The sequence below is a fragment of the Octopus sinensis genome, linkage group LG6, assembly GCF_006345805.1.
Source record: "Octopus sinensis linkage group LG6, ASM634580v1, whole genome shotgun sequence".
NCBI classification, from domain to species: Eukaryota; Metazoa; Mollusca; class Cephalopoda; order Octopoda; family Octopodidae; genus Octopus; species Octopus sinensis.
The window spans coordinates 68,003,088-68,055,587 of record NC_043002.1 but is presented as its reverse complement, the minus strand read 5'-3'; the positions used below and the strand labels follow the sequence as shown (position 1 = coordinate 68,055,587).

General features: G+C 36.8%; 2 protein-coding genes across 5 annotated transcripts in view; both read left to right on the top strand.

Moving 5' to 3' along the window:
• Positions 1-8,369: 8,369 nt before the first annotated feature.
• Positions 8,370-35,985, top strand: LOC115213487 (proton-coupled folate transporter-like). Its single transcript, XM_029782483.2, has 6 exons — positions 8,370-8,587; positions 18,317-19,160; positions 21,724-21,966; positions 25,390-25,473; positions 31,343-31,499; positions 35,359-35,985. The coding sequence occupies exons 2-6, from the start codon at positions 18,353-18,355 to the stop codon at positions 35,438-35,440; spliced, it is 1,374 nt and encodes a 457-aa protein (XP_029638343.1). The 5' UTR covers positions 8,370-8,587; positions 18,317-18,352; the 3' UTR covers positions 35,441-35,985.
• Positions 35,986-47,836: 11,851 nt separating this feature from the next.
• The window catches only part of LOC115213495 (proton-coupled folate transporter), a 58,053-nt gene continuing 53,389 nt past the window's right edge, over positions 47,837-52,500 (top strand). The window contains exons 1-2 of one of the 4 annotated variants that reach the window (XM_029782500.2): positions 47,837-47,894; positions 48,555-48,596. Coding sequence is in view for 1 of the 4 variants with exons in the window: in XM_029782495.2 (XP_029638355.1) it covers positions 51,257-51,335 (79 nt within the window). In the remaining 3 variants the exon portion in view is untranslated. Of the gene's footprint in view, positions 47,895-48,266; positions 48,597-48,777; positions 50,010-51,113; positions 51,336-52,500 lie in introns of those variants that run through there. The other 3 variants (XM_029782499.2, XM_029782497.2, XM_029782495.2) reach the window with 3 other exon arrangements.

The window sequence follows — 52,500 nt, the reverse complement described above, 5'->3', positions numbered from 1 at the left end:
TATATATATATATATATATATATATAAAATACAAAAATGGGACAAGAATGCAAAACATCCAGACAGTTAGGTGAAACAAAAAAAAAGGACAACAAAATATCCAGACAGACGATACAAGGAAAACAAGGACGGATCATTCAGAGTTTTCTATCCTCAGTCGAGTTCCAGATTATCTTTGCAATTGTGGCTGGTTATACTCGAGATTGCTCCAATCGGGCCAGCCCCAAGGAAAAAATAAGCTAAGAGCATTACATTCCTTGGAAGAAAGCTGCAAATGTATAAGGACTGAAAAAAAACCCAGAAATGTTACAGAAATACAAATAACAGGACATAATAACAGATGTCTTTTAACTAAGGAGGAATTGAATTAAGCTGGCGTGTGTGGAAGTAAAGCCTTACGGTAGGGACATAAGATTTAGCATGCAAAGGAAGGAATATTGATGTTGCACGGACAGTAGTCCAACTAAGAAAGAAAGGTCAGGCCTGGCCGAACACTGGTCACGTGAGGAGAGAAAAGAGAGAGCTAGAGGCAGAGGGATAGAAGAATTAAGGAGGGGGTGAGAAAAAATGTAAGAGACACAGTGAAGTGAAAGAGAGAAAGTGAGAATGAAGAGAAGGCCAGGAATTGTGAGAGAGGGGGAATGAAAGAACGAAGAGTGGAATGAACAAAGTGTGAAAGGGCTGAGAGAAAGAAGGAAAGAATGAAAGAATACAAAGAACACTAGAGTCGTACAAAATTTAGATATATATACTTACATATAAGAGACCAAAGTATATATATATATATATATATATATATATATCATCATCATATAGTGAAAAAATATATAATAAAAGAAGGGAAATACACTCAATTTATATATTTTTATTATATTTTAAAGGATAGAGTATTATGGTAGTTGATCAGTTTTGCGTTTTGCTAATCATGACATTGAAATTGGTGAAAATATTGCCATTTTGTAAGTTTTTAGTCTATATTGTTTGTATAAGAGTTTGTTTGTAAATAAATCAGCAAGTAGAAAAAAATCTAAGGGGAGGTAATTGCACTTGGGGAGGGTAAATTTATATAAACTCATGAGTTAAAGTAATGAGATAAAATATGCACAGTGTTGGTTATGCATTCACAAATTAAAATATTTATAAAATCCAAAATTGGTTATGCGTTCATATTCAGGCATGATTTGTATTTTTTAATATATATACTTTCTTTATTTAATCATTCTTGTATAGAAATTGTTTGCTTGCTCTGGTAGATGGGGAAAATCGTGAAATTAGGTTGGAGATTCCCTGCACATCTTTCTATGTATTCACTCAATGATATCTGTCTATACCTTGAGAAACAGATCAGTTCCTTATGCAGTGTAGTTCTCCATCTAAGTGACGTCCTTGTTTGGCCTATATAGTTGTGTCTGAAAAACGTTATTCCAAAAATTACCTGAACAAGTTATCACATAAATTTAATTTTGGGATTCACAGGTTAAATTGGTCTTAACTGTGTATCTCTGTCCTTGTTGAACGAACAAGGAAAAAAGACTGTTCTGAAATAAATACAGAGAATACCCCAGTTATTGAATTTGTACTCAAATATCAGCATAAGGAATAATGGTGGGACATTCACATCAAAATATCTGTCAAGTGCAAACATAACAGACCAGATATTGTTGTTTGGGATAGACAAGAAAAAGTATGTACTGTCATAGAGGTCAGCTATCCTGCTGCTGTGAATATCTTTCAAAATCACAGAGAAAGGAAATATCTATGGACAACTGCTTCAAAATCTCCAGATTCTATATCCGGATTACAAATTTACATTTATATCAATAATAATTGGAATATTTAGTTTTATAAGTAGATGCCTGACTCTCAGTCTGGATAAGCTTGGATTTTCAGACAAAGAAATCAACCAACTGATTAGTGCATTACTAATACAGTCTGTATCTGGAGCAGATACATATGTGTGTGTGTATCTGTATGTATATGTTTGTGTGTTTTGTAGTCCCCCCACCATCGCTTGACAATTGATGTTGGTGTGTTTACATCCCCATAACTTAGTGGTTCAGCAAAAGAGACCATTAGAATAAGTACTAGGCTTACAAAGAGTAAGTCCTGGAGTCGATTTGTTCGACTAAAGGTGATGCTCCAACATGGCCGCAGTCAACCAACTGAAGCAAATAAAAGAATAAAAGAAAAGAACATATTTACATATATGTTCATACATGAATATTCATTGTCTGAATTTTTCAGTTTTTGTTTTTTTTCTAATTTACATGTTTATTCTTTTATTCTTTTATATGTTTCAGCCCTAAGACTGTGACCATGTATGTATATTTTATATATCTAACACAAGCGATTTTGTTTGTTTATTTGCATCATTATCTCCATACCTGCTCACCTGGATTCCTCTTATACTCATTCTTTACACTGGATTTAGTTCACAGTAAAGATTTTCAAGTGTAAGTTCAAATCATTTCAGCACTATTAAGCATGTTCTATATTGAGTATCTCTGGATCTCAACTGTTGACTATATATATATATGTGTGTGTGTGTGTGTGTGTGTATATCTTAGATAGACAGCCAACAACTGATGAAGGGTTGTTTTTTGTGTTACTTGTCCTGTTTTCCATTTTTTCTCTCATTGTTTGCATAGTTAACTCATTTGTCTTCATACTTCATGTTGTTTACACACTTGGTGACATCCTGTACCCATTTATGCATATATATATATCCATATACATATTATTTATATTATATTACATATATATATATATATATATATTATATATATATATATATAATATATATATATATATATATATATATATATATATAATATATATATATATACATACCTGGCATTTGCCATCATAGATCGCTAGCCACTGGACCTTTATTATTTTCTTGGCCTGCTTATTTCTGTGTTCCTTTCTGTTGAAGAGTGTAGGCTCGAAATGTAAAAGACTTTCTCACTTCCTAACTGTTAAACTAATACATCTGTTTGTTGTTTACACACTTGTCTTCATCTTTTGTTTTTTGTAAACTCTCACTATATATATATACACATATATATTATTTATATTATTATTCTATATATATACGTATTATTTATATTTTATATATACATATTATTTATATTATATATATATATATATATATATATATATATATATATATATATATATATATATATATATATATATGCAGGGTGGCCCAAAAGTAGGTTTACAGTTATTCAACTATTTCTTTCGCATTCATATATTAACAGTTTAGAACTGTTCTTTCAGCAAGATGGAGCACCTCCACATTATCCGTTGACAGTAAGACACTACCTTAACCAAGCCTTTCCACAACATTGGTTTGGAAGACAGGGCAGCATCGAATGGCTACCACACTCACCTGACCTGACACCAATGGATTTCTTGTTTTGGGGTGTTGTAAAAAACAAGGTTTATGAGAAGAATTTCAAAACAGTAAATATTTCTGACGCATTCACCGAAATTGATGGAGATCGGAATTTGTGCTGCATTGTGTGTCAGAGTGTTCTGAAGAGGTTTGAAGAATGAGGCAATGTTGAAGGAGGACATTTTGAGCATCTGAGAAATTAAAATTTGTCTGTTTAAGGTATGCATAAACAATATAATTGTAATAAAATGTTTTTAAAAGAAATTTAAAGTGCCTACATGATAACTGTAAACCTACATTTGGGCCACCCTGTACACATCATCATCATCATCATTGTTTAACGTCTGCTTTCCATGTTGGCTCCAATCTGATCTGGCAGAGTTTCTACAGCTTGATGCCCTTCCTAACGCCAACCACTCTAAGAGTGTAGTGGGTGCTTTTACGTGCCACTGGCATGAGGGCCAGTCAGGATGTACTGGCAATGGCCACGCTCAAATGGTGTTTTTACGTGTCACCTGCACAGGAGCCAGTCCAGCGGCACTGGCAACGCCCTCGCTCAAACATATATATATATATTATGGGCTTCTTTTAGTAAATCCATTCATAAGGCTTTGGTTGGCTCAAAGCTATAGTAGAAGATACTTGCCCAATGTGAACTCAAGACCAGATGATTGAGAAGCAAGCTTCCCAACCCCACACCACGCCTGTACCTATTCAAATTTACTTAACGTTGTAGATTTGCCTTGGCGTACTTATGAGATTGATAGTTGACAACCTTTATGTTACCTGCGTAAAAATAATGTTCACGCCTACAAACACTTTCATTTGTGTAAACTAAACATAGCAAAACTACAAAGAAAAGAAAAAAAGAAAAGATAGAAAATAAAAAGGACAAACTGGCTCACAAAATATGTGAAGTGCTTAGATTATGGAGTAAATGCAAACCACAAAACCTAAGTGTTAAGTCAACTGAAAACTGTACATCAACATGAAGTAGAGCAGAACAGAGTGTTGTTGGCTAAATCATTATCTTAACTTTTCTATTTACTGATCAACAAAGTATAGCTCAACAAGATCACACTGAGGATCACAGTAAATTAGGACTTATTCTTTGTAAGCTTAGTACTTATTCGATTGGTGTATTTTGCTGAACTGCTAAGTTACGGAGATGTAAATACACCAACATTAATTGTCAAGTGATGGTGGGGAGACAAATACAGACACACAAATACATATACATATATGTGTGTGTATATATTATATGTATATATATATATATATATATATATATAATATATAATATATATATATATATATATTATATATGTATATATATATATATAATATATAATATAATCATACATATAACATACTATATATACATACATATATAATATATATGTATACTATACATACATATATATATTATATATATATATATATCTGTATATATATATGTATATATATATATGTATATATATGTATAATATATATATATATATATATATATATATATATATATATTATATATATATATACTTTATTTAAAGCAGCAGAAAATTCAACAAAACCTGTTACTCTGAGTTTGCTGTTGCCGTTCATCGGACAGTTTTTGCTAGAATGGAACCGATATGTCAATTCTATCCAAACTATTACAAACGCTACACCTTTAAAAAAAATGGACTTGTTTGATTGGCCCTTTAGAAATAACGGTCAATCTTCGAGCAATAAACAAAAATGAGCTCAAAAATATATATATGTATATATGTAAAAAATTATAAAAATTATAAAATTCGAGGAAAAACATTACATTGAATAAAATACATATTGACCTTAATGAAGGAAATATAATTAATACATGGAAATTAAAATGCATCAAAAATATTACACTGCAATACATATTCATGTTAAAGTATACATGTATATATATCAACATACACTCTACCACTGGTATTTGAGTACTCTTTTTTCCACCTTGTTTCACATTTATGTGTTTACTCCAGTATATATATATATATATATATATATATACATACTATATACATACATATATATATACATATATATATATATACACATATATACATACATATCTAACGGGTTTCTTTCAGCTTCTGTCAACTAAATCCACTCACAAATCCATAGCCCGAGGCTATAGTAGGGGACACTTGCTGAAGGTGCAACGCAGTGGGACTGAACCCAGAACCATGTGGTTGGGAATATATATATGCATACACACACAGGGTGTGATTGATAAATTGTTGTGATTTTATATTTTTAATTTCACACATGCATACTACACAGTATACTAGGGTCAGTTGAGCATGGTCTGAGAGAAAAACAGCACCAGGACACAATTCTCTCTGCAAGAAATTTGGAAATGACTTGTACTGCTTGGCATTCACGCTGGATGTGCCAATGCAAACATTTATCAGTGTTTGGGTGTCAATCTGAGAACAGTGAAATCTGAAAACATGTACCGAGAGTGATAAAAATCAAACATCCAGTCAACATCATGGTGTTTAGCGTGATTACTAGTGATGGTGACATCATACCGCCATTCCTCTTCCCACATGGCCTCAGACTCAACATGGAGGTATACATCAAGTGCCTGGAGGAGCTAGTGCTGCCCTGGGTCAAAAGGGTGGCTGCTGGAAGACCCTATGTTTGGCAACAGGACTCTGCATCATGCCACACAAGCAAGAGAATCCAGTCATGGCTGTCAAACAATTTCTGTGACCACATCACCCTTAACATCAGGCCACCTAATTCCCCAGACTGCAATTTTCTTCATTATTATTTGTGGGGCACAGTTGTATGCGAGACCAACAAAACTCCTTGTAACACCAAAGATAACTGAAGGCAAGAATTATGGCAGAGACTGTTCAGAAGTGTTGCAAGAGATTCCAAAGTCATCTGGCAGCTATGGTTGAAGCCAATGGCAATTTTATTGAATAAATTTACTCTTTAGTATTTCAGGATGTTTTAATGTAATTTTGTTAAATATATCTGTTAAAATGAGATGTCAGTGTTATTTTCATTTTTGTGGAATTTAGACGACAGTTTATTCCCCGCACCCTGTATATATATATACATAAATGATGATTATATATATATATATACAAATAATAAGAGAGAGTCCACATGTGGTCACTCTAATGCTAGATATAGATCCGCAAAGGGAATCCACCACTAAAGAATTGTTCTCAAGAATTAATTCAACACGCCAAGAATGTAAGCGAGCAGGACAAATGAAAAATAACAAAAAAATAGATTAAATCTATACAATTGTTTCATCGTTAATAGATTGTGTAATTTTACTTACATAATCATTTTCAAATCGTCGTTAATAGATTAAACGATGAAACAATTGTATAGAGTTAATCTATTTTTTTGTTATTTTTCATTTGTCCTGCTCGCTTACATTCTTGGCGTGTTGAATTAATTCTTGAGAACAATTCTTTAGTGGTGGATTCCCTTTGCGGATCTATATCTAGCGTTAGAGTGACCACATGTGGACTCTCTCTTATTATTTGTATTAATAATTTTTACTGTATCTCAATCTTTTTATACGCTAGGCCATTTGGCATTTTAAATTGATGTTATTAATTAATATTCAATTTTTTCACCCTTATTGTGATTTTAATTATATATATATATATATATATATATATATATATATATATATATATATATAATCATCCTTTAACGTCCATTGTCCATGTTGGTATGGGTTGCACAGTTTGACCGGGCTGGCATGCTGGAAGGCTGCACCAAATTCCAGTCTGATTTGGTATGGTTTTCTATAGCTGGGTGTCTTTCCTAATGCCAACCACTCTGAGAGTGTAATGGGTGCTTTTATGTGCCACTGGCACAGGTGCCATTTGCGTGACACCAGTATCTTCCATGACTGTAATTTTGCTCAGCTTGATGGGTCTTCTTTTCAAGCATGACATAATGCCAATGCAATGGACTTTGAGTTTCCATCTACTAAATCTATTCACAGGGCTTTGGTCAGTCTGAGGTTTTAGCAGAAGAAACTTGCCCAAGGTGTCATATATATCTGTGGCCTATGCCAGAGATGGGCAATATACTATGTTTGAGAAGACCTGTTGAGCCAAGTGAAATCGTTGTCATGGCCGATGCCAGTACCGCCTGACTGGCTCCCGTGCTAGTGGCACGTAAAAAGCACCATACAAGTGTGGTCGATGCCAGTAATACCTGACTGGCTCCTGTGCCGGTGGCATGTAAAAAGCACCATCTGAGCATGATAGTTGCCAGTGCCGCCCGGCTGGCTCCAGTGCTGGTGGCACATAAAAAGCCATTTGAGTATGGTCGATGCCAGTGTTGCTTGACTGGCTCCCATGCCAGTGGCACATAAAAAGCACCCACTACCCTTTCAGAGTGGTTGGCATTAAGAAGGGCATGCAGTTGTAGAAACCTTGCCAGATCTGATTGGAGCCTGGTGCAGCCCCTGGTTTACCAGTTTTCAGTCAAACCGTCCAACCCCTGACTGCATGGAAAGCAGACGTTAAATGATGATGATGGTGATGGTGATGATGATGATGATGATGATGATGATGATGATGATGATGATGATGATGATGATGATGTTGATGATGATGATGATGATGATGATGAAGATGATGTTGATGATGATAATGATGAATGGGCTTCTTTTCAGTTTCTGTCTACCAAATCTACTTGCAAGCCTTGGTCAACCCAGGGCTATAGCAGAAGACACTCGCCCAATGTGCCATCCTGTGGAATTAAACTCAAAACCATATGGCTGGGAAGTAAGTTTCTTAACCACACAACCACACAGCCATGCCTGTGCCTATATAGGTAAGAAATGCTGTATTCAATAAATATATAAAAAAAAACATACATTACACAAATGCTTAATCTCATCTTCCCTTTTCCTTTTAATTTTGTTCTTTTTTTCTACGCATTGTCCTGATCCAATACTTATATGTACATGTTGAAACTATGTTCACACAAAGCTGGGAAGGTAAACCAACTAGACCATGTTTTCTTTATTTGCAGTCACTGTAACAAATTTATCATACTGAATATAGAACAGTAGCGTCAAATTATTCAAGTTGTTTACCACCTACTCAACAAACTTAACTAAGACTAATGTGACTTAGACAAAATTCTCCATTAATACCTGTTGATGAATTTAATGTAAGTTTTTGCTTTCTTCTGTTTTCTTACCTATAAATTTTGTCAGTATTCAATTTTATTTAGTAGAAATAACGTAGAACATATTACGAATAACATAACGCTAGGCATTCCTTAGAAGTTAACATGAGATGCTACAGGTTTAAAACATGTCATTTTCTCAGTGACAGAGAAAACTATTTGCTTCTCAGGTAGAGTACACAAGGCGATGAATGCTGAGTTGGGTTATTTATTACAGGGTGGCCCAAAAGTAGGTTTACAGTTATCATGTAGGCACTTTAAATTTCTTTTAAAACATTTTATTACATTTAAATTTCTAACTTACAAATTGAAAAGGGAGCCTGACAAAATAAACTAAATTAGCACAGAATAATGGTTTCATATTTTTTTTATAATTAAGATCTAAACTGTTAATATATGAATGCGACAGAGATAGTTGAATAACTGGAAGCCTACTTTTAGGTCACCCTGTATGTTTCTTTGTATGTAGTGCATCTCTCTGTCTCTGTCTGTCTCTTTTCATATACATACACACACACAAACATGCATGCATACATACATACATGCATACATACATACTACATACATACATACATACATACATACATACATACATACATACATACATACATACATACATACATACAGATATATTGGCATGGTTGTGCCTCTTCAGTACCCTTAATTGTAATGACATATATATATATATATATATGGTTTAACTGTTACATGATTCAAAATATCCTCACATACCACTATAATACATACATTCCTTATATATGTATGCATGTATTTATATATTTATATATATAAATATATTCATATATATATATATAAATGTGTGTACGTATGTGTATATGTATACATGTGTGTTTTTGTCAATATACACATAATATATATGTATATATATATATCATCATCATCATCATCATCATCGTTTAACGTCCGTTTTCCGCGCTAGCATGGGTTATATATATATATATATACATATATATGTATGATTTATATGTGTGTGTGTATGTATGCACACACACACACACATATATATACATATATACATACATATATATATATATACATATATATATAAATTATGAGTTAGAGGTTAAGCAACCATCTAAGGGATAAATATATCCATAGGCATTATTTGTGTATTACCTACCTATGCATAGTCCTTGCTATAAGGTTAACAGTAGTTGGTAATTTAAATGGTAAACTGTGATTTAATATATTCAGATAAGAGAACTTCTTAACATGAAACCAATGGTAGCCTTAATTCACAAATAAAGAATATATATATCTAGGCATCACTGTCAGCAGTGATTTGCGTTTTACAAAGCATATCTCTAAAATTGTCAAGAAGGCCGAGGGTGTCTTGGCATCACTCAGCAAGACTTTTGTTAGCCGCTCTCCAGCCATCTATTTAAAGCTGTATACAGCTATGGTACAACCACACTTGGAATTCGCATCATCAGTTTGGAACCCCTATCTTGCTCAGAACATTGACCTCCTGGAATCTGTTCAGAGACGTGCAAGCAAACGCATACCCTCCATCAGACACCTACCATACTCTGAGCGCCTTGTTTCCCTGGGCATGGATTCACTGAAGCTCCGGCATCTGGCGATGGACTTGGTAAACACCCGCAAAGTTATCAACCACCTCACCAACAACAACACTGAACACCTTTTTGATCTCCATGTGTCCAACACACATGGACATGCCTACAAAGTCAGAAAAGAACACAGCTCCCATGACTTTCGGAAACATTTTTTCATGCTCAGAGTTGCTGAAGCATGGAACAAACTGCCTGCATCAGTTGTTGACTGCCATGACACTGCATCCTTTAAGGCCCTCATGCTTTCTGAAATCCGCCGAAACTATACCTGATTATACATACACTTTAGATGAGTTGTAGTGCACCTGAGCACTGTACACAATGTTTTATTATTATTATTATTATTATTATTATTATTATTATGTATACAGTGGTGGACTGGGTTTTAAATATTGGTTGCTAGGAGACTAAGTTGCCCACCAGCAACTACAAGGGACCCACCTACAAATACAATGCTATCATTTAATTTTTTTTTGTTAAATGTATTCTTTTCAACTGTCTACAAACACATCCAGGCTGAAATAATGCATTCTTCCAGGAGTGAATGAAAAAATCTCAAACTTGAGGGGATAGGCCCCTTAGATACTAATATGGGCCCCCATATATGGATTCTAATGGTGCAGGGGCACACTTGCCATCAGGTAAGCTGGCAACATGGTCAGTCTACCATTTATTATACATATACATACATATATATATATATATATATATATATATATATATATACACACACACACACATCTATATATGTATGTCCACATGATAACAGTTATTTAGTGTTCCGAGCATTGTAGGAAAAACATTAAAAATTTCACCACCGTGCATAAGGAGACCTATTGTGTCAGGTGCATCAACATCAAAATCAAAATCAAATGGAAATTGCAGTTGTGATCCCCGTGCTGGTGGCATGTAAAAAGCACCATCCAAATGTGGCAGATGCCAGTGCTGCTTTGACTCGTTTCTGTGCCGGTGGCATGTAAAAAGCACCAACTGATTGTGGTCATTGCCAGCCTCCTCTGGCCTATGCCGGTGGCATGTAAAAGCACCCACTACACTCTTGGAGTGGTTAATATTAGGAAGGGCATCCAGCTGTAGAAACACTGTCCGATCAGATTGGAGCCTGGTGCAGCCTCCTGGCTTCCCAGACCCCAGTTGAACCGTCCAACCCATGCTAACATGGAAAATGGACGTTAAACGATGATGATGATGATGTAATATAAACTAATCCTCCATTGATTTCACCAGAGAATATTCCCATCTATTTCTATGTATGTGGCTGTGTATACCACAGACCTTTCTCCTTTTACTCTTTTACTTGTTTCAGTCATTCGGATGGTGGGGTGACAAACATGGACACACAGACTCACACACACACATATATATATATGATGGGCTTCTTTCAGTTTCCATCTACCAAATCCACTCACATGGCTTTGGTCAGCCTGAGGCAATAGTAGAAGACACTTGCCCAAGGTGTCACACAGTAGGACTGAATCCGGAACCATGTGGTTTGTTAGCAAGCTACTTACCACACAGCTACTCCTATGCCTTTATTGTAAACAAATTATATAATATTATATTAAATATCAGATGATTCATAGAATATACAAATTAGTAAAATATAAAATATTTATTTATGCATAAAAATAGGGGTGGGGCACTGAGGGTATTATGTGCCCATGAGGGTGGTGGTGGCCTAAAATGTTTGAGGACCTCTGGGCTAAAGTATGGTAGAGGGTGTAAAGGTGATACATGGTTACCCCAGTTGGAAAAGGAAGAAGAATGTGGTGAAGATGTCTCTGGATGTACCCTTAAGTAACAGGAAAGCGAATACAAGAGAATTGGTATGGTTGGGTGGGTTAAGTAAGTTCGTGGGAGTGCGAGAGGTGGGTGTCTGATGGATAGAGACAGGGATGGAAGGGGATGCAGTGAGTGGTGAACATGATAGGAGTGGGTCGATCTAGTTTGCTCTTGAAATATTGATTAAAGGTAAAAAAATGAAATACCAATATTGCAGTGCTTGCGAGTTGTTTAGATCTGTTTTATTTCGCATCTGTTACTTCCTGATAGGAGTAATGCTTGTTATTACATGTTTTGTAGTAGTAGTAGTAGTAGTAGTAGTAGTAGTAGTAGTAGTAGTCTTGCATTCAATTTATTGATATCAGTAAATCAATATTTTTAGAATTCAATTTTTAAAGAATAGGAAAATTATTTCAGTACTTGGGAACTTGTTATCCAAATTATTGTCTTCCTCATTGTCCTCCTCCTCCTCCTCATCATCATCATCATCACCACCACCACCACCACCACAGCAGCAGCAACAGTCCCATAATTTGTGTAACCCATCTTCTCATCTAAATTAAATTTTGTTGATGACGGAAAATGAGGAGGAAGTGGATGTTGTGGAGGTGGAGGAGGTGGGGGTGATGTAATTATGGCCTTTGTAGGTTCTTCCAAATTTGTGTAGATTGACATTAAATTGGTTCATGGTCTGCTTTTGCAAAACAATTGCTTGAGACTCAGTTTTTAATATATAAACATTGACCTTTATATAAACATTGACCTTTGACCCCTAGGTCAAAATCTGTTGTTAAAAAAAAGGTGAGGGATAGAATCAATGGATCAGCTGAGCATTTCATAGACTTCGTTTTATTGGTGCCTCTACTACTAACCATTTTACTGTAAAGTTTTGCTTAAGCATGGCTGTGTGTTAAAAAGTTTGCTTCTCAACCATGTGGTTCTGGGTTCAGTCCCACTGTGTGGCACCTAGGGCAAGTGTCTTTGAATATAGCCTTGAGTGGATTTGGTTGACAGAAACAGTCAACCCTCTATGTTTAGCCCCTTGTGTGCAATAAAGAAATAAGAAACTGAAAGCCCATCGAATGTGTGTGTGTATGTGTGTGATGTTTGTATCTGTCCCATCACCACTTGACAACCTGTGTTGGTTTGTTAATATCCCTGAAACTTAGCAGTTTGGTGAAAAGGACCAATGTAATAAGTACCAGACTTTAAAAAAAAAGGAAAAAAAAATTTTTAAGTACTGGGGTTGACTGGTTTGACTAAAACCCTTCAAAGTGGTGCCCCATCATGGCCAGAATCCAATGACTGAAACAAGGAAAAGACAAACGATAAAAGATCTGTCAATCCTCCAATCTATCATGAAATTTGTTGTAGAGTCCACTGTGAATCCCTTGTGCATCTGTTGCTTGCACACTCTCTACTTTTACCTGTAACCCCCATCTTTAACCATTTGTTACTCCCTTCTCACACTCTTATCAAACTATCCACTCCCTCCTCCCTTGTCATGGCTCACTGTCTGAATCCTCTCTTACACTCACATTCTTGTACCTTGGGAGTTTGCCCTAGCATACCATCACTACCTTCTTTAACCTATTAGCACTTGTGGTCCTTTTTTAAGACCAGAAGGATAATCCATCTTATTTCTGCAACACCTGTATTCTTCTGAGATATCTTTAGTTAGCCATCAAGACTGGGGTGTCTTTCAAATATTACACCTACTGTCTTGATGTATATTGGCAACACAATTGTCTCAGTTCTCAGTACAGTGTGAAAATCTTGAGGGAAAACACTCAGTTTCATCTATTATTCAATCAAACATTTTTTGGTAAGTGGTATTTATATCCAATCCATATTTGTATATAGCATAAATAATTGTTCTAACTGTCCTATAAAGTCAAGAAATTCTTTGAAAGTAATTTTGTTCAAACATAGCATACTCTAAAAAAAAAGATTTTTGGTAATAAATTAAAGAAAATAATTGAAATATTCACTTGATATTCTACAAGTTTTCAAGAACAGTTTAGCAGCGACATCTAGCAAGATCAAGCTACTCCAGACTGATGAAGAGTAATTACCCTGAAACTAGTCACTGATTGCTGACTTTGTTGGATGGAGGTGCTTATCTCACCTGTTTGAAAACTTAAGGACACACAACACTTGTGTCACATAGCCAACTAGAAACGGTTGCTGTTTACAAGATCTTGTTACACCATTTAACCCATGCTGGCATGGAAAACAGATGTTAAATGATGATGATTATGATAATGATGATGGTGATAAATATGCAGTATTAACTCATTCTAATTATTTAATGAGTAAAGCTATTTACTTCCTAGACAAGTGCTTATCCAATAAACTTTGAAATTGATGCAAGAATGCATGTAATGGGAAGCTTTGAATCAACAAAGATTTCTTCCTAGTATGTACACATGCACACATACACATATACACATGCACTTACACACTCACACATGCATGCATACACTCACACATGCACAGACACACACATGTACACAGACACACACACACACACACAATGACAGAGACAGACAGACACACAAACAAACACACACACACACGGACACACAGAGACACACAGACACACACACATATGCACACCGACAGACAGATACACAGACAGACACACAGACAGACACACAAACACACACACATGCACCCGAAAGACAGACAGACAGCAGGCACACAGACAGATAGACAGACACACACATACACTGACAGACAAACAGACACACACACACATGCACATCAACACACACGCACAAACACATGCATACATGCACAGCATGTCCATCTTTCTTTTGAAACTAGATACTCCATATCCTGGTAAGATGTATGGTTTAGTAATTAAATTGTTGTGCTCAGGTGTGTTAGTTCATGAGTTCAATTTTCAGAATGTTGTTGTTTTGAGCAAAACACATGATCTCACATTATTCCAGTCCATTCAACTGAAAACAAGCATCAGTTGCTCTGTCTTGGAGTTAAACCTATAACAAACTAGTTGTCCATTCAGAAGGTATCCTTGTATTCTCAGTTGACTAAATCATCATCATCATCATCGTTTAACGTCTAGCATGTGTTGGACAATTTGACTGAGGACTGGTGAACCAGATGGCTGCACCAGGCTCCAATCTGATCTGGCAGAGTTTCTACAGCTAGATGCCCTTCCTAATGCCAACCACTCCAAGAGTGTAGTGGGTGCTTTTATGTACCACTGGCACGAGCGCCAGTCAGGCAGTACTGGCAATGGCCATGCTCAAATGGTGTTTTTTATGTGCCACTTGCACAGGAGCCAGTCCAGTGGCACAGGCAACAACCTCGCTTGAATGTTTTTTCACGTGCCACCGGCACAAGTGCCAGTAAGGCAACGCTGGTAACACTCACACTCAAATGGTGCTTTTTACATACCACCTGCAAGGAAGCCAGTCAGCTGCTCTGGCAGCGATCATGCTCAGATGGTGCTCTTAGAAATCCACTAGCATGGATGCCAGTCATCGAATTTGATTTCGATTTCACTTGCCTCAACAGGTCTTTGCAAGCAGAGTTTAGTGTCCAATGAAGGAAAGGTATGCATAAGTGGGCTGGTCACATCCCTGGCATAGGCCACAAGGTTATGGTCTCACTTGGCTTCCCAGGTCTTCTCAAGCACAGCATATTTCCAAAGGTCTCGGTCACTAGTCATTGCCTTGGTGAGGCCTAATGTCCAAATATCATGCTTCACCACCTCATCCTAGGTCTTCCTGGGCTACCTTTTCCACAGGTTCCCTCAACCGCTAGGATGTGGCACTTTTTCATATAGCTATCATCATCCATTCTCACCACATGACCACAATACCTCAGAAATTTCAAGTAGCTCTATCTTCATGATCTGTAGACTTAAGGTTGAATTAAATTTACGCTACAGTCTTGTGAGTGAGAACTTATGACTAAAAGGGTTGGTGGTAGAAAGTACTCTCAGAGACACATAGTCCAGTGCTGTTCAGGTTTTGAAGATTAAAAGTCTGTAATCATTAAGTTTGATACAAGTCAGTCCACACACTTGGAGACATAGATACAATAATATAAACACTTACAAGAGGTGGCGAGCTGGCAGAAACGTTAGCATGCCAGGTGAAATGCTTAGCAGTATTTCGCCTGTCTTTATGTTCTGAGTTCAAATTCTACCGAGGTCGACTTTGCCTTTCATCCTTTTAGGGTTAATAAATTAAGTACCAGCTGCATACTGGAGTCGACTGGCCTCCTATCTCAAAATTTCAGGCCTTGTGCCTAGAGTAGAAAAAAATATAAGCACTTACAGTAAAGCCTCTTTTACTTGTTTCAGTCATTTGACTGCAGCCATGCCGGAGAACCACCTTTAGTCGAGCAAATTGACCCCAGGACTTATTCTTTGTAAGCTTAGTACTTATCCTATTGGTCTCTCTTGCTAAACTGCTAAGTTACGGGGATGTAAACACACCACCATCGTTTGTCAAGCGATGTTGGGGGGGGGGGGGCAAACATAGACACACAAACATATACACACATGTACATATATATCCATCTATCTACCTATCTATCTGTCTATCTATCTATCTATATATATATATATATATATATATATATATATCATCATCATCATCATCATTTAGCGTCCGTTTTCCATGCTAGCATGGGTTGGATGGTTCAACTGGGGTCTGTGAAGCTGGAAGGCTTCATCAGGCCCAGTCAGATCTGGCAGTGTTTCTACGGCTGGATGCCCTTCCTAACACCAACCAATATATTTATATATACATATATATGACGGGCTTCTTTCAGTTTTTGTCTACCAAATCCACTCACAAGTATTTGGTCGGCCCGAGGCTATAGTAGTAGACATTTGGCCAAGGTGCCATGTAGTTGGACTGGACCTGGAACCATGTGGTTCGTAAGCAAGCTACTTACTCCACAGCTATTCCTACGCCTAGAAAAATAAAATAAATATACTTCCCTACATGTGCCATGTTGGTATGAGTGTGTGTGTGTGTGGATAACAGAGTATTTATGAATAGGCTGAGAGGAAAGCTGAGTATAAGTGGAATCAGATGTTGTGGAATTGGACAGAATGTGTATGGAGGATGACAGCTGCACATGGAAGTGCCAAGTGCTGAAAGAGAATGGTTCCAGTGAATGAGGAAGGTTGAGAAAGATTCAAGTTGAGCTGGTGAGGAACGATGTCTAGTTGTTGCATTTCACTGAGGAGATGACAAATGACTGTGATAACTGGTGATATGCAGTGCTGGAGAAGACCTGATCACCCATGCAAACATGGCAAAATGTACATTAAAATAACAGGATATTAATAGTACTTTGCTAATTTGAATCTTCAAAGTTACTATCAACAGCAGTAATTTGGCAGAATCGTTAGCATATCAGACAAAATGCTTGGCAGAATTTCTTCTGGCTTTTTATATCTAAAGATCACAGAGGTTAATTTTACCTTTCATACCAAGTCAAGTAATGGGGCTCGATGTAATCAGTTTTGTCCATTCTCTTCAAAATTGCTGACCTTGATCCCTGTGACAAACTGTTGGTCAGTTCAAGAGAATGCTGTGATCTTGGTCGCTTATACACCATAGAAACCAAGTATCCAGAATTATGAGCCCTAGGGCTCAATAAAAATTTTTAAATGTTACTAACTAATGCCCCTCTTGTCTGTTCAATACCTTTCATCTTTCTATCATTTCTTCTCTTATTCACTCTGCCTTGCCACCAAAGAAACTAGTGGAAAACTTTAGATCTGCCCATATTTAAACCTTCCTCTTTAACTTTACGACTAATATCTCACTACTATTCCCTTCTCTGTCCTTGAATCCTTTGGCATCAGATGCACCCCGCTCCTATGTTACCCATCATTACCTTTTCTCCCTCAGGTTGCACTCTTTCCATCACCATCGTGACCATCCATCACCCATGCTTTTCTAGACCAGTTAATATCACCGGCCCTTCTTTATGGTTAACTGCTACTCTTTCTCCTTCAGGTCACTCATTCCTGACATCCATCACACTCTCTTATCACTGATTAATTATCAATTGCTTTCTTATTTTACTTGCAAGCATATGGCTGTCATTAGAATCTCTCTCATTATTCAATACCATTTGTGATAATGATATGGCTCATAGAAATATGGACCTTAAAAATTTAATGATAATCATGATAATGATAAAGGTAGTGGCTGTGATAGGTTAGAGGGAAATTTAAGATGTTATGTACAAATATTACATACAAATACTAAACTAAAAAAACTTTGACCATCACCTTTTATTTTTTTTATATTTTCAGTAAATCACTTTGACCCACAGAACTACTGGAGAAATAATGGTGTACATAAGGAATGTTGTCGAACCTGTTTTATTTTTATACATGTTCTCTGATTGCTTGAACATCATCACACTACAGTCATTGGTCTATGAGAGAACATGTTTGAAAACCCTTGACTCAAATCGCTGTCCTTTGTTGAATAATGGATCATTCCAACATGAGGAAATTGCCATTCAAGTACAGACCTCTAAATGGGTTCTGCACTTTAATATGGCCCTTTTGATTCCTTCCATTATTGCAGCACTATTCCTTGGTCCTTTTGGAGATGCATTTAGTCGTAAAATTGTTCTTATATTGCCTATTGTTGGCAATATCACAGCCATTTTTGTTTTTCTGATTATTTCTGCATTTGATAGCATCCCTGTAATATATTTATTGATTGGTGTTGTTCTAAATGGTTGTTGTGGTGGCCATATCGTCATGATGATGGCACTTTATAGCTACATCGTTCACATAACAGATGTTAAATACCGTACAATTCGGCTTGGAATCTTAGAATCCATGGTTTTCTTATCAACAACCATTGGTATGTTGGTAGCTGGCATGATGTTAAAATCTCTTGGTCATACAGCAATGTATGGTATAATCAGTATTTTTAACATTCTCAATTTATTTTACACTGTATTTGTGGTTGAAGAATTGATTGAGACAGACAAGTCTACAGGAAAGATTTTGAGAAGCATTTTCCTCATTGAGAACATCAAAAGTTTATACACATTTATGACTCAGAAAAGAAAATCCAACACACGGACTGTTCTCCTATTTGGAATTTTGATTTTATCTGTTCTGATATTGATGACAAAAGGTAAGTAAAAACCTTTGTTTTCAAAATGTATTTCTCAAATTGATTCCTAATGATTCCTTTTGGCACCAACCCACCTGACACCAATGGTTCTTTGATACAAGTTTTGAGTTTTAAAATGATCTGAATCAAGACCTATCAAAATTTCATGCTAATTCTTGTTTAAAACACCAGCTTAATAACGACAAAGTTATCTCACTAAATTCTTCAATATATTTATTCAAAATAAAGACAGTGCATTTCATAAGTACAAGACTACACATTTTTGAAGGAATTATGGTTGATTTAAATAACCTCAGTGCACATGACTGGCGCCTAGTTTCTTTGCTCTATTTCCAAAGATACAATAAAATATAAAGTTGATCACCAGCAGGATTTGAAATTAGAAACATGAAAAATATGTATCTAAATACCACTAAGCATTTGTTAAGAGCTTAGCTGGTTCTGTTATGTACCTGCTTTCATTTTCTACTTAATAGTGACCTTCTTCACAGAAGAAAATTATTCTCAGTGGAGAAAATAGGAGTGTTTAAAGCAATAAGCATACAATTAAAAGATCTCTTAAGAAAAGCAGTTTTAAATGAATCTAAATTTCACTTGCTTAAAAAGACTAACAAATTTCTTATAATTATACATGGTTGAAAATCAACATGATTGCAATAAAATGCTTTCTTTAAACGTAGTTTTTTAGAAATCCAACAGCAAAAGTTATGCTCCAGTAACCTTCGATACTATTGACGGCATATGTAAACTTATTATTCTGTATGTATATGTTGTCATTGTTGTAGTCATCATTGTCTCTGCCACTGCTACTGCTGTTGTTGGTGGTGGTGTTATTGGTACCAGTGGTAGTGGTAGTGTTGATTTACATCAATGTTTGCATGCTAGCATGAGTTAGACAAGTGTTTTATGCCCTGTGGCACCTTGGGCAAGTGTCTTCTACTATAGCCTTGGGCCAACCAAAGCCTTGTGAGTGGATTTGGTAGACGGAAACTGAAAGAATCCCGTCGTATATATGTGTATATTTATATATGTATGTGTGTATTTATGTGTCTGTGTTTGCCCTCACCGCCACACATTGCTTGATAACTGATGCTTGTGTGTTTACGTCCCTATAACTTAGCAGTTCAGTAAAAGAGACTGATAGAATAAGTACTAGGCTTACAAGGAATAAGTCCTGGGGTCAGTTTGCTCAGCTAAAGGCAGTGCTCCAGCATGGCCACAGTCAAATGACTGAAACAAGTAAAAAAAGAGATATCTTCCTGTAATCAACTCTTTTAGTTGCGTCTGACTATCTACCAATGACCAATGAACCTATTCAAAAACTAGGATGCACACTCTATGGTCGATTTTCATGAGTGTAGAGAGATGAAAGCAGAGATATGTGGCTTAGTGGCAAGGGTATTGCACACATGACTGTAAGATTGTGACTTTAATCCCTGGACCAGGTGATGTGCTGTGTTCTTGAACAAAACACTTCACTTTACATTACTCCAGTCCACTCAGCTGGAAAAGATGAGCAATCCTGCAATGGATCAGCATCCTGTCCAAGTGGGAATATTTATCCCCCAGAACTTAGAAAGTCAGCCTTTTAAACCTATGGATCAGGAAGCACCTTTGATCTTTTAAGAAAGATAAAGGACAAATATAAGCCCTAAATTATTTCAATTCAATGCACAAAGGTACTGGATCAGATACAGTATAGTAGCTACAACTAATATTTCGGATATCTTCCCCACCACGTAAAATTAATATCAAACCTTAATTGATTGACTTTGTAGTGGGATGTGTAGCAAAAGGTGTTTTTGATGGTTCAATGTATGTTATTGGTGTAGCAGATGAAGATAGGTGTGTTGGACAACATCAAAGGAAAACAATGAGGAAAGCATTGGACTGTAGTTTAAATAATTTCTTTCATCAACAGTTGCATCTATGTGTTGGATATATAAAGCTTGATTTACGACATCAATGAAGGCCACTTCATGAAGTTACCAACTGCATTGAGTTGGTGAAATAAAAAAGAAAGAACAGAAATAGAATGTTGATTTGATGAGATAGTACATGGCATATTTTGTCTGTGTGTGCATTGGTCATTTGGCTGGGTCATGTTGTTTTTCTGTCCTCTCTATTTGTGTTCTGCTACTGTGTTGTATTGTTGGCTATCCTCCTTTGCTCATGCTAATTATGTGGCTCCCTGTTGGCTGCTTGCCTGTCGCAAGTCATCTACCTATCTGTCCAAGACCATATTTATGGTCGTCCTGGGGTTGGGGAGGAATAGATATACCAAAGGAGTAGTTTCTACTTATCTAGGTCACCTGCTGTCCAGTGAGCCTTCAGTGACACAGTTCAGGTTGGAGGTCGAATGAAAATCAAACCATCACTTTTTGACAGGACAAAGAAACTTCTTTTGTAACTGTTCTGTCATTGGTGGATCAGGCAAGCAAGAATCCTTGGATTCAGTTTTGAATCTCAGTTCAGAAAGTGAAATGCTAGTTTTTACAACTTTTATATGTATTCTATATGTTTAAATTAAGACTGAATAGAACCAAATTCTATGATTTTTCAGGTGAATTTTCCATCATTCAGCTCTTCCTGCGCCATTCACCAATATCTGCTTCAGTGACTCAAATTGGTTACTTCTTTAGTTTGCAGAACTTTGTGTATGGCTTCACATTGATTATCATTCTTCCTTTGTTGAAGAAATGTTTCTCAGTGAATGACCTTGCTTTGAGTCTCGTTGGATTTGCAGCTCAAGGAATTGGATCTATCATGTTTGGATTGGCTCAAAACATAACAACAGCATTCATTGGTTTGTATGCTTTTTCTTCTTTCTTTTTGTAATTTCTTTCCATAAAATATTTCACATGAGAGAACATAAGAACAATGCAGGCCCTTTATTCATTTGAAGTTCTTCACAACTCTGCTGTCATTCCAAACATTGTCTACAGTACTTCTCTTTTTTTCTTATTATTGACCAAAATTCTCAGACATTAAAAAACAATACACAACAATTGTTGATACAATTCTCATATCAAGGAAATTCCTTTTAGAAGGTTTTCATCCTTCACATTTGTCAGTCTACATTTATTGCTATTAAAATAACATACATGCACACACACACACACACACACACACACACACACACACACACACACATGCATATACATGCACACATGCACTGCTTACAAACCACATGGTTCCGGGTTCAGTCCCACTGCATGGCACCTTGGGCAAGTGTCTTCTACTATAGCCTCGGGCTGACCAAAGCCTTGTGAGTGGATTTGGTATTTGGAAACTGAAAGAAGCCCATCGTATATATATATATATTATATATATATATATATATATATATATGTACATGTGTGTATATGTTTGTGTGTCTGTGTTTGTCCCCCCAACATTGCTTGACAACTGATGCTGGTGTGTTTATGTCCCTGTAACTTAGCAGTTTGGCAAAAGAGACTGATAGAATAAGTTCTAGGCTTACAAATAATAAGTCCTGGGGGCGATTTGCTTGACTAAAGGCGGTGCTCCAGCATGGCCACAGTCAAATTACTGAAACAAGTAAAAGTGTATGCACATACACACACACACACAGAAGCATGCACAGGTGCACACACACACACGCACACACGCACACACACACACACAATAAATTGTTTTCAATTTTAATTTTAATTCAGAATTTTTCCTCCAATGATAAATTATTGAAAAGAAATTTTACAGTAAATTCCATGAGATTAAAAGAATAAAATACAAACAAAAAAAGAAATATGTATAAAGAAACAAAATAGAAAATAAAATATTCATGACTGAGAGTTTGTGAAGTAGACTGTCAGGGAACCAGGGGTTCTTTATGGTTGATATAAAGGAGACATTTTGAAGGAGCTTTAACATAAATGGAAATAAAAGGCATAAATAGTTTTTCTCTAAGTTCAGTATTTACTTGTCAATGTTTGTGAGGCTGAGGCGGGCTGGAAGTAATAGGGTCAGTGGCATCAGGAAAATATCTGATGAGTCTTGCCAGAAGGAGAGGAGCTAGGGAGGTCATATGAGCAGAAGGGTGACTAGCATGGACCTCTTTTGTTTTGGGGTTGTCACTTGGGACAAATGTGGTAGCCACATGAGGTGAGGAAATTTGCCATTAGGGTCTGGTGAGTGGTTAGGTGGGTAGGGATCCTACGGATATATCCTGGCTGGAAAGGATAAACACTATGAGAGGATCTGTGAGGTGGGAGAATTACAGATAATTGCTTCAAATTTCGGCACAAGACTGCTATTTTAGGGTAGTGGGTAAGTTGATTACATCCACTCCAAGTGGTACTTATTTCATTGACCTCAAAAGCAGGAAAGACGAAGTTGACCTTGGTGGTGAACTCAGAAGAGTGTAAAGAGCCAGAAAAATGTTGCTAAACATTTTATCCAATGCACAAACAATTCTGTCAACTTGCCACCTTATATCTTATAAATAACGTCACAGGATGTAACTGTGTGGTAAGTAGCTTGCTTACCAACCACTTGGTTCCGGGTTCAGTCCCACTGCATGGCACCTTGGGCAGGTGTCTTATACTATAGCCTCAGGCCGACTAAAGCCTTGTGAGTGGATTTGGTAGACGGAAACTGAAAGAAGCCTGCCGTATATATGTATATGTATATATATATATATATATGTGTGTGTGTGTGTTTGTGTGTCTGTATTTGTCCCCACAACGTCGCTTTCCAACCAATGCTGGTGTGTTTACGTCCCCGTAACTTAACGGTTCAGCAAAAGCGACCAATAGAATAAGTACTAGACTTACAAAGAATAAGTCCTGGGGTGGATTTGCTCAACTAAAGGTGGTGCTCCAGCATGGCCGCAGTCAAATGACTGAAACAAGTAAAAGAGTAAAGAGTAAAAGAGTAATATAATAATCTAAAAGAGAGGATTGCAAACAATAAACATGTCTACAAAATAGCATAATGGTAGGACACGCTCTAATTTTTAAAGATGTTTAGTATCTAGTAAAAAGTAATGCTAAAAATATTTTGGAGAAAAGTTTGCCATTGATCTTTTCAAAATCATAATAACAAGGAGGATTTCAGGGCGAATAATGCATTCAATGAAACATAAAAATACAAGAAATAATGGTTATAGTTGAAGGCTAAATGTTATGAACTAAAGAAATTCTTTTGAAGCAGATGGAATAGATATAATGAAAGTTACTTGTATACTGATACTTTATGGGCTCTAATTTGAGTGGATGAAATGTGCTTGGTCACCTTAGTGTGAAGGTTACCATAGTCATTTGGATTCTGACAAATTTATGATTTGATTATTGTGGGTAGTTCTTTATACATTTTGTCTACCTTAGATCCACACACACAATGAATATAATTGAAAATTTTAACTATTTAAATTTCGTTTTTGGATTTGGTTTGAAAGATTCTTTATATGAGTTCATGTGTTGAAACATATTCTGTTGTGTCTTGGGGGGAGTCATTTTCTTTTTGTGCCTTATAATTTAACACACTCACCAGTAAAATTTCCACTTATTTCTAATTTTTATTTTCCTAAAATTTTCATTACATCTTGCAACCTTTTCAATAGTCTTCATCATCATCATCATCATCATCATTTAACGTCCGCTTTCCATGCTAGCATGGGTTGGACGGTTCAACTGGGGTCTGGGGAGCCCGAAAGCTGCACCAGTCCAGTCAGATCTGGCAGTGTTTCTACAGCTGGATGCCCTTCCTAACGCCAACCACTCCGAGAGTGTAGTGGGTGATTTTATGTGCCACCGACACAGGTGCCAGACGAGGCTGACAAACGGCCACGCTCGGATGGTGTTTTTTATGTGCCACCGACACAGGTGACTATTGAAAAGGTTGCAAGACTATTGAAAAGGTTACAAGACACAACGAAAATTTTAGGAAAATAAAAATAAGAAATAAGTGGAAATTTTACCAGTGAGTGTGTTAAATTATAAGGCAAAAAAGAAAATGAATCTCCCCAGACACAACAGAATAACTATTTACATTTTTCTGCTTTAATTTTGTTGCTTAGATTTTTTTGACAGTTCTTATTCCTGATACACTACAAAATTATTCTATCATAGATATATAATATCAAAAAATGTATAATGTAAAATCTAACAGAAATTCTAAGAGTTTGAAATTTCAAATCATTATGAAATATTTTTATATTTTTCCACAAAACATTTTAAAATTTCATTTTATAAATTCTTTTACACAGTTCCAGTAGTAAAAATGCCACTTGGTTTTACCTATGCAACAATTCGGTCTGTGACATCCACTTTTGTTAACATTGATGAAGAAGGTAAGAATGATATTGTTGCCTGTTAAATTTTTATTTTTGTATGTGTATATGAGTAGTGGAGAAATAGTCACATTTTAGACACAAAGTTTACCAGCAGGAATGACAAGACCACCCATAGTACTTGACAACTTAAGCCATGAGTAGGATGGCTAAATGAGTGAAGGTTAATAATGTATGAACTCATACTAATAGCATATTAGCTTTATTCTTTTTTTAAAATTTTGTTTCAGTCATTTGACTGCGGCCATGCTTGAGCACTGCCTTTAGTCAAGCAAACTGACCTTAGGACTTATTCTTTGTAAGCCTAGTACTTATTCTATCGGTCTCTTGCTGAACCACTAAGTGATGGAGATGTAAACACACCATCATTGGTTGTCAAGCGATGTTGGGGGAGACAAACACGGACACACAAACATATATATACACATACACACACACACACACACACATATATATATATATATATGACAGGCTTCTTTTAGTTTGCGTCTACCAAATTCACTCACAAGGCTTTAGTCGACCCAAGGCTATAGTATAAGACACTTGCCCAAGGTGCCATGCAGTGGGACTGAACTTGGAACCATGTGGTTGGTAACCAAGCTACTTACTACACAGCCACTCCTTATGTTAAAGTAATGTTTTGAAAATTAAGAAAATTGAGTAAATATAACATGAAAATGCAAAAGAGTAAATAGGAAATCCACAGTAGTATTTTAAGGGTCCATGAAAAAGTTCTGCTTTAGAAGCATTTATTGTAAGAAATAGCTGTGTTACTTTCAGTCCAAACTATACAAGTGAATGTGTGAAAATCAAAACAGGAATTTTGAAAGGAGCATTTATAGAACTAGGGTCCATATATATAAAATGGTTGAGAACCCATGTACAAATGCCTCAGGCTGACCAAAGCCTTGTGTGTGGATTTAGTACACAGAAACTGAAAGTAGCCTGTTATATATATATATATATATAATATATATATATATAGTGTGTGTGTGTGTTGCTTCCCCACCAATGCTTTACAAGTGGTGTTGTGGTGTTTATATCTCTGTAACTTAGCTGTTCAGCAAGATACTGATAGAATAAGTACTGGGGCTGATTTGTTCAATTGAAATTCTTTAAGCTGGTGCCCCAGCATGGCCATAGTCTAATGACTGAAACAAGTAAAAGGTAAAAGATAAAGCTAAAACATGTTCTGATAGATATGAATGTGAATATCAGCTGCTATTGCTGTTGTTGTTGTTGTTTTGTTTTTTTTTGTCATCAGAGAATATCTCTTCTTTAAGATCAATGGTTCTCAACTATTTTTTACCTTTGGATTGCTTTGATTCCAATATTATTCAGATGAACTCTCATAGCCATTCGATGTTTAAAAAAAATCCAATTATATTTTCATAATTAAATATTAATCAGAAGTGTATAAAAAGAATTGTTAAAATATTTTGTGTATTGTACAAGTATAACAATTTTATTGCACATAGGCGTAGGAGTGGCTGTACAGTTCCATTGTGTGGCACCTTGGGCAAGTGTCTTCTACTATAGCCTAGGGCCGACCAAAGCCTTGTGAGTGGATTTGGTAGACGGAAACTGAAAGAAGCCCGTTGTATATATGTATATATATATATATATAATATATATATATATATATATATATATATATATATATATATATATATATGTATGTGTGTGTATATGTTTGTGTGTCTGTGTTTGTCCCCGCAACATCGCTTGACAACCGATGCTGGTGTGTTTACGTCCCCGTAACTTAGCAGTTCGGCAACAGAGGCCGATAGAATAAGTACTAGGCTTACAAAGAATAAGTCCTGGGGTCAATTTGCTTGACTAAAGGCAGTGCTCCAGCATGGTCACAGTCAAATGACTGAAACAAGTAAAAGAGTAAAAAAGAATAAAAGAGTATAGATTTTAACAAAAAAATCTTATAATGGACCCCCAAGGGCCAGTTGAAACCATTGTTTTAGATGGTATGTAACATCAAAACACATGTGATTCATGAATGGAAGGGGACTTTGAAACTCTGCTTTGTTTCAAATTTGTTGTTTGTCTCCTCAGTCAAAGCTACACTGCCAGACTAATGAATCTAACAAAAGCATGAGCTCTTATTTATAGAACTCAGCCGATGTCTACCAAACAAATAATGATTAATGGGGTGCACACAGGACAGTGAGAATCCAAACAATAATGTATCCATTCTTTCTTAACCCTTTCGTTACTGTATTTATTTTGCGATGCTCTGTGTTTCTTTCAATTACTTTAAATGTAACAAAGAATTTAGTAAAATGACTTCGTTATTATTCAGCTAGTGTTAGGAACATAAATTGTAACTAAGGTTTGATGGAAGATTTTAATTCAAAACTTATGAAAACAAGACATTTGTACTCTGAGCCAGAGCTGGTTGATAATGAACTGGTTAACCCTTTTGATACCAAACTGCCTGAATCTGCCTCAGGCTCTGTAGTAAAATATCTTGTTTTCAAAAGTTCTGAATTAAAATCTTCCACTAAACATTAGTCCCAATTTATGTTCCTAACACAAGCTTAATGATAACGAAGTTATTTTATTAAATTCTTTGTTATATTTAAAATTAATTGAAAGAAACACAGAGCATCTCAACAGAAATATGGTAACAAAAGGGTTTGTATTTGTATCATAGGACAAGGGCACGTCGCTGGCAAGTTGGTATCAAAAGGGTTAAAACAGTGGTTTGCAACCAGGGTCCATATAAGATCTTGTGGGAGTCTATTCAAACAAAATAGTCAACTGGGGATCTAAAGTCATATTTTAAGGGTTCATGAAAAAATTTTGATTTCAGTGTATTTATTGCAAAAAACAGCTAGATTTCTTTCTCTAATATTTTACATAACTCAACATTCACAAGTTAATTTGTGAGAAACAAAATAGGAATTTTGGAAGAAGTATCTATAAAACTAGTTTTTAAACGTGGAATGGTTATGGGGATGGGTCCACTAGAATAAAATAGTAATCAAAGAGGTCCATAGATAAGAAAATGGTTAAAAGGTAAAGATGCCAGTGTGAAGAGAAGAAGAGAGAAGCAAAGCTGACTGCTGGTGTGTTGATGATTCCCCAGAGGAATTCTGTGGGAAGTCATTCACTTCCTCTCTTGTAATCCTCAGCTCATTGTATGATGGTGAGGAGAGGGACACCAGATACCAGGCTGAAGTAACCTTTAAATATTTTTGTGATGAAATTGCTAGCCTTGTGCCAAAATTAGAAACCAATTATTGTAGAGTACTTTTAATTGAAGATCTTGTTTTAATTAATTATGTTTAAAGAGTGCTCTAATTATATTTAATTTAGTGTAGAGATGTAATTCTAGCAAATGGAATCTGTGATCTAGATTTGCTTCCTCCTCTAGACAAATTTTACGGATGTTGTTGTTGTGTTGTTGCTATTGTTGTTGATGATGATGGTGGTAGTGGTGGTGGTAGTGGTGGTTATAGTAATGACAGTGATGACAGGGAATGTGACAATGATGGTTGGTGGTGATGAGCTGCTATAATATCAAGGAAGGCATCAGTAGACTTCATTGCTATAATTGAAGGAGGTGATGGTGGCGGTGGTGGTGGTGTTACTGCAATGAATGCCATGTGATGCTAAACTAGAGGAAGAGGTTAAAGAGGAGGCCACTGCTATTGCTTAACTTCAAATTAATTCTCTCTAAACCCTTGATGAAATGACATCCCAACCATGAACATTCCTACTTACTCTCATCAACAGTAGCCTGTGCCTCAGTAATCAGTTTTACTTATCTCTTTATTGCCCACGAGGGGCTAAACATAGAGGGATCAAACAAGGACAGACAAAGGAATTAAGTCGATTACATCATCCCCAATGCATAACTGGTACTTGATTTATCGACCCCGAAAGGATGAAAGGCAAAGTCAACCTTCACAGAATTTGAACTCAGCACGTAATGGCAGACGAAATACCGCTAAGCATTTCGCCTAGCGTGCTAACGTTTCTGCTAGCTCACCGCCAGTTTTACATCTATTATCATGACAGTCTTAGTCTTTGGGTTGTCACAAACCCACAGGCTCATGGGGCCAGATCCCACCCTGCTTTCCATACTGTTTAATCAGCTGAGTATAGAGCCTACCCCACCACCATCATTATTGTTGTGAGTTAACCATGCAATGGAATGAGTAAATATTGTACTCTTAGTTGCTTATATAGCACAGAAAGTGGAATAAGCTCCAACTTAATGACAATGTAGGCTTGTGACAGACCTAAGACTGATCTTCATGGCTGTATGTAGTAGAAATAAGGTGTAATTTGAGAGAGATTTGATTGCTATTTCTAGTAGGTCAAGCAATTACATAGAGGTTCCTTCCTTTCCTCGTGTTGCTGTCATTTATTCACCTCCTGAAATCTGCTCACAAACATGCGTCTCTTCTCTCTCTCTTTCTGTCTTTTCTTCCACTATTACATTAGCCTCTGTTTCTTGCAGCTATTTAGTCTCAGACCCCTCCTCCTCCTCTACCACTACCACCACTACCAAGAAGCCAAGCAGTGGGACTGAATCCAGAACCATGTGGTAAACAGAGCATCTCAAAATAAGTGCAGTAATGAAAGGGTTAATGGTTTCTTATTAAATCTAAAAAGACTCAATAAATCAAAAGATGGCACAATAATTAAAAAAAACCAACTCTATTTGATTAAAAAAAAATAATGAATAAAATGTGCAAAGAATAAAATGTTTCGAATGACACAACAATGCACTGTAATACAAACAATGAACTATAATAACTGTTGTAATTTAATCATATTTTCGTGAGGCCACTACAGAGGCACTTGTGGAAAAAAAAAAAAAAGATTTTTCTAATAGGCGTAGGAGTGGCTGCGTGGTAAGTAGCTTACTTACCAACCACATGGTTCCGGGTTCAGTCCCACTGCATGTCACCTTGGGCAAGTGTCTTCTACTATAGCCTCGGGCCAACCAAAGCCTTGTGAGTGGATTTGGTAGACGGAAACTGAAATAAGCCTATCGTATATATGTATGTGTGTGTGTGTGTGTGTGTGCGTATGTTTGTGTGTCTCTGTTTGTTCCCCCATCATCGCTTGATAATCGATGGTGGTGTGTTTACGTCCCAGTAACTTGGCAGTTTGGCAAAAGACTCCGATAGAATAAGTACTAGGCTTACAAAGAATAAGTCCTGGGGGCGATTTGCTTGACAAAAGGCGGTGCTCCAGCATGGCCACAGTCACATGACTGAAACAAGTAAAAGAGTAAAAGAGAGTACAACAGTTATTATAGCCCATTGTTTGTATTAAAGTGCATTGCTGTGTCATTCAAAACTTTTTCTTCTTTACAAACAATACACAATGTTTCAAGTGAACTACAATACTCACCTACTTGATTCCAGTTAATAAATTTTGTAATTTTAACTCTAAGCTTTAGGCTTCTCTGAGCTAAAGGAACCCCCAATGCTTAGGACCCACAAGCTTTGGTGCCCCTTGGTCATGACCCATATTGGCCCATACATAAATGTACAACCTCATTGCCTATTATATCTTGGTCTTCCTCTCCAAAATATTGGCCTAGAGGAGGAGGCGGAGGAGGATGGTGATGATGATGATGATGAATGTGACAATGATGATGAGGAGGGTGGTGGTGGTGGTGGTGGTGGTGATGGTTGTGGTGACGACGACGATGATAATAATAATTAGGTGAATGTGATGATGATGATGATTTTGAAAACAATGTTGATGATGATGATGATGATGATGATGATGATGTTGATGACAATGTTGATGATGATGTTGATGATGATGATGATGATTATGATGACGATAATGATGATAATTCAGAAATTCTTTTCTTCATACATTGCAGCCAAACTCTTCACCTTTATGGCATACCTAGAAAACCTGATGGCATTACTTGCTTCACTGTGTTTCAACGGTCTTTACAGCCTCACTTTTGATATACACCAAGGATTTGTCTTCTTTGTTTCAACTGCAATATGTTCGCTATGCACTCTATTCACAGTGTAAGTATGCATGCATACATACATACATACATACTTACAGACATCTTAGCTTCTTTCTTGTATAAAAGCAAAGCCATTGCTAGATCGAATCACTGAAATGAGTCAATGTTGATGCAATGTGAGGCCCTTGTATGACTCTTGACAACAGTGAAAGTTTTGCACATTCTACTGCATAATGCACAGCTTTTCTGGCTGGCAAAAGAAACAAGTGCCACAATATGAACTCTTTTGACATGCTCTTTCAATCCTTCAACTAAGAGCCACACCTTTCCACATATTGCAATGTGTTGCATTGAACCATATGGTTCTGGGTTCAGTCCCACTGCGTGGCACCTTGGGCAAGTGTCTTCTACTAAAGCCTCGGGCCAACCAAAGCCTTGTGAGTGGATTTGGTAGACAGAAACTGAAAGAAGCTCGTTGTATATATGTATATATATATGTGTGTACTTGTGTGTGTGTGTCTGTCCCTGCAACATTGCTTGACGATCGATGCTGGTGTGTTTACGTCCCCATAACTTTGCGGTTCAGCAAAAGAGACTGATAGAATAAGTACTAGGCTTACAAAGTCCTGGGGTTGATTTACTCGACTAGAGGCGATGCTCCAGCATGGCAACAGTCAAATGACTGAAACAAGTAAAAGAATAAAAGAGTAAAAGAATAAAGCACTTCATTCACGTTGCTCTGTGATTATTTTGACATCTGAGATGTGGCACCCTGATGCACCTCTACAGGTAATGTTGATTTGATGGAGGGAGTGAGCTTATGTGTACACATTTGATCACTATAAACAATTCAGCACTAAATTGTTGAACCCTCACACATCATCTAACGACAGGAGATTCCATCATATATATACACAGATGAAATTGTCAAACAACAAGTAAGTCAATCATATATATATATATATATATATTATATATATATATATATATATATATATAATATATATATATACATTCACATATATATACACAGTTGCATATATATATATATATATATATACACACACACAAATATACATAGATGCATACACAAACACACACACATCCATAAGATGACAAGATGATAGGATTATTAACATGTTGGATGGACAAAATGCTTAGGGCCATGTCTTCTGGCATTGAAGATAATGTAATCACCCCTGCCCTGAAAACTATGGTCCTCGTGCCAACATACAGATACACATACATAGAATGTACACACGTATGTACCTGCGTACATATATACATGCATACATACATAGACACATACAAATACAAGGGGTTACTGAAAATGTCCTGGCTTTGGGTAAAAGGAAATACAAGAGGATCAATTAATTATGATTTATTCAATATACACCCCTCTCAGTTCCACACACTTATTGCAGTGGTCCTTCAATTTTTCTAAGCTCTATAAAAGAACTCGAAAGGTTGGGCTTTCACAATAGCCTTAAAGCCAGGAACTTTAGCTAGTCACTGAGCTGGCAGAAATGTTAGCACGCCGGGCAAAATGCTTAGCAGTATTTCGTCTGCATCCAATGCGTTCTGCATTCAAATTCAGCCGAGGTCGACTTTGCCTTTCATCCTTTCGGGGTTGATAGATTAAGTACCAGTTACACACTGGAGTCAATGTAATCGACTTAATCCCTTTGTCTGTCCTTGTTCGTCCCTTCTATGTTTAGCCCCTTGTGGGTAATAAAGAAATAAGGAACTTTTCAGAACCCCCTTCATATACATATATATACCCATATATATCTGCAAGTATATATACATGCATACATACGTACATATATACATACAAACACACATATACCCTGCATGCATACATACATATACTTGTATGCAAGCATGCATACATACAACCATGTGGTCAACAACAAAGATAAGAACTTCGTACTAGTCAATAGTGAACTCTTCAAACAGTACACACTTTTTGATGATCTCCCTTGCAATACCAGAAATGCTGGACTACTGAACCACAAAGAAAGATCTGGAAAATAAATCCTCTGTATACTATAAAGAGTTATGCATGGATATTTTTCTTGTAAACATGATGATGATGGTAATATTGGTTTCAACCATTCGGTAGGACTAGTTGATTATATTGACTTGTGTTCAACTGATACTTATTTAATCTTAGTGCTGGTGGCATGTAAAAAGCACCATTTGAGTGTGGTCGATACCAGTGCTGCCTAACTGGCCCCCATGCTTATTGCATATAAAAAGCATCATTCGAGCATGGTCAAAGCCAGTAACGCCTGACTGGCCCCCGTACCGGTGGCATGTAAAGAGTACCCACTACACTCTCAGAGTGGTTGGCATGAGGAAGGACATCCAGCTGTAGAAACCTTACCAGATCAGATTGGAGCCTGATGCAAATTGCTGGCTTGCCAGTCCTCAGTCAAACTGTCCAACCCATGCCAGCATAGAAAGTGGCCATTAAACTATGTTGATGATGATGATGATGATATATATATATATAGTTAATCCAAGCATGAAAACACAAAGAGAAAACACAACAACGCGAGGACGTGAAACAAGTATAGTATTATTGGACACTCAGGAAAGAAGGAAAGAAGGAGGGTTTAACATTTCGAGTGGAGCTCTTCATCAGAAACATAGGAAAAGGAAAGATCCAAAGAAGGGAAGACAGAGGAAAAAATAAATCGCCAATGGTACACACGCAATCACATTTTGAATATATATATATATATATATATATATACATATATATACATATACATACATTATATATATATATAATATATATATAATATATATCAGTGCATTGTAGTGGGAGAGTTGCTTGCGCTGCTGCTAATCCAAATATTGAAAGTTTAAATAGGATAATGGCTTCAATGTAACTAGACATTTCTTGGACTGCTTCATTCTGAAGATAGGCCTTCACCCCTGAGATATAAAGGTTTTTTGTAAAACTTTCTGCATTGTTAGAAGCTTTCTTTCTCTCTCTCTCTCTCTCTCTCTCTCTCTCTCTCTATATATATATAATATATATATATATATAGATAGATAGATACATACATACATACATACATACATACATACATACATACATACATAGGTGTATCTCAGTGTGTATATGTCATTGAGTTTGTGTTTGTCCCCTACAACAGCTTGACAACTGATATTGGTTTGTTTATGCCCTTATGTAACTTAGCAGTTTAGCAAAAGAGACTGATAGAGTAAGTACCAGATCCAAAAAGTAAGTAGTGTGGTTGATTTGTTTGACTAAATCCTTCAAGGCATGGCTGTAATCCAATGACTGAAGCAAGTGAAAGATAACAGATAAAATATAAATATTGTCAATATAGAGTGACTGTGTGGTAAGAAGCTTGCTTCCCAACCACATGGTTTCATGTTCAATCCCTCTGTGTGGCACCTTGGGCAAGTGTCTTTTACTATAGCCTGAAGCCGACCAATGCCATATGAGTAGATTTGGTAGATGGAACATGAAAGAAGCCCATTGTATATGTGTGTGTGTGTGTGTGTGTGTGTGTGTGTCTGTGTTTGTACCCCCCACCAACATTGCTTGACAACTAATGTTGGTGTGTTTACATCCCTATAACGTAGCGGTTTGGTAAAAGAGACCGATAGAACAAGTACTAAGCTTACATAGCAAAAGTCCTGGGGTCGATTTGTTCGACTTAAAAAGGCGGTGCTCCAGCATGGCCACAGTCAAATGACTAAAACAAGTAAAAGAATAAAAGAACACACTCTAAAGACAAGGTGATTTATATGTTAAAATTATATTTTTTGTATTAAATTGTATTCATATGAAATATAAAATGAATTTATAAAAGTAAATTTATTGAAATATTTACTATGATAAATTTTTGTCTTTCCTTTTTATTTTCATGCAGGGTCATGTGGTTTCAAATCAAGCAATCAAATGGCTACAAAGATCTTGATGAACACCAGGAGCTACAACACTCAGGAAAATAATATATATATATATATATCCATCTATCTGTCTATATATATATTTGAAGAGAGATTTTCTTAAAACCTGTTAGCTATATAAAATTTTTGTTTTTAAAAAGCAGAATGTTATGAACCTTTTAAAAAAGGAGTTTTTCATATCGAGTGTATTTTGTGTGAAAATGCTTACACATAACATGCATGACACAATAACTTCTCACCAAAAGGTATGCGCCATTCTGTTTTTGAAAACAAATAATTTAAAGACAGTTAATAGCTTTTAAGAAAATCTTTCTTTAAACACAATGACTCTACCAAGTATTTCTTTAAACACAGTGACTCTACCAAGTATTTCTTGCAAAACCTTTTAAATATACAAACACACACACACATATATATGATGATGATATATATATACCATTGTGTGTTTAGGAGTGCGTGCATATATTTCTAAAATTAAATATAAAACTGCCTATTTTATATATATACATATATACTATTGAATCTTGGGAGGGGCATTATGCCAGTAATTATAAACACGTGCAATGGTTCAGTCCTTTATTATCGTTTAGTATTGTTCGTGTTGTTATTCCTTTTTCTTTGTCAAATAATTATTTCATCACATTATGCTCTTCCCAAGGTTCAATAGTATTTCTTTCAACACACAAATTCACATGAAGAATCTTGTAAACCAAATACAAATGCGAACTATATATATATATATATGTATGTACTTACCATATATTATATCACACGGTTGCTTGTTTCTGATCATCAGCTGGTAAACCAAGCTTGGTTTTCTTTTGAATATCTACTGCCTGAATATTTTTTGAAATATGAAATTAATGTTTGAAGGAAAGGCTTATCCTTATGTTTTTTTCATTATTATTTAAAAACCTTTGTAAATGACACATGTGCAAATAACATTTCTGGTTGTCAATTCTGGTTATTTATATATATATATTCTTATTCTTTTATTCTTTTACCTGTTTCAGTCATTTGACTGCAGCCATGCTGAGGCACTGCCTTTAGTCGAACAAATTGACCCCGGGACTTATTCTTTGTAAGCCTAGTACTTAGTCTATCAGTCTCTTTTGCTGAACTGCTAAGTTACAGGGATGTGAACACACCAGCATTGGTTGTCAAGTGATAGCAGTATGGACAGACACAGACTCACAAACGTATACACATACACACATACATATATATATATATATATATATATATATATATATACAACAGGCTTCTTTCAGTTTCCATGTACTAAATCCACTCACAAGGATTTAGTCAACCTGAGGCTATAGTAAGAGACACTTGTCTAAGGTGCCACGCAGTAGGACTGGACCCAGAACCATATGGTTAGTAAGCAACAAGCTACTTACCACACAGCCACACCTGCACATATATATATATATATATATATATATATATATATATATATATATATATATATATATATATATGTATGTAATGTATGTATGTATATATATATATATATATATATATATAAAATCGTTGGTTTTATGATTGTGAATAAACTAAGTTTATTCATTACATCATTGTATACATATCAAATTTAGATAATTAAAACAAAACAAGTTAAGTCATGTTAAGTTAATAAAAAGTCAAACGAAGCAAAAAAAAGATAATAATAAATAATGGTTATAGCTTATTGTTTTAATCCTTTCAATACTAACCCACCTTAGACTACTTTTGACTCAGTAGGCCAAATACTCTTCTTTTAGTCATATGTAAGAACCTTCTACTGAATTATGTTCCAAATGTTATGTCTTAATAATCTCATCCATATTTTAATTATTTCAGTCACTGGACTTCTGCCAAATTGGGGCATAACCTTCAATGGTTTTAGCCTAACAAATCAATCCCACAGTTCCAGTCCTTATGTTTATTTTTGCTTTTTAAAGCTTGGTACCCATCCTATAGGTCTCTTTTGCTGAACTATGTTATAGTGGATGTAAACATACCAACACCAGTCTTTTCTGTTTTGCAAGTTACATGGAAACCTCACTAATGCCAGTGGCATGAAAAAAGCAACCAATACAACACAGGAGTTGAGTGGCTATATGTGAGGTGTTGAAAGGCTAAAGTATGACACACGGACAAGACATGTGTCGTGCTGCAGTGGTGATACATGGATGAAGGAGATAAACAGTGGGTAGTGATGCGGTGCTACAGCAAACTCCCAAGGAACAAGAAGATGAGCGTAAGAGAGGATATGGACAGTGAATCAAGGAAGTGGATGAGAGAGCGAATGCTTTTGTAAGAGTGTGAGAAGGGATTGTGATGGGCTTTTTTCGGTTTTGGTCAACAAAATTCATTTTCAAAGCTTTGGTTGACCCATGGCCATAGTAGAATACAGTTGCCCAAGGTGCCACACAGTGGGACTGAACCTGGAACCATACAGTTGGGAAGTGAGCTTCTTGACCACACAACCATGCCGCTGCCTATCAGTGAATTGTTAACGGGCTTTTCCTGAGTTTTTCTTTGTCAGAAAGATAGATAAGCAAATTGACAGTTAAATGAATAGATAAAATGATAGTAGTTTTTTTACATATTTTGTGAGCTGAGAATAGCTGTTGGGAGGTCTTAATTCTGTTATATACTTTGAGAACAAAGGTAATTTCTCTAAGCTTTGATTTATGTCTTATGGAGTTCTCCAGTGTAAAATGTACCATAAATCCTTGCGTATAATCCGCATTTTTTCCCCAAAATTTAAAGGTCAAAATCCCTAGTGCATACTATATACGAGGTTAAAAATGAAAATTATTTTCTAAGCAATGTCCGAGAATCAATTTGCTGTCCGGCAATGTTTATTCAGACACATTTTGTGATGTTGGGCACGAATATACCTTAAGCTAAGCCTGAAAGTAATGAAGTTATAAAAGAATCATCCATAACTTGCAGTAAGCAGCATTTATTAAACATTGCTGTTATTACTGTTATTTCTTCATTTTCTGCAAACAAAATGCACAAAAATGCTACACGTTTGCATTATGTTATATATACAATAATAATAAAGGATGTTACCGAATGCAGTTTTACAAACCAAGGACATTATATAGACCTCCTTGACTCAAGTTAGAGAAGGGGTGCGTATTATACACAAGGTTTAGGTTTTTCAGAGGTACAGCCCGCTAAAAATCCCCTGCATATTATACTCAAGGGCGGACTATACTTGAGGATTTATGGTATATCTCAGAGGCAGATCTTGTGGGAATCTGTTATGTTTCACTGGCATCATCATCATCATCATCATCATCATCATCGTTTAACGTCCGTTTTCCGCGCTAGCACGGGTTGGACGGTTCGACCAGGGTCTGGGAAGCCAAGGGCTGCACCAGGCTCCAGTCTGATCTGGCAGTGTTTCTACAGCTGGATGCCCTTCCTAATGCCAACCACTCCGCGAGTGTAGTGGGTGCTTTTTACGTGCCACCTGCACAGGTGCCAGGGGAGTCCGGCATCGGTCATGATCGGTTGGAGCTTTTAACGTACCACCGGCACGGAAGCCAGCCAAGGTGGCGTTGGCATCAGCCACGTTCAAATGGTGCTTTTTATGTGCCACCGGCACTGAAGCCAGTTGAGGCGGCGCTTGATCTGTATATCATTGGTTTAACGTCCAATTTTTCCAAACATGCATAGATCAGATGAAATTTGTAGAGGCAGGTTTTCTACAACCAGGTATACGCTCTGTTGTTGATGCTCACCTGTCTCCAAACAAAGATATTTTCTCATGGCTATGCGTTTTCACAGAAAATTAGAAGTGTATAACACTGTTTATATTTCACAATGATGCTCCTTTACAAGTATCACATGATGTCAGCAAAGGCGAAGCAACTTCATCCACACACACAAAATGTTCTGTCAGTGTTCATCAACCAAATCCACTCACAAGATTTTAGTTTGCCTGAGATTATTGTCTTTCAATTAATTTTTAAATAATCAGGAATTTGGAAGCTTTTATTAAAATAACAGACTTTTTCATCATTAAGATAATGTTTGGAACATAATACAAAAAAGTTACATAAAATTATGATGAAAGATTTTCGTTTAGATATAAATACTTTAAAATTTGTTGCATGGTAGTTTTTGCTTGTTGGCTGTGTGTAAAATGATTAAACAACACACAAACAATTAACAGAAGCTTTCTTTACTGCACGTAGTGTGTTCTGTGTTGGTCTTTGGATGAAAAATAAAAACAACTATTTGAATACACTGGAAGAGACAAGTTCTGAGGTCTATGACAAAATAGCTGGTATGTATCAATCTGTGACTAGGCCACCACAACTGAAGAAATATTGTACTAAATTCATGATGGCAAATCTGTATCTTCAATCTGCACGGCTGATGAATTGAATAAACAAGGTGGGATTTTACATTATTTAATGGAGGGTATATCAGCTGAAACGTTGTGTTAACAACAAACAAGATGAGGACAAATATCCGTCAAATGTAAATAATGTAAATAATGTACATAATTCCTCATCTTTTAAATATAGAACTGTAAGATGGGGTTTGTTAAAGCAACTCTCTTGGCCTTCTGAAGTTACAGCCCAAAAAATGCATCTTTTATATAAGACTCATTAGAAGGTTCTAGAAAATCAAATCACATGATCACTCAAGGCTGATTGGTCAGTTAATTGATTGAACATGTGAAACAATTGTGATCTCAATGTGGTGACCACATGACTGTCCAGTGATTTGGTTTCAAATCTGCTACAGTATCATAAAATTAGGAGCAGTTACAAGTAGCTTGCTATTAAAATCTTGAAACAAGAACTAATTTTGGTGTTATAATTTTGGAATCAACTGTAGTTACATATGTCTGTATGAAAATATCAAACTTCTTTGCTATGAAGGGCAAACTTAATTTTGGATATTGACTAACTTATGCATGTGTTTGCATTCATAGTATATTAATTAAATGCCCTAATTAATATTGGAACATTGCTTATTTCTAAAAATAGGTAAAATGGAAGTTCTAGAAATGGGTCAACTTGACTAGCATTGTGTAAAATTTTTTATTTTTAAAATTTTTTATATCACATGCTTTGGTATCAAGACCTTTTAAAAGTCTCTAGGTATAAATCTATACATATATTGGTAATCTTTACTCTGTTCTACTTGTTTCAGTCATTTGACTGTGGCCATGCAGGAGCACCAACTTTAGTTGAGCAAACTGACCCTAGGACGTATTCTTTGTAAGCCTAGTACTTATTCTATCAGTCTCTTTTGCCAAACCGCTAAGTTGCAGGGATGTAACACACCAACATCGGTTGTCAAGCGATGTTGGGAGGACAAACACAGATGCACAAACGTATACACACACACATACATATATATATATATATTTCTTTACTACCCACAAGGGGCTAAACACAGAGGGGACAAACAAGGGCAGACAAACAGATTAAGTCGATTAGATCGACCCCTGTGCGTAACTGGTACTTAATTTATCGACCCCGAAAGGATGAAAGGCAAAGTCGACCTTGGCGGAATTTGAACTCGGAACGTAACGACAGACCAAATACGGCTACGCATTTCACCCGGCGTGCTAACGTTTCTGCCAGCTCGCCGCCTTATACATATATATATATAGATACATACGATAGGCTTCTTTCAGTTTCCATCTACCAAATCCACTCACAAGGCTTTGGTCAGCCTGAGGCTATAGTAGAAGACACTTGCCCAAGGCACCACGCAGTGGGATTGAATCCAGAACCATGCGGTTAGTAAGCAAGCTACTTACCACACACATTCACAGACTTTTAGATTTTCTGAAGGGAAGTGACCTAGTTGAAAAGAAGTATTCTCCTGACATTTTTTAAAATGAAATCTGCAATGCCATGTAAACTGTAAAAATGTATCCACACAGAAAAAAATGTTAAAATTGTATGAAGTAAATATTTTAAAATTCCATTTTAAATTTAATACATTATTTTTATGTCTGGCTGATTAAAATATATGAAAATAAATGAAAATTTGTTGCAGAAGAAGGCACATGGCCTAGTAGTTAGAGCAACGGATTCACGGTCAAGGGATCGCGGGTTTGAATCTCAGACCGGGCGATGTGTGTGTTTATGAGCGAAACACCTAAGCTCCACGCGGCTCCAGCAGAAGGTAATGGCAAACTTCTGCTGACTCTTTCGCCACAACTTTCTCTCACTCTTTCCTCCTGCATCTTGCAGCTCACCTGCGACGGACCGGCATCCTGTCCGAGTGGGGAACCTATACACCAAGGAAACTGGGAAACCGGACCTTATGAGCCAGGCGTGGCTCAAGAAGGAACAAACAATATATATATATATATTTTATTTTATTTATTAGGGAATAAAAATTCCGGCATCACAGGGGTTCAAATTATTCTCAATGAGGAAATATATGTTATTTAGAGATAGTAGTCCCCTTCAGCACACCATATAAAAGAATTTTAATTTAATTTAATACTTACTACTCATTTCTCAGCTACATGTGTTTCTTGAGGTTCTTTTGCGGTTCCTTAAGCACGCAGTGTTTTACAGGAACCTTTCTTAAAATGTAACCCCAATCATCAGGCCTCTAAATAACTTTATCATAGTTCGATACCAAATACTATATTTTAATTTTAACATATAAGTATGTGTATGTGTAAATAGATTTGCCGGACCTTACTATGCAAGCCATAGTTTAATTCAAATAAAATTAATAAAAAAAAAATTTAAAAATACAAATAAAAAATAAAAATTTACAAACATAGGCGCAGGAGTGGCTGTGTGGTAAGTAGCTTGCTTACCAACCACATGGTTCCGGGTTCAGTCCCACTGTGTGGCATCTTGGGCAAGTGTCTTATACTATAGCCTTGGGCTGACCAAAGCCTTGTGAGTGGATTTTGTAGACGGAAACTGAAAGAAGCCCGTCGTATATATGTATATATATATGCGTGTGTGTGTTTGTGTGTCTGTGTTTGTCCCCCTAGCATTGCTTGACAACCGATGCTGGTGTGTTTATGTCCCCGTTACTTAGCGGTTCGGCAAAAGAGACCGATAGAATAAGTACTGGGCTTACAAAAGAATAAGTCCCGGGTCAAATTGCTCGATTAAAGGCAGTGCTCCAGCATGGCCACAGTCAAATGACTGAAACAAGTAAAAGAGTAAAGAGACTAAATTCTGAAACACTATATATATATATTTATGTACACCCACACACGGATCATCATCTCTGGATGCATTTGTGCCCCTATCACAGCTTTGTAAATGTAATGAACCACTCATCAATTGTACTGTGATTTCATTACTTAAGTGTTTAGCTTCACAACATTACTGTATTCAACTCTATAGATTAGGCCTTTTGAGAGTTAAATGTCTTGGTTTAGGGGTATGACTTAGCACATAAGCTGATGATAGGACACAAAGCACAAATTAATCTGTTACTTGTACAAGTATCTAATCAACTTAGTAATTTATTAACAGAATAGTTATTGCTTTGTAGCCTGTCATCAGCATATATGCTGGGTCATACTCCTACACAAAGACATTTAACTCTCAAAGGCCTAATTAATAGAGCTGAATACAGATACAATATGGCTGTGAAGCTAACCACTTAAGTAATGATGAATGCACAATAAAATTAATGAGTAGTTCATTATATTTGTAGATCCCTTGAATATGCTTGTGTGCAACATTTATGTTTTGTGAAAGCAGTATCCATCCTCAGTTCATTGTTGTCCAAGAGAAAATGACTCAACAACCAAAACAACATAATGTGCTATACAATTCATGTCAAAGTACACTCTATCTTACTGCTTTCATTATATGCAATAATAATGATAATAATAATTAAATAAATAAATAAATAAATAAATAATTAAATAAATGCAGAAAAATTAGGCTTTGCTTTACACAAGATTAACTAAGTTTATTGTGTTGACTCACAAAATTGCAGAACCTTGATCTTAAGACTCGATATTTTATCTTGTTTGTGTTATGTACCAAATGGCAATTTTACAACTGTTTCTTTTACCAAATGGCAATTTTATAGCTGCTTCTTTTACCAAATGGCAATTTTATAACTGTTACAATATAAAGGATTCTAATCAGAAAAACATGGCAACTCCAACACTGCTGTTTAAGTATCTCAGTAGATGATATTAAGAAGGTCATTAGGAAGGGCTTCCAGCTGTAGAAACTATGCCATAACAGACATTGGAGATTGGTGCATCCCTCTGGCTTGTCAGTTCATGTCAAATTGTCTGACCCATGCCAGCATGGAAAAAGGACATTACATGATGGTGTTGAGGAGAGCTTTGAGTGACAAACTCTTTTTCCATTTCACAAGTGTACATAACAGAAAACTCAGACATTTTTTTACAATCCATTTGAAAGAACCCCTACCTCCTCAATGTCTTAAAAAAAAAAAATCAATGTGGCCCAACACACAATTAATTAATATAGAAATTAATCTGTTGCTGCTGCCGCCATCCTCCTCCTCCCCCTCCCCATATTGACATAGGCTGGATAGAGCTTGCTGAGGCAGGTTTTCTTTAACCAGATGTCTTGTTGTTACCAACCTTCATTTGTTTGTAAGCAAGGTATTATTTCCACATGGCCAAACATGTTTTCATGGAAGAGTGAAAATGAATAACACTGCTTGTATAACAGTGACACTCATTTACCACTAGTGGAGCGCTAAGAGCACCATCCCAGCGTGATCACTGCCAGGGTCGCTGATTGGCCCCCATGCCGGTGGCATGTAAAAAGCAACAATCAAGCTTGATCGTTACCAACATCGCCTTACTGGCACTTGTGCCGGCGGTACATGAAAAACAACATTTGAGCGAGGGCATTGCCAGTGCCGCTAGACTGGCTCCTGTGCAAGTGACACGTAAAAACACCACTTGAGCATGGCCATTGCCAGTACCACTTGACTGGCCCTCGTGCCGGTGGCACGTAAAAGCACCCACTACACTCTCGGAGTGGTTGGCATGAGGAAGGGCATCTAGCTGTAGAAACTCTGCTAGATCAGATTGGAGCCTGGTGCAGCCATCTGGCTCACCAGTCCCCAGTCAAACCGTCCAACCCATGCAAGCATGGAAAGCAGACGTTAAACAATGATGATGATATTATCAAGACAAGAACAAACACACACAAAGACATGAGATGAAGTACTGAAGGCTGATCTCAGGACACTGAGCCTTAAGAAGGAGATGACAAAGGACTGAGATATCTGGCGCCTTGTTGTACTCAAGAAGACTTGTCCACCACCACAGAATTGTTAATCCTGCCCCAGCTGCCGGGGTTTTTAGCTTGTTAGTGTCCTCATGTCAGTCCACATAAAATACACCCAGGGCACTCTGCAGAGTGGTTGGCATTAGGAAGGGCATCCAGCTGTAGAAATCAAACCAAAGCAGATTGGAACCTGGTACAACTCTCCAGCTTGTCAGCTCTGATCAAACATCCAACTCATTGCCAACATGGAAAACAGATGTTAAATGATGATAATGATGATAGGCAAATCCAGAATATATATATATATAAAAAAAAACAGGGAAAAAACCCAACAAAAGTCAATTAGCTGTAAGTGCATATATTAGAATGGTGCTCAGTGAAAGTCTTAGATGGAAAACTAGGAGTGGAAAATATGATTCTGGCATGGCTCTTTGTTGTTTAGGGGCAAAAGTCCAGAGAGGAGGAAGAGAAGGGAGGAAAAGATAGTCCAAAGAAAAGCACTTTTGTTACATGGCCCAAAAAATTACACACACACACACACACATACATACATAGTGCCAAAACTTTCCCAGGTGAAGAATGCACCCCACAACATATGTTAGTAGTTAGCAACTTCAGGATCACATGGCTAAATGACTGCGCAGAAAAGAAGGGTCTGGAAGCTTAAAGATCCATGAATGGACAGAGATTTAGAGATGTGTTACTTGAAGCTTTTGACGAAAAGAGGTGGATATAGCATTACATAGTGTGGAGGACAATTGGAAGTTCCTATGGGACAACCTGTTAAAGGTTACTGACCAGATCTGTGGCTGGTGCAAAGTCCCATCTCAACCTAAGGTAATGTAGTGGTGGAACAATGTAGTTGATAAGGCCATTAGGGAAAAGAAACAGGCATGGAAGGAGTGGAAGTGTGGTGGTAGCAGGGAACTGTATTAGATTGTCAGAAGGGAAGCTAGGAGACAGATTTACTTAGTCAGAGGGGAAGTAGATAAGAAAAAATTTGCCAATGTTCTGCATCGGGAGGACCAGAGACTTGAAGTGTTTCATTTTACAAGACAGTGTGTGAGAAAGAATCCTGATGTTATAGGAGAGAAATGTGTCCACATGCACGATAGCTCACTTGTGTTTAATGATGTTGCAAAGAGAGAGACTTGGAAACAACACTATGAAAGTTTGCTCAATGAAGAGAATGAATAGGAAAGAATCTGCCAAATGTCGACCCAACAAAGGTACCAGCTATTTGAATTGACAATACTTTGGTAGATAAAGCAATTAAGGGAAAGAAGACATAGAAAGCCTCCAGCCCGTCAGGAATCACTGTTGAGATGCTTTAAATATCTGGTGGCGCAGGCTATAATCTAGTCACCCGTATAATCAACCAGGTGATATATGAAGGAGTCATACCCAATGACTGGTGTAGCAGCACTCTAGTCACCTTCTACAAAGGTAAAGGTGATGCATTAGATTCAAATAATTAAAGAGGTATCAAGTTGTTGGATCACGTAGTGAAAGTCCCAGAGAGGGTCATAGCCCAACTAATTAGGGAGAGAGTTAGTTTAGATGAGATGCTGTTTGGCTTTGTGCCAGAGAGAGGCACCACTGATGCTATACTTCTGGTAAGACAGTTGCAGGAGAAATTCCTAGTCAAAGATAAACCTCTGTATTTGGCTTTTGCTGACATGGAGAAAGCCTTTGACAGGGTCCCTTGTTCTTTTATCTAGTGGTCAATGCAGAAACTAGGGATAGATGAGTAGTTGGTGAGAGCTGTGCAAGCCATATACAGGGATGCTGTCAGTAAGGTGAGGGTTGGAAATGAGTATAGTGAAGAATTCAAAGTAGAAGTAGGGGTTCACCAAGGATCAGTCCTCAGTCTCTTCTTGTTCATCATAGTCCTCCAAGAATTCAATACAGGCTGTTCCTGGGAGCTCCTCTATGCTGATGGCCTTGCTTGGTGTAAGCTATTGACACATAAGAGGTGCAGCAATATCAAAGGACAGTTAACTGAGAAGATAGTTTTTGTGTGTGGCAGATGCACAGAGGCAATAAACACCAAAGATTTACAGGAAGCAGATTCCATCACATGCCAGGGGGAAAAACTAGAATTAGCTGATAGTTTCATTTACCTAGGTAACCAAGTCAGTAGCGGAGGTGGATGCTCTGAGAGCATAGCTGCTAGAATAAGAATAGCCTGGGCAAAATCCAGAGAACTCCTACCTCTGCTGGTAACAAAGGGCCTGTGAACAACCATACTACAAAGCAGTGGAACATGACCTTTTATAAAAGAGGTTTATGTATTTAGTTGAAATCATATGGCAAATGAAATAGAAAAGTCCAGTGTTTCTCCATATGTGAAAGAGAAGGAGATGAAAGGGAAAGAGGATCTTGCCCATATTAGTCATATGAATTCTGACCATTTCTTTTGCATTACCAGTCACCCCACCTTCTCCCCTGGAACTTTCCCTCCCTTATACTCATCCTGCCTTCCTTTACCATACTATTCTCACTGAACACCTTTTTGTGCCTTCAGATAGCTCCCTCTCCTTCATCATACTCCATCGTGTCTCCTCTCACATCTGCTATCATTTCGGTAGGTTCTCATCTCCACCAAGCCCACCTACTATACATCCCCCTATCTACCCTCACATCTCCCTCCCCATTATGCCAAGATCTTGCACATCATCTCCCTGCCTTATGATCTATCCTCCTTCATAAGTCACCGCTATCTCTCTCACCTTACCTTCTCTCCCTTCTGATTATTTCCCACCAACTGCACCACCACCCTTGCACATCATTCAATAAATCCACCTCACTCTAACCATTTGTTATTATCCCCTTGTCTTATCATGTAACTCCTCCTTCACATTCTTATGAAACTACACACCTACCATCAGAATCAATTCTAGTATATCATCACTATCATCATCATCTTTATCTTCATCTCAATTTCTACTACTCATTCTTATTATGTATATGGAGGTGCATGGCTTACGGGTTAAGGTGTTAAATTCATGATCATAAAATTGTAGTTTTGACCCCTGGACTGGGCGATGTGTTGTGTTCTTGACCAAAACACCACATTGCATATTATTCCAGTCCACTCAGCTGGCAAAAATGGGTAATTCTGTGACGGACTGATGTCTTGGCCACGAAATTCTTTTTAACATGAGACTTCCGGACCGACAGCCAATCAGAGCTCAACTATCAATCTAATTTATGAGCGCATAACAAGTGATGGGCGATAAGATAAGGTCACTTGGGTAAGGAATGACCGTGCTTCTTTTCTCATTTAATAATGCTTCTTGTTCTTGTTTCAGCCATGGCTGCCTCTGCATAGTTATTTTTATTGTTGTTTACTTTGTAAAACAGTAAGGGGAGAGGGTTGCTAGCACATCACCTTCTACCTACATTTCTCCCATCCACATCTTTACCAAATGGAGTCCTAACAAAATCCGATAATAGGTATAGATGCAAATCTATACAATTACTTGTCTCCTTCTAAAATCAGGCATAACTTGGCGATCGGTCGACAAGCTACACCGTTCTTTGTCTTGAGTTTACTTGGTAGAGTGCATTTGTTAACTTGACAACAAGGTCAAGGTGAGCTCCGATTGGCTGTATGCAAATGAGTTAATTTATAGGGTTCGGAACTCTCATGGGAAAAAAATTCGCATCCTGTCCAAGGAGGAATATATACCCCTGAGAAACTGGAAAACTGACCCTATGCTCCTTACAGAGTAATGTGAGCTGCTCACCCTTATAATGTATCTCCACCACAGCAAGACACCTGTTCTTGTTCCTCTATCACACTTTATCATTTCAGGATCTTTAGCGACCACCCACATACCTTGTATTCCTCCCATATTTAGTCTCTTTCCTATTCTTTTCTTTTTATGCAACCTACTTGGCAATCTCACTAGCGCCAGTGACATGAGAAAAAGCAACCTTACAATAAAATACCGGTATGTATAACATATTATGTGTATATAAATGTAGAATGGTACTGTTTTTAATATTTTGTTTCAGAGAAAATAATTTTATACTTCTTAAAAAAAAACAAAAAAAACTTAGAACTGCTCATAACATAGAAGCCCTGAAATTGTTTAATCCAGTAGCATAGCTAGTGGAGGGAGGCAGAGAACGATGGGGACGGTGATTTTATAGAGGCGGTACTTTTGCGTCTGCAGTATAATACTGTATAGGGGCAGGGACGGGCAGGAATTTCAAGAGCTGCCCCTGATGACATAGACCCCTACGTCACTAGCCTGTTGTTGTTTGTGTGCGTTCGCGTATGTGTGAGTACGGGGTATCCCAGAATTGACTATGTACTTCAATGACATCGGGCAAATTAAAAAAAGAAAAACTGACAGAATTATGTTTATTATTACATAACTATGATACCAAAGGAAATAGATTTATAAATCTTACGTCCCCCTATCTACCCTCACATCTCCCCCTCCCCATTATGCCAAGATCTTGCATATCATCCCCCTACCTTATGATCTATCCTCCTTCATGAGTCACAGCCATCTCTCTCACCTTACCTTCTCTCCCCGCTGACAGAAAATTTCGGATGCGAATGAAAAAACTAGATCAAAATTTCCCACATGTGCCCCGTCTGTATCCCTACAAATTTCAAATCTATCCTTAGCTTTGCGAAACACATTTTGAAACATTCCAGGAGTTATCTCCGGCACTGCAGACTAAATGTGTTTTTTAAGTTCTGCTAAATTGTTGTTTCACCCACTGGATGAAGGCGGAGAAAATGATTGCAGCCAAATTGCAAAAGAAAAAGAAATGTGGGCAGTTAAGTAGGATCCAATAAAAATAAAGATAATAAAATTATAAACAAAATAAGAAAATTTATGCACTTTTAACACGTATGTATGATAAGCATAAATAAAAGTGAGGTTTTAAAAAGATTGTCCAATTTCACTGAAGTAGATCATTAATTTGGGGACACTATATTTCTTTATCTTGTTTCTAGTCACAAGTAATTTCTTTATTTTGTTTCTAGTCACAAGTGTCACACATACACACGCAGATATGTCGGCGTACATTCATTAGCACGCTCATTCTTATGGAGCCAACAAAAAGCATTTTTGTAGTAGGTGGACCGGCTAGAAATAGCAGCCAAATATCCATCAACTAACATTGTTCTGACTTAAAGAGGAAGAGCATAATGGATAATGTAGTCCTAGATACTTAAGCTTGGAGACAAAAGAAAGAAAACGAGTTGAATATAGCTGGTGTCTGTTCCATCCTAAATCTCCTCATTCACAGCTGATTTGGAGGAGCTGAAGTTTCTTTATTTTATCAATAGAAATCCAGAGGATTTATTCGACATATCCCCTTCGATGCATACCAGCGTTTCGGTAAGTGAAAAACCTCATTAATAATTATATTTATATCATATAGAATGCTTGAGTGTTGTTGATTTTCCCTGTATATTGTTTACCTAACATGTCCCTGCAGTTTTAAACATTTGTTGAGTTATGTATATGGAAATTCTGTATCTTTGAAGCTAGAAAAAGAATGGAATCAAACAGATCTTATTTTCGTAGTTAATGTAACCAATATTATTCGCTTATATATGATAATCTGAACTAACTTTAAATTTACTTTAGAAAACACACCCACAAACAAACACCCTATAAATAAACAAAGATGAATTCACGTGGTCTTCATTTGGCATTTTTGATACCTAAATCGAAGGTGCGCCGCGTTCTGAGTTCAAATTCCCTCGAGGTTAACTTTGCCCTTCATCATTTTGGAAGCGATAAAATAAGGGCAATCCATCGTCTTTGGCCTCCGAGAACTAAAGTACTTGGGCGGCAAGTTCCATATAAATTTTTTTTTCTTTAATGTTGATTTTTTGCAGCTGAACAATGAAAAACACGATCGATCGCTCGCACACACAAACATTCATTTGTGTTTCATGAGCAAATGAAAGTGTGTGTTTCACTGCGATCGTGTTTTTCATTGTTCAGCTGCAAACTAAGTTTTATACGGAACTTGCCCAACAAATACTTTTAGTTCTTGGAGACCAAAGACGAATGATTGCCTGCATATTTATCCGGGGTGTTAATGATTCTGCCAGCTCGCCACCTTTATAATCAATAAGTAAATAAATAAATAAAATTAAAACAAAAGACGGTAACAGTGAGGTTGAGTAAATTTTTTTTGTCCCCTTAAAACCCCTTTGAAGCGAAGACTTCACCAGGTGGTGCTATTAAGTTAGACATACCCTGGGCCTATACTGGCTAAAACCTATCAAGGTTATATAAGTTACCCGAAATATTAATTGCCAATAATTACAAGTCCGAGATGTCTCTTCTCTCGAATCATCTAATATTAACAGTGAGATGCGGGGACGTGAATGATGGTAAACATTTAATTCGTCAGCGATCTGATTTTCCTAACGTTCCTATGGGAAAAAAATATCTAGATCGACGAATCGATATAACTACACACACTAAGTCACTTGACACATTCAGTAGTCTCACATGAGATTTTTTTTATCTCGAATGCATGAACAAAGTGTTAAGCGGAACTTTCAAGTATACTCTCACTGGTTCCACAATCTGCAAATATTCATTTTGATGAGGGATCGTGGATAAAAATGTCTTCTGAAGTGGAAGGAGAGAAAAGAACAGGGCAACTAGAGATAGGTAATCCCATACCTTGTAGGACAGGAAGAGGTTAGATTTTTCTTTATACTGTTCTTTAAAAACAACTTCAGTAGTTTCAGTTAAAAAAAAATTCTTTTTTCTTTATTTCTTGATTGCATTTTTTGTCTAATTTGAAACCCCTTTGAAAGTATAAAGATTTCTTTTTTTTGTTTGTTTGTATTTTTAAAAAAAATAAAACACATTTTGTTAATCTCAATCCTTAAATCTGTGCTTGCGACTAATTGAGACTATTTAAATCTGTGCCCACTGAGAGTTGATATAACAAAAAATATATTTGTTAATAGAAAGAACATGTTAAGTAAATACTTAGGATTAATTTAAAACTACTGGAGAGCCCGAGAAGGCCATTGCTGGGATTTACCCAGTTATTTAAAAGGGTATCTGAAGGATAATTTGTTAGTAAATATATTTTTTCGTACATACATACACACACACGGACGGACGGACGGCCAGCCTTTCTTGGTTCTTGGGAGGGGGTAGGAGTTAAAAATTTAAATTACAATATTTTTTGTTCTTTAAATCCATGTAATGGACCACCCGTGTGTTTCTTCCTAATATATATTTCTTGGTCGAAAAATCTTTAGTGTCACGTCACCGTATTGTTTGTTTTTTTAACTACACCTTAAATGTTTCCACGTGTACGACATCTGTTTTGTTCTATGTTGTGGTGATTGTTGTGTTTCTCGTGTATCTGTGTGTGTTGTGTAGGAGCAATGATATGCTTTATTTTCATGTAAGTTCACTCTTAATTACAATATGCAACACCGCAGCTGATAAACTGGTCCTGGATCACTGGTGGTTTATCATTTGCGTAGAGTGTGTGTTATATAAGTTGTGGTATTATTTAATCGGTTGTTTGTTTCCAATGCATTCAAGCGATAGGCTAGCAAAGTCGTTAGCGCGTCGGACAAACTTGATTTTTAACAATTTTGCTCGTCATCCTCCCGGAACTGATAAAACAATGCACCAGTCAAGTCCTGGATTTGATGGTATCGACTAACCTTCTCCCATTAAAATTGCCGCCAGAATATATAAACGATAAACGTCGCCCTTTTCAAGCCTGTGGCGTATGTGTCTGTCGCAGCGTTACTCAAAAAAACAGGAAGAGAGAGTGAGAGAAAGTTGTGGCGAAAGAGTACAACAGGGGTCACCTGTGGAACTTTTGGGTGTTTTC

Bases quoted from the DNA above. Each gene is read 5' to 3' on its own strand.
- LOC115213487 (XM_029782483.2), top strand. From the start codon at position 18,353: ATGGTGTACATAAGGAATGTTGTCGAACCTGTTTTATTTTTATACATG. The intron at 21,967-25,389 runs GTTTGTATGCTT...TCTTTTACACAG, and splicing joins CATAACAACAGCATTCATTG to TTCCAGTAGTAAAAATGCCA. The intron at 31,500-35,358 runs GTAAGTATGCAT...ATTTTCATGCAG, and splicing joins CTATGCACTCTATTCACAGT to GGTCATGTGGTTTCAAATCA.